General features: G+C 46.6%; 1 long non-coding RNA gene across 1 annotated transcript; it reads right to left on the bottom strand.

The window, feature by feature from the left end:
* Positions 1-20,128: 20,128 nt before the first annotated feature.
* LOC147115797 (uncharacterized) lies at positions 20,129-43,501 on the bottom strand. Its single transcript, XR_015078685.1, has 3 exons — positions 43,415-43,501; positions 24,055-24,131; positions 20,129-20,408 (listed from the first exon to the last, which is right to left on the bottom strand). It is a non-coding gene; the product is annotated as an uncharacterized LOC147115797 (long non-coding RNA).
* Positions 43,502-70,563: the final 27,062 nt, after the last annotated feature.

Genomic DNA, 70,563 nt, shown 5'->3' with positions numbered 1-70,563 from the left:
GGTTGCGCAGTGCAGCAAGCATTTCCCAGTATGTGTCCATGAGCCTTCTTCGGTAGCCTGGGCCCTCAAAGTCAGCATCTGAGTCCTCTGCAGTAGAACTAGTATGCAACCTCGCCCTCCGATGAGTTGGCATCAGTGCAATCCTATTCCCATGCCTTAGCTCCTGCACAATTGTGCCCAACACAGCACCACCTGCAGATCTCTCCTCTAACATAGCCTCTAAAGTCTGCGTGGTGTCAATATCTGATCTGGTGCTTGCAAGAGTCAGATCAAGTGATGGTGCATCTTCAGGAACACTGATCCTCTTTCTGTACTGGCTGAGGGACGTCGACATTCTCAGCAGCTGAAATGAAAGAAAGGGACCAGGGTTAGCTTACGGTGTGAGGGAGAGCAGAAAGAAAGAAGTGGGTGCTGAAATCATCTGCAGCTTGTGATGCAGACTGTGTGGTGTGAAGGAGAACTAAGAGACGAAACGGATTAGGTATAAAGAAATCCTATGCGACCTCTCTTCCAGCGTCACCAGTGGCCATGGCCTCCTGTCTGGCTCTTCCCAGGGCTGCCAGGATGCTCTCTTCGGGGAGGGGTGTGGTGCAAATGGACTCTTACCTCCAATGGCCTTGTATTGTGTGCGACCTTCTCCTGCAAGAAATAGTGAAGTGGGTTAGTGAAATTCTTGGTGTTTAGAGAATGTGGCTGTCATGGTGGAATTGCTGACAGTGTGTGTGTGATGGGAGTTGTGGGTAAGTGAGAGTTGTAATAGTGGTGAGGTGTGAGCATGAGGAGAAGGATGTTTAGTGAAGTGTGGTACAGTGATTGCAGGACAGTGTTGTGAGCGCTCTGAGTTTAGTAATTAATGAGGCAGTGAGTGGTGCTGGTGTGATCAGAAAGTATTTTAGCAGTCTTTTTACCTTAACAACTCTAGTTAAATCATTTAATTTCTTCCTCCATTGCAGCCATGTTCTTGGAGCAATGCTTCTGGCATTGATGTACTCCACAATCTCTTCCTACTGTCTACTGAGTAGATGCCTGGAGACCTGCCTACCCCATGGGGGGTGGGGCGGGGGGGGAGAAAGGATGCCCTCCTCCTCTTCACTGCTTCCACCAAGACCTCCAGTGCAGCATCAGAGAACCTTGTTGCCCGCTCTTTCCCTCCTTCAGCCTTTTCTCAGCAACTTCTTGTTGTGTCTCTGCAGCCAGAATGCCCCTCCCCTTTAGGAAAGGTTGCTGAAACCCTCATCCATGCCTTTGTTACCTCTAGACTTGACTATTCCAATGTATTCCTGGCTGGACTCCCATGCTCTACCCTACGTAAACATCCAAAACTCGGCTGCCCATGTACTAACTTGCACCAAGTCCCATTCACCCGTGTCACCCCTGTGCTCGCTGACCTACACTGGCTCCCAGTTAAACAACACCTCAATTTTAAAATTCTCATCTTGTTTTCAAATCCCTCCATGGCCTCGCCCCTCCCTATCTCTGTAACCTCCTCCAGACCCACAACCCCCCTCGAGATATCTGCGCCAATATTCCCTCTAATCTGTGCATGTGCGTGGCCGCGCAGTAATCTGCAAGGTCCGACGCAGGCCACTCATTGGCTTTTACATCGGAAATAACGCGCATACACAGAAATTTAAAGGGACCGCGCAGTGAAAGAAACAGGCCACGCAGAACATAGTGCAGCTTACAGGGAACACTGATCTGTGCTCCTCTAATTCTAACCTCCTGAGCTTCCCTGATTATAAGCACTCATAATCGCTACATACGTAAACTTAAAGGAAGGGTGCAAAAATAAAAATTCGCCCAGGCCGCCATTTTCCTTAAGGCTGGCCCTGTTGCCGTGACTTCAGCTGCCTGGGCCCTAAATTCTGGAATTCCCTCCCTAAACCTCTCTGCCTCTCTACCTCTCTTTCCTTCTTTAAGACGTTCCTTAAAACCTACCTCTTTGACCAAGCTTTTGGTCATCTGCCCTAATTTCTCATTATGTGGCTCGGTGTCAAATTTTTTGTCTTCTACTCCTGTGAAGCACCTTGGGACGTTTTACTATGTTAAAGGCGCTATATAAATACAAGTTGTTGTTGTTCAGAGGACTTCTGATATCGAACCCCTGATAGGTGTTGACTCAATGAATAGCATTGCTACACGCACAAATCATTGTAATTAGCAGGCATCACAGATACTGCGTGCTGTCTGCATTGGTAGTAACTGGCATGGGTAGTCAGCGGCCTGTGCACCCGATTGGATTTCTAGGCACAATGTGCCATAGAGATGCTGCAGCCAGCTGTTTCAAATCTTTTCATGAAAGTTGACACAAACAACAAATCTTTCAGCAGAAGGCAACAATTAAGCAGATGAAGATTTGTCATGGGTTATTGTAGAAACTTGGAACTGAAGTGACAGCATTAATATGAACAGAATCTCATTAATTGGCTTGCTGTGCTAAGGCAAGGAAATGTCAAATAAAAAATAAGCCCCTCATGCATTGTCTCCAACCAGTATTTCAATGAAAGTATTAGAAAATATCATTGAGAGTCTTTGTATTCATCCACATGTATCTCATTGATGTGCTGTCTTAATCGGGAAGGTTGACCTATCACAAGTGATCTGAAACCATCAATATTTATTTAGAATGTATTTGTCAAATTTTGAGATGGTCTGAATGACTTCACAACCTCACAAGATAATTATGGATGAGGGTTGCCATTCAGCAAATTCATCTGTAAGTTCTCCCATTACAGCATCCAATTGTCTCTTAAAAGATTACAGGCTTTTTGCCTCCTTAACCCTTGCTGGAAGTCTATTCCATACATTGATTGTTCTTTGTGTGAAGAGCAATTTTCTGACATCAGTCCTAAATTTACCCGCCACAGTTAATCTTATTTTCAATGCCTGTTATTACACACAAAAAAATATTTTCTTAAATAGGACTAACAACATCTGAAAAAAAAATTACAGAGAAAAGTATTCACTACCTGAGCTTTCCATAGTGACTTTCGTTCACTGACGACTCGATAATGAGTATCACCCATTAAGGCAATGAAAAGATTCAGGAGAAGAAGAAAGCCGAAACACATGTACACCATATAAAGGACAATGATAATGTCAGGGATCTTGATGTCAGGTGGACCTGGAAGTTCAGTGAGACCCATCATCAGCTGAAACAATGTGAAAATAGTGATGGTAAAATCCCTGAAGTACAAATAAGTATTTGGATCCAAGGTTTGAAAGTGAACATCGAAACCTATGATGTTTCAAAAATAAAAAAATCATTAGAAGATTAAAAAAAAATTAAATCAACAGAACTCATGAAATAAGCAGAGAAAATGCTGGAAATACACAGTGGGGCAGAAAATCCATGAGCCTGTCAGTAAGTGCTGTGATGTGCCAGCTGGGAACCGCCACTGCTGGACTTTCCAGGGTCAGGGGGAGTTTCCCTCATTTGTACTTCAGTAGCAGGCACCGACCTGACCAGCTGGGCCAGAAAATCCCTGACTGAAAGCCAGCACATCTCTTCCTCAACTCTCCATTCATGGCTTCCTCAGCCTCCTATGCAAGGAGACCCAGAAAAATGCAAACAGTTGATGGAGACTTCTGGCAGCTTCATTCAAATGGTTTTACCGTCCAATGTGTATCGCGGGCAAATCACGTTAGCCACCCATTTACTATCTTCTGTGCTGCCATCATTCTCATCTTGGATCCAGTTTTGTCCCTGTCCAGCTTCCACTTTACTCAATTAAATTATTTTCAATAGCTGCCTCACTGTTCCTCATAACTTTCACTGTTCCTGCATTGTTTAGGTGCGGCCTGTCTCTCCTATACGAGATTTAGTTGTCCTGAAAATATTCCCAGTTACTTAGGAAAATGTAATTATTATTTTTATATCAGCTTGCCAGCCACTTATTTACATCAAAAATAAAAAAAGGGAGGAGCTGAAGAGAGGCAATGAATTGAATAAGTAATCTTGTAAAGATGGAAGTGGTCAAATATAGCAGCATGGATCTTGAGACTAGCTTGCGGGCAGCAGGCTCCAGATTGGAGGTGGAGTAATGTAGAGGCAGCTTCAGTTTATGTTTTTACTTCAGATTCCCAGCATTTCCAGTTTATCTCATCAGTTATTTTCTCACTCTTTGTTCTTTTACAGTCTTTTCATTGCCTCGCTAAAATGATCATACTTCCTACATCAGTTACATAAGAACATAAGTAGTAGGAGCAGGAGTAGGCCATTGTTGTGTATGTAACCTGTTCCACCTTAAGAGAGCTTAAGCCTGTTCCACCTTAAGAGATGTACTACTTTCTCAGGCTGCTGTAGACGTAATACCGGGGGTGAACACACCGGTATATAAGCACTGTGCAGTAATCTTGTATTCAGTGTAGTCCCTACCTCCAACCAGTAAAGACCTGTTTTATTGTTACTGATTAAGTCTGAGTATTAATTACTTGAACAATTCACAGACTTAACACTGGCGACGAGTCAGGTTCTTACCCTGCGGCAGTTATTCCACGGCGGCTTCGTCCACAGACAGGACGTGAAGAGAGGTTTCAAATCTCACCACCCCACTGGAAGCGACAGGCATTAGGACCCTGAAGCCTCCATCAGCGACTGAAAACTGGAGGACAGAAGACATCCTGCAGCTTCTTTTTCAACCTCGGTGGTGGGTAAGCCGAGCAGCGTCGGCTGCAAAGACAGGGCTGGGGGAAGTCGGAGGTACAAGGGCCATCGATCGCAATCCCTGATAAGGGCCGCACTCGGGCTGAAAGGCACAGCGTTGGCAGACACTGAAGGCACGAGAGCCGCGGTGAAAAGCGCGGGCCATCGATCGCGGCGGAGATAAGGGCCGCACTCGGGGCTGAAGGGAGACGGCGTCGGGGGACGGGTGAAGACCGCCAAGCGCGGGAAAACCGCCATTTTGTGGGCGGAGGACGACGGCAAGAGCGGGAAGCCGCCATCTTGGATAGCAGTAAAAAAAAAAAAAAATCTGAGAAATTGCAAATCTGATAAAGTACTACAATGCCTAAACACGGGAATATTAGCAACTTTGATAGTGACATCGAAGATTGGGCCATATATGTTGAACGAGTTAAAAATTATTGTAAGGCCAATAAAATTCATGAGGCTGATAAAGCACTAACATTATTAAATTTAATGGGTGCGAAGACATACGGGCAATTGAAACACCTGTTATCACCAGATGAACCGGCGGATAAGACGTTCGATGAGATTGTTACTGTCCTGAAAGATCATCTAAACCCCACGTCGCTGATGCTAGCGGAACGATTTAAATTTTACGACAGAAGGCAGCTACAGCATGAAAGCAATGCTGAATATTTGCTGGAATTGCGTAAATTAGCGAAATATTGCCAGTTTGGAACGGGACTGACAGATGCACTACGAGACAAATTTGTGTGTGGTTTATTTAAACAGGATACACAAAAGCGACTGCTCGAGGAGAATGAACTGACGCTTGAGAAGGCGGTCACTATGGCAGCAGCACACGAAGCCGCAGCGAGAGGCACGGCAGTAATGCAGCTACGGTCACCGGAGCTCAGTGCACACAAATTGGGTGTGAGTTCTGGCAGATGTTATCGTTGTGGAAAGACAACGCATGATCAGAACCAGTGTTGGTTTAAAAACCAAGAATGTAGAACTTGTGGTAGGCTTGGACACATAGCTAGAGTATGCAGGTCAGGGAAGAAGACCAGCAACAAGAAGTCACCGCAAGGAAAATACGCAAAAGTACACAAGGTGGCCGAACAGGAGTCCGATTCAGACGCTAGCAGTAATGAACTGGCTGGCTTAAGCAGTATTGAACTGGCTAGCTTAAGGGTACTCAACGTTGGTAAGGGTGCAGACCTCCAGACAATTTGGGTTACTCTTCAGATAGAAGGAGTCCAAGTAAAAATGGAATTGGACACTGGATCGGCATTGTCGGTCACGAATAAGAAAGATTACAGAAGGTTATTCCAACATATTCCCCTACAGGATACGGAGATTATATTGACAACCTACACGGGGCAGAGAGTGTACCCCATCGGGACAATAAAGGTTGCAGTGGCCAACAAGGGCGAAGGAAGTCAAATAATGGACTTATATGTGCTACCGGAGGGAGGTCCACCACTACTAGGCCGGGAGTGGTTTAGAAACATAAATATGGACTGGCATTCGCTAAAAGCCATAAAGAGTGAGAACTCGGCGCAGATAATCAGCCCAGACTCTAGAACTGATGATGGTAAGACCAACCCATGTGCAAAAGACAAAGTTTCAGCACAGAATTCCACTGAGCAACAACAACATAGTTTAACAGAGAATTCTGAGTCTGTCAAGTCTACTGATATGCACATTTTTGAGGGACACTGGGCTCGAACTCAACTCCATTTCAAACTACAGCAGCAATTAGAACAAATGATTCGCCGTTTTGAGCAAGAGATGAATGAAATAAAAAAGTTCTTTGTTACAGAGTGGGAGAATCTGGAAAGGCAACAGAAGCAACTGATGGAGAAAATGGAGCAGGAGCACACCAACCATCTGCGCGAGGAGGCCGAACGAATCAAAGCTGATTCAGGTTCTGAAGGTGCGTGCCATAATCTGGTGTCAGAAGAGTTAACGGTCAGCCAACTCCTTCATATGCTGAGGGACAAGACTCTGAAATGGGAAAAACTTGAACACGAGCTGCGATCTTCAAAGGAAAAGGGTTCGGAGCTCTCAAAAGTCATTGAGATGGCTGATGTGACGACACAGACTGAAACGACTGCAACAGAGCAGCCATTGGATGCCAAAAGTACGCTGACTCACGTCAATGTAGAACAACAGACCGCTGAAACAGCTGCTCCGGTAGAGGGATTGCATAGTCCGATCAATCAATCTCCAAAGGAAGTTGAAGTATTAAAATCACAAATGAGGTCACTAGTAAACGACTTGCTGAAAGCCCAGAAAAAGCTGGATGCAGAGGTACACATGAAGAAGTCTCTTCAGGAAAGATGTCTGGATTTGGAACAAGAGCTGGCTAACGTCCAGCTGGGTATGGAGGAAATAGACGACCCTCTCGCTGACCTGTCGGACGACTCCAAATATTACTATGTCCTGTCCTGCCCAACTTGTAACTTCGACTCCCACCATACAGAAATCATGGAGGAGCACCGAAAGTCTACGGAACATCGGGAGAAGGTGGCTCTACTACGAAAAAAGGAGGAAGAGAAGGAGGAACTGCGCATGCAGCTGGCAGCTGTGGCAGCTGACAATGGAGCCCAGAGAGTTTCCAAGAAGCAGAAAAGGAAAAGTAAAAACAGAAGATGACCCATCTGAACCATTATCACCTCTACCAGATCGCACACGTGGTCCCTCCGAACGGAGCCAAATCAGTTCGGAAGTTCAAGCTGTTAAATCCATGAAAGGACTATTGAATGAGTAACGTGAACCGACTACACCACAGAGATTGAATCTGTGAACTGTTTTCCGCAGAGACTGAATCTGTGATATGTTACGTTAAACATGAAGTTATATATGTATATATGTTATTACGTTATGTTAAATGGGGGGGATGACTATAAAGCTAAGAAGGGAGGAGTGTTGTGTATGTAACCTGTTCCACCTTAAGAGAGCTTAAGCCTGTTCCACCTTAAGAGATGTACTACTTTCTCAGGCTGCTGTAGACGTAATACTGGGAGTGAACACACCGGTATATAAGCACTGTGCAGTAATCTTGTATTCAGTGTAGTCCCTACCTCCAACCAGTAAAGACCTGTTTTATTGTTACTGATTAAGTCTGAGTATTAATTACTTGAACAACTCACAGACTTAACAGCCATATGGCCCCTCGGGCCTGCTCCGCCATTCAATAGGATCATGGCTGATCCGAATCTAGACTCACGTCCACTTCCCTGCCCTCTCCCCGTAACCCCTAATTCCCTTATCTGCTAGGAAACTGTCTATCTCCATTTTAAATGTATTTAATGTTGCAGCTTCCACAGCTCTCTGGGGTAGCAAATACCATAGATTTACTACCCTCTGAGTGAAGAAGTTTCTCCTCATCTCAGTTTTGAAAGCGCAGCCCCTTATTCTTAGATTATGCCCCCTAGTTCTAGTCTCACCCATCAGTGGAAACATCCTCCCCGCATCCACCCAATCAAGCCCCCTCACAATCTTATATGTTTTGATAAATCGCCTCTCATTCTTCTGAACTCCAATGAGTAGAGTCCAAACCTACTCAACCTTTCCTCATACATCAACCCCCTCATCTCCGGAATCAACCGAGTGAACCTTCTCTGAACCGCCTCGAGAGCAAGTATATCTTTTCTTAAATATGGAAACCAAAACTGCACGCAGTATTCCAGGTGTGGCCTCACCAATACCCTGTATAACTGCAGCAAGACTTCCCTGTTTTTATACTCCATCCCCCTTGCAATAAAAGCCAAGATTCCATTGGCCTTCCTGATCACCTGCTGCACCTGCATACTAACCTTCTGTGTTTCATGCACCAGGACCCCCAGATCCCTTTGTACTGTAGCACTTTGCAGTTTCTCTCCATTTAGATAATAACTTGCTCTTTGATTTTTTCTGCCAAAGTGCATAACCTCACACTTTCCAACATTATATTGCATCTGCCAAATCTCTGCCCACTCACTTAACCTGTCTATGTCCTTTTGCAGGTTTTTTATGTCCTCCTCACTCCTTGCTTTCCCTCCCATCTTTGTATCGTCGGCAAACTTGGATATGTTGCACTCGGTCCCTTCCTCCAAATCGTTAATATAGATTGTAAAGAGTTGGGGTCCCAGCACTGACCCCTGCGGAACACCACTAGTTACTGATTGCCAGCCCGAGAATGAACCATTTATCCCAACTCTTTGTTTTCTGTTAGATAGCCAATCTTCCACCCATGCCAGTATATTACCCCCAATCCCGTGATTTCTTATCTTGATCAGTAATCTTTTGTGTGGAACCTTGTCAAATGCCTTTTGGAAGTCCAAATACACTACATCCACTGGTTCCCCTTTATCTACCCTGTATGTTACATCCTCAAAGAATTCGAGCAAATTTGTCAAACATGACTTCCCCTTCATAAAACCATGCTGACTCTGTCCTATTAAATTATGTTTATCCAAATGCTCTGTTACTGTTTCCTTAATAATGGACTCCGACATTTTGCCAACCACAGATGTTAGGCTAACTGGTCTATAGTTTCCAGCTTTTTGTCTACTTCCCTTATTAAATAAGGGTGTTACATTAGCAGTTTTCCAATCTGCCGGGACCTTTCCTGAGTCCAGGGAGTTCTGGAAAATAATCACCAATGCATCCACAATCCCTACCGCCACTTCCCTCAAGACCCTAGGATGTAGGCCATCAGGTCCGGGGGATTTATCCGCCTTAAGTCCCATTATTTTACTGTAGTGGCGCTTCTTAGTTTCCAAACAGGCAGGCCACTGGGCTGTGGGGCTTTTAACATTGAGTAGACGCGTGTCGAAATAAAACGTTCCCAAACGTAGCTTTGTCTTTTAAATGGTTTACTATAACACTTAACAAACAGAATTACAAAGCAAACACGTATAAACGAACACAGTCAAAAACTGTACTGCTCCAAACCTCACAGCTTCTGCGTCTTTCACCACGTGCAGTTTAAAACTGTAAGATGGCTGCACCCATGTGTGGCTTAGGGACTGTTCCATTGTGGCAAGAATGAAGGGGGTGTCGGACTATACTACTGGAGCAAGAAAATAGGGGGTTTCTTAATACAATAAGTTGTTCAGGTAAATTAACTGTATTATGCCATTTAGCCACTATTTTAAAGTATTTTCTTAAGCTTTTATGGCTCTTACATTCCGGCCCCTAATTGACTAGGCACATGAAGCATATCAATTACTCAAACATTAAGAGTCATAAACTAATGAGTTCAACATATTTACAATACAAGTGTCCACTTTTTTCTTTCGTTCAGGAGCTTTTCACGCTGCTTCTTGTAGCAGGCAGAGCTTTGTGATCGGTCTCTCCAGGGTACTGGTTTTGGTTTGCAAACAGACGCGACGAACGACGCCTCTGGAGTCTGGCATGGTCTTAATTATTTTTCCCATCAACCAAGAATTTCTAGGGGCTGAATCATCCACAATTAAGACAATGTCTCCGACGATGAAGTTCCTCTTTATTTTGGACCATTTTTGACGCTCCTGTAGCAGAGGTAAGTATTCTCTTGTCCATCTGGTCCAGAAGAGGTCTGACATATACTGAACTTGCCTCCACTTCCGACGGGCATACAGATCTTCCTTTTTGAAGACTCCCGGGGGCATGGCTGGCTGTGTTTTCAACAACAACAGGTGGTTCGGAGTCAGGGCTTCGAGGTCATTGGGATCATCTGATGTCTTAGTTATCGGTCGGTCATTAATGATGGCTTCGACCTCGCACAGAACGGTTTGGAGTCCCTCGTCGTCCAGCGCTTGCTGCTTCAGTACAGAACTGAGTAGTTTTCTTACGGTGCGTATCTGTCTTTCCCAGACACCTCCGTGGTGGGATGCAGCCGGAGGATTGAAGATCCACTTAATTCCTGTTTGCATCATGGCTTCCTGTATTTTAAGCTGATTCCAACCTTCAATAGCTTCCCGTAGTTCTCTCTCCGCTCCGACGAAATTAGTGCCATTATCAGAACGCATAATGGACACCTGTCCTCTTCTACAGACAAAGCGCCGCAAGGCGTTAATACAGGAATCAGTGTCAAGCGTGTGTGCCACCTCAATATGAACTGCTCTGATGGTCAAACAAGTGAAAAGCACACCATATCTCTTGACAAGGCTCCGTCCTCGCTTTACCTCGAAAGGCCCGAAATAGTCCACCCCTACGTTTGTAAATGGGGGCTTGTCTGGTAACAAACGGTCTTCAGGCAGGTCTGCCATTTTCTGCTCCCCAGCTCTAGCGTGTAACCGTCTGCAAACAATACATTCAGAGAGTATTTTTCTTATTACGGAATTAGCTCCTGGAATCCAATATCTTTGTCTTAGCTTCGCAAGCACGTGATTCCTCCCACTGTGTCCAATACTCTGGTGTATATGCTGAAGAATGAGAGTAGCAACCCGGAGGTCCTTAGAAAGGATAGCAGGATGCTTGGCCTCCTCTGGCATAGCAGATTTGTTTAGTCTCCCTCCTACCCTCAGTACTCCATCTTGCAGTGTAGGGTCCAGCTTGTAGATATGACTACCTTTCTTGATTGGAGTATTTTGCTGTAGAGCTTCGGTTTCTTCTGGGTATCTTTGTCTTTGACTGAAGCAAACTATCTCCTTCTCAGCCTTGGCCAAATCCTCCACGGTCAATGAATTCTTGCTCAATGTGGTCTTGTGCTGATGCATATACTGCTGTAGAAGCATTCTCTGCTTATCAGGGTTACTTTCAGACTGACTGATAGTGGCTCGGTACTCTTTTCTCTTACCGCTCAGGTGTAGCAGCAACTCTTTCAACCTTAGAAACCATGCAACTGCTTTCCTCAACTGGTGCCATCCTGAGAAATGGTTAACAAGCTTGTTCACTGTGTCAAAGTTCTCTTTCGTAGTTATGAAATTTACTGTGACTGATCTCTTGACTTCGACGTCGTCTTCAGTAATCTGACTTGGCATATCTGGTCTTTCTGGCCGTGATCTCTCTGTTTCCAGCAGATAACTTGGGCCTTGTATCCAAGTTTCACTCCTCATGAAGTTTTCAGCCTTCAATCCCCGTGAGGCTTGATCTGCTGGGTTTAATGAGGTGTTTACATACCTCCATTGAGATGGTTGTGTAGCTTCTCTAATGGATGAGATTCTGTTTGCTACGAAGGTCTTGAAGCGTATCTTCTCATTCTCGATATACTTCAGCACCGTCGTGCTATCCATCCAGAAGACAGATTCTTCTAATGGGAGCTGTAACTCTTTACGCATCACCTGGTCAACTTTAACTGCAACAACCGCTGCCGTCAATTCCAGTCTCGGGATGGTGACCTGCTTCAGCGGAGCCACCCTGGATTTTCCCATGAGGAAGGCACAATGTTTCTGGCCCTGTTGATTTGTCAGCAAGAGGTAGGTAGCCGTGCCATAGCCGTCCTCACTGGCGTCCGAGAAATGATGTAGTTGAGCCGTCTTTGTAACTCCAAAACTCGCGGGCTTGATGCATCTACTGACGTTGAAGCTAGGAAGTTGTTGCAAATCTGTCAGCCATCTGTGCCATCTCTGAGCTTGACCTTCTGGGATATCTTCATCCCATCCTCTCTTGTCTCTACACAGCTCTCGTAGCATCAGCTTGACCGGCAGAATGAGTGGTGCCAGGAATTCGAGAGGGTCGTAGATGGAACTGACCACGGAGAGAATCCCTCGTCTTGTGGATGGTCTTTCGTTCACCATTATCCTGAAGTTGAACGTGTCTGACTCGATGCACCATTGTACACCAAGAGCTCTCTCGATAGGAAGGACATCGTGGCTCAGGTCCAGATCTTTGACTTCAGTGGCTCTTTCCTTTTCTGGGATAGAAGCTAGAACTGCTCTGCTGTTGCTTATCCACTTAGTCAGATGGAATCCTCCATTCGAACACAGAGTTCGAAGGTCTCTTGACAGTGCGATGGCATCGTCTTCTGTTGACACGGACTTCAGACAGTCATCGACATAAAAGTTTCTGAAGATTGTCTCCACAGCCTCGGATGGTGCTTTGCCCTTGCCATCTTCTGCAGTTTTTCTGAGAGCGTAGCTTGCACAGCTGGGAGATGATGTGGCTCCAAACAGGTGTACGGCCATTCTACATTCCACCATCGCTTCGCTAACGTCGCCATCTGGCCACCAAAGGAAACGCAGAAGATCAGCATCTTCGTCAGGGATTCTGACTTGGTAGAACATTGATTCTATGTCTGCCATCATGGCAACGAGCTCTTGTCTAAACCTAGTCAAGACGCCAATGAGGGTATTAGTAAGATCAGGACCTTGAAGCAGCTGGTCATTCAATGAAGTTCCTCTGAATGAGGCGGCGCAGTCAAACACTACACGGATCTTTTTCTTCTTTGGGTGATACACCCCGTGATGAGGAATGTACCAGACCCTTCCATCGTCTCTGTTCAACTGTTCTTCGGGCACTTTTACAGCATAGCCTTTCGCTATGATGTTTCTCATGAAGTCTTTGTAGTCTTCGTGAAAGTCGGGGTTCTTGTTCAGCTTTCTCTTTAGATTGATGGCGCGTTGCTCCGCTATGCAGCGATTGTTCGGCATCTTCGCGGTCTGTCTTCTCAGTGGCAAACCAATGTGATAGTGGCCATCAATGAACTGTGTAGACCTTGTCATCAAACCCATGAACTGATGGTCTTCTTGTGACATCTCTGTCTTTTCCTCACAGCTGCATTCTGAGAAGTCTGCGTTGAACTGCTGTATCAACAGCTCTTCAATGCTTGCGATAGAGATGCGATTAACTGTGACGTTTTGTCGTTCCTCCTTGTTCGACTTGTGGCCATCATCTCTCCATTGATTACCCATCCAAGGGCTGTCCTGACGGCGTAGGGTCCGTCATCCTTGCTGTTTATCACCTGCCATGGCTCCATAGTTTTGTAGGCATTGGTTCCAATTAATAGGCCAATTTCTGCTTCAATGTATGGGAGACGCACCTTTTCTAGGTAGGGCCATCTATCCACATCCTTCTGCAGGGCTAGGTTCCCTATTCTAACAGGAATCTCCCTCTGTGTGAAAACATTAGGCAGGTCTATGAAGTCCTTCTCTTCAAGTCCACACACTTCTAGGTCTGACAGGATATAGCTTTGCATTGACTTCTCATGACCCATGGTGCGTAATAGGATTTCTGTTCTTCTGCCTCTAACGTTCAGCTGTCGCATGAGTGATTCTGTGCAGAACGTTGCTGAACTACCTGGATCCATGAAGGCGTAAGTCTCCACAACCTTCTCACTCCTCTTAGACTTGATCCTTACTGGTACGATGGCAAGAATACAGTCACTGTCACCGGCCCCAGTGAGTCCACAAGTCTCTGGTTCTAGCGACACCAGAGCACTTGAAACAACCTTCTCGTCGGTATTGTTTTCTTCACTCTTCTTAGGGACTTGTTCTTCTTTATGGATATGCAGCAGACTGGGATGTTTCCGAGTGCACTCTCTGCATGTTGTTCTTTGCTTACAGTTTCTACTCAGGTGCCCCTGAGAGAGACATCCAAAACATAGGCCGTTGTACTTCAGGAATTCGATTCTGTCCTTATGTGGCTGTGCTTTGATGTCGCTGCAGAAATCCAATGTATGATTCTTCTGGCAGAATAAGCATGGCTTCTGAAAGGCATTAGCAGGCGTCACTGTGCTGCTCTTTTTGGGAGATGAGTTCTGGGGCCTTTCTTCCTCGGCCTGAGTGACGATAGTTGCAAAGCTGCTTCCCCTGGAACCACCTTTCCTGAGAGTCTTTGATTCAGCAGGCTTGGCTTTCACTCTTCCATCGGTGGTCGGGCTGACATCCTGGATGTTTCCAAACAATGGGTCCCTAGCAATTTTAGCCTGTTTGTCTATGAAATTCACTAAGTCTGCAAACCTGGCTCTACTTTTCCGTCTCTCCATTATCTCAAAGGCTGTTCTTCTCCATTGTTCTCTCATCCTGTAAGGAAGCTTAGAGATGACGATTCTCATAGTCGTAGGATTGTCCATCTCTTCCATGAATTCAACATCCTCCGTGGTGTTGCGACATCCTATGAGGAAGAGAACATATGCGTTCAATGCCTCTCCGTCTTCCGATCTGATCTGTGGCCACTTGGTAGCCTTTTCGATATATGCAGTGGCTATCTTCAGCTCGTTACCATAGTGCTCCTGCAGCAACTTCCTGGCTTCTATGTATCCCCGGTCCGGTCTCATGTGTTCACAGCTTCTGACCAGGTCTTGTGGTTTACCACTGGTGTACTGTCCCAGGTAGTACAACTTATCACTGCTGCTCTCTGTCTTGGAGTCAATGGCTTGTTCAAAGGATCTGATGAAGGGCTTATACTTGAGTGGGTCGCCTTGGAACACTGGTATGTCTCTTTGAGGGAGTCGAAACAGATTCTGTTGTTTTACAAGCATCTCTGTAATTTCGTTCTGACGTTGCATCACTCGGTATAGGCTTCTCCCTGTGTCTTCAGGCCTCTGGTGGTCATCAGCAGGGTCTAGTCTAGACCGTCTGACGTTTGGGGTAGCATCACGTGCTCCTGTTAGTGGAGAGGCCACTCTTCCACGCTGTAATGCCGGGGAATTGCTTTCGGGCTCTGTTGTAACTCTTGAAGGTGCCCTGGATCCAACTCTATGTGGCAACGTTGACTGGCAGTGGCTCCCGCCGTCCCGTGAGCCTTCATAATCTTCGTACGCACTCAACCTGGCATCTGAGACCTCGATAGCTGTTTTCATCTCCAGCCGTTCTTTCTTTGCCTGCACCTGGGCCCGCTGGGCCTGCACTTGGGCCTGTTGGGCCTGCACTTGGGCCTGCAGTTGGGCCTGTTGGGCCTGCAGTTGGGCCTGCAGTTGGGCCTCTTGGACCTGCAGTTGGGCCTCTTCCCGTTCAAGAGCTTGCTTCTCATCTAAAGATGCTGCGCGCGCCATCAACGCCGCCCGTTCAGCCTCCGCTCTCATGCGTCGCGCCGAGCTTGTGGTAGAAGCGACTGACCTGCGTCCAGAAACAGAGCTACCTTCTTTTCGATTTTTGCTCGGTCTGGCGGAAGTCTCTGAAATGCTATCGTTTGGTCCGACTTCATCGTCAACCTTATCTTTCTCTGCTGTATCAGCATCTTGACGAATTTTTAACATCCACTGCTCCGTGGCCTTGATATAGTCCTTAATGCTGGTTGATTTAAGATCAAACCAGTCGTGCTGATCAGTGTTTCCCTCTTCTTCAGACAGAAGTGCTAATACATCTTCATTGAGTATATTAAATTCTTCATGCAGCTTGGAGAAATCGTAATACATCATGTCTTCAGCTTTCTTAATATTAGCATTAACTTCCATGAGACGATCAATTATCTTCATTTTTCCAGTTATCTGAACTAATTTAGCCTTCCTTGCACCTATGCTTCTATGTAACTTCTCTTCCCTTGCCTTTGGGGTGAGCTTTATTTCCCTCTTTTGGCCAGCAATCCTTCTGGCTGGGGGAAGCTCCTGGCTCCTTAAGGCCTCGGCCATTTTACCCGCAGCTCTTATTTAGCTTCTCAACAGAATGAACAAAGCAAGTAACAGTCACTGTACCTTCGCTTTCTTAAGTTGTCGTCTGGCTCCGTGACCATTCATGTATACGTTCGCCGACGATTCCGTCCCTTCCTTCTTAGGGAGCTAGTTTTTGACTAATGTAGTGGCGCTTCTTAGTTTCCAAACAGGCAGGCCACTGGGCTGTGGGGCTTTTAACATCGAGTAGACGCGTGTCGAAATAAAACGTTCCCAAACGTAGCTTTGTCTTTTAAATGGTTTACTATAACACTTAACAAACAGAATTACAAAGCAAACACGTATAAACGAACACGGTCAAAAACTGTACTGCTCCAAACCTCACAGCTTCTGCCTCTTTCACCACGTGCAGTTTAAAACTGTAAGATGGCTGCACCCATGTGTGGCTTAGGGACTGTTCCATTGTGGCAAGAATGAAGGGGGTGTCGGACTATACTACTGGAGCAAGAAAATAGGGGGTTTCTTAATACAATAAGTCGTTCAGGTAAATTAACTGTATTATGCCATTTAGCCACTATTTTAAAGTATTTTCTTAAGCTTTTATGGCTCTTACATTTACTGAGTACCATCTCCTTAGTGATTTCAATCGTCTTTAGCTCCTCCCCCCCATTGCCCCCTGTTTGTCCAGTGTTGGGGTATTTTTAGTGTCCTCCACTGTAAAGACTGATACAAAATATTTGTTCAGCGTCTTTGCCATCTCCACGTTCCCCACCACTAGTTTCCCGGTCCCATCCTCTAAGGGACCAACGTTCACTTTAGCCACCCTTTTTCTTTTTATATAGCTGTAGAAACTCTTGCTATCTGTTTTTATATTTTTTGCTAGTTTACTTTCATAATCTATCTTCCCTTTCTTAATTAATCTTTTAGTTATTGTTTGCTGGCTTTTAAATGCTTCCCAATCTTCTATCCTCCCACTAGATTTGGCTACTTTATATGCCCTTGTTTTCAGTCGGATACTATCATTTATTACTTTACTAAGCCACGGATGGCTGTCTTTTCTTTTACTCCCCTTTTTCCTCAGTGGAATATATTTATCTTGAAAGATGTGAAATATCTCCTTGAATGTAGACCACTGCTCTTGTACCGTCTTACACTTTAATCTGTTTTCCCAGTCCACTTTAGTCAATTCTACTCTCATACCTTCATAGTTTCCTTTATTTAAGCTCAGTATGCTGGTTTGAGATCCAACTCTCTCACCCTGAAACTGAATTTGGAATTCAACCATATTATGGTCACTCATTCCAAGGGGATCCTTTACTAGGACATTTTTTATTAATCCTGTTTCATTACACAGGACCAAATCTAAGATTGCCTGCCCCCTGGTTGGTTCAGTTACATACTGCTCAAGGAACCCATCCCTAATACACTCTATGAACTCTTCCTCAAGGCTGCCATGCCCAATTTGATTAGTCCAGTCAATATGAAAGTTAAAATCCCCCATGATTATAGCTGTTCCCTTATTACAAGCCCCAACTATTTCCTGATTTATACTCCGACCAACAGAGTTGCCACTGTTAGGAGGCCGATAGACTACGCCCACTAGTGACTTTTCCCCTTCTTATTCCTTATCTCCACCCAAACTATTTCACTATCCTGATCCTTTGACCCAATATCATTTCTGACTATTGCAGTGATTCCATCCTTGATTAACATAGCAACCCCACCTCCCTTTCCTTCCTGTCTGTCCTTCCTAATTGTCAAATACCCTTGTATGTTTAGTTTCCAGTCATGATTATCTTGCAGCCATGTTTCCGTAATAGCCACCAGATCATACCCATGTGTAGTTATTTGTACTGTCAACTCGTCAATTTTGTTACGAATGCTGCGTGCATTCAGATAAAGAACTTTCAAATATGTTTTCTGACAATTTATTCCTGCTTTTACCCCTTTTACTACTTTACCTTTATCATTATACATTCTGTCCCTTCCTGACACGCTCTGGTTTTTAATTCCCCCACTGCTACCTTGCTCTATTGCCTTCTCCGCTGTCATTTTTATTTTTCGCTCTCTTAAAACCTCCCCCCCACTAATTAGTTTAAAGCCCTCTCTACAGCCCTAGTTATTCGATTCGCCAGGACTCTAGTCCCAGCACTGGCCAAGTGAAGTCTGTCCCAATGGAACAGCTCTCTTCTGTCCCAGTACTGATGCCAGTGTCCCAGGAAGCAAAACCCATTTCTCCCACACCAGGCTTTGAGCCACGTATTTAACTCTCTAATTTTATTTACCCTAGCCAAATTTGCACGTGGCTCAGGTAGTAATCCAGAGATTATTACCCTTGTGGTTCTGCTTTTTAATTTGACCCCTAGCTGCTCAAACTCCCTCAGCAGAACCTCCTTCCTTGTCCTATCTATGTCGTTGGTACCAACATGGACCACGACAACTGGATCCTCCCCCTCCCACTCCAAGTTTCTCTCCAGCCCAGAGGAGATGTCCTTAACCCTGGCACCGGGCAGGCAACACAGCCTTCGGGCCTCTCGCTCTTGGCTGCAAAGAACTCTATCTATCCCCCTAACGATACTATCCCCTACCACTACAACATTTCTTTTATCTCCCCCCACTTAAATGGCCCCCCACTCCACGGTGCTGTGGCCGGGTTGCTCATCCTCCCCGCAGTCCCCGTTCCCATCCTCACAGGGAGTAAGAGCCTCAAACCTGTTGGACAAACGCAAGGGCTGCGGCTCCTCCAACACTACCTCCTGGATCCCCGTACCTGCCTCACTTCTAGTCACACCATCCCGACCCTGGCCACGGACTACATCTGAATTAATTAATCTAATTGGTGTGACTACCTCCTGATACACAGAGTCCAGGTAACTCTCCCCCTCCCTGATGTGTCTCAGTGTTTGAAGCTCGGACTCCAGCTCTTCAACACGGAGCCGGAATTCCTCGAGCAGCCAACACTTACTGCAAATGTGATCAGCTTTACTATAAAATCTATTCAACCTATTATTTCTCCCCCTCCCTGTTTTGTTTTGATCAGTGCTATTTGCCAGTTTTCTACTTTAATGAAGGGTTGGCTCCCGAAATGTTAATGTGTCTTTTCTCTTTAGAAATGCTGATGGACCTGCTGTGTATTCCCAGCATTTTCTGTTTTTATTTCCAATTTGCAGTGTTACAATGCATGTTTTACCTACCTGCACCAAATCCTATAATGACAATTATCAGAACGTAACAAAACCTCATGAGGTCACCAAAGATCATCTAATAAGAGAAAAGGGAAAATAGTTTATTGGTTTCAGTACTGACAAATGGATTATGATAAAAGTGAGCTGATGATAGTAAATTTGAAGGTAGTCCAAAAGTAGAATCAATTATAATGCAAAGAAGCTCTGATAACATCAACTCCATTTTTTTGTTTAAGGAAAGACTGATCTTACCATAGATTTTACTATTTTAGAGATTTTGACTCCATCCATTTACTTTCCTTATATCAGCTAAGTGCCATGTGCATACAAAATACCATGCATGGTTAAACCTCATGTTCTACAGGGCTGTTAACTACAGACTCTGCAACGCTGAGTCCGGGCCCAAAAATTAGATGGTAGGTTAAGACTAGTCGAATTAATTTCATGCAGGAACCTTAGAGCCAAAAGAGAGAGAGATACTTTCATCCCATCTCTTATTTGAACCTGGCTCCTAAGAGACCATCCATATTTTTCTTTAAAATACACATTTTTTCCCCCCTTCTTGCACCATTGTTTTAAGGAAGTATAACAACAAAGATGAAAGTAGGAATGTTGTAATAGAAAAATGTTTAGAAAAACATGACATTTTTGTTGGTCCTTCGCCTCCCGAACAGTATTTGTGTCCAGTTTGAATTTACAAAAACAGATTATGAAAATCAGTAAGTTGCTGAAAAAAATTAGTTAAGAAAATTGGGCACATATAACAAAGGTCAAAGCCAAAAAACTAACTTGTAAATGAGTAAGTCAGTGTTTCCTTCTGGAGTGACATGATGGTCAACCACACGAATATTCATGCAATCTTCAAATAAAAAGAAACACAGGACCCTTGAAAAGGGACACCATGCTTATAATTAGAACGTTCAAGTTAATTCTTGGCTAAATGACGTATTAAGAAAATAAACTACCAACCTTTTGTATCATGATGCACAGGGGACCAAGCAACTTGAATCCACGTGCAAAGTAAAGGACATTACACCAGGCACTTATCAGAGCATACGCCATTATAACTGTTTCCCATTCATGGTTCAAAACTCTTAGTATCATGGTGATTAGAATAAAGCAAGCATAAACAATCCTGGAAATCAAAATTAGAAAACAATTTCCTAAGTTGTGGGAGAAAGAGAAAAAGTCTTATGTTATAAAGTTGTTGATATTCCAGGGGAGATTTTTCGCTATGGTGTATTTCAGGCTTTTTTGCCTAATTGCTATGTAAAGCTAGGCAGTAGCGCAGTGGATTGACTGCCTGCCTCAAACCTCCATGGTCAGCTCATTTGAATAACTATTCATTGCTGCCTGTACAGCTCTGGGCTTGTGCACGGAACAAGCCTAATGGGGAGATACAGAAAATTTGGCCAGCAGGTCTAAATTAAAGGTAGGTGCGCACTTAAAGACCAGACTGCATATGTGGATAAAAATTGTTTCAATCTTTATAAAGATTGAAAATCAATTTTATATATTCGTCATGTTTTCTAAGGTTGGGGGAGGGGAGAGGGGAGAGGTGATAGGCATAAATGAAGCGAAATGAATGCCAACGAGTAACCATAAAAAAACCATTTGCGCAAGTGATGGAGTGATACAACACCTGATGCTCTGTTTGTTAGCCAGAAAAATGAATATGCAGCTGTATGAAATGGGTTGCCCTGCATTTCTTCAGGGCCCCCCTCCCCAGAAGACAGCAGTGCACCATTTTTGACATTTGTGGTGACCAGGCTCAACAGTGTGTACACTACATGCAGGATCTGCAAACAGACACATAAAACAACAACACATTTTAAAGGAATTTCATAAGTTAAGATTACCCAATAGAAACATATATTGAGAAAAAGTATGCCACAAAGTATTGTCAGTAAGCACACTTACTGCTTGCCCATCATAAACTTAAAAGTCTTTGACTGCATCTCATGCATATCCAACCTCAGTAGGGTATACCTTCACCTCACAATGTACAATACAAAGTCTTGCCATAGTCACATCTTCCAAGGGCATCGCATCTCCTTAATGTAAAACAACTTGGCTGCAGTCAGTTACTGTGACTAGGTTTGCATGTAGATTGTGCATATGTCTGTCACTGTACAGGTGTTCCATCAACTTTCAGCATCTCAATATTATATTCCTGCTTGCACAGTAAGATGGCAAATCAAGGGCCTAATCCTAAACTGCAGAAAGGTGTCCCTGGTGAAATGTACATGGAGAAAGCGCTTCTCCTATGACGTGGTTATGTAGCTCTGGTGGGGTTTGTTACCATGGGTAATGATGGGTCTGTGCAACCTGCTTCAGGTGCATGCAGACTTGCCCCTGATCATTGCTGTGCATTTTCTCTTCATCCTCAAACACCCCAAGGACAAGAGAAATGACCAAAGGAATACCAATCCTATCCAGCAGGGGTATTCTCTATTCAGAGGCCAATTACCTTGGATGGTAGGATGGTGAAAAAACCAAGAAAAATCTGCAGTAACCTGCAATATGGCAAAAAAGAACAATGTACATAAAAAGGGGGCAGGGAGGAATAAACCAAAACAAATATACAATTTCGCTGTTATTTGCAAAATCCTTAAGAATTTAAGGTCTGAATGCTGGTGAATCTGTATGGAAGTACATCCGTTTTATACAGTCACACAGTAATGACAATGCATTGTGGGTGCAACCATTAGAGAATGCAATGGAGGCCAGCCTCGCCTTAATTTGTATATTTTTTAGACCCTCAATGAGGCTTGCGCACTCCAGCAGCACACGTCTCCTGAGCCCCCAGTACAGCCCAGTCAGCCATACACAGGCATTGCTCTCCTGACACATTTTCAGTGCTCCCATTCTGCCTCAAACCTTCCGCATCCCCTATGGGCTATGCACACATGCGCTGCCGGACACATCAGAGCAGAAAATCTCCCCTTATATTTATTTTAACATGAAATTATACATTAAAGAGGTAGTGAGTGTTGCCATATTGGGAGTTTTCCGAAGGCTTTGTTTCTGGAGCAGGCAGTGAAAATTTCTACCATTTTTTTAAAATTTCAGATTTTATTACATTTTAGTGCCAAATGCACAGGCGTACTTATGATCATATCATTGCAACCTCCTTTCTGTAAAAGGCAATACCACTCTTCAAAACATTATATAGCATACCATTATAGTATTGCATTATGCTTAAAGGGTATTAATGGAACTTTACTATTACATATTTGAACACCATCAACTTTGCTGCTGCTTTGCAATTTGGTGATTACAAAAAAAGCCCCAGAATCACACACACAGGCCCTATCAAATTCCTTTTCCACTCACCTTGTTAATTTGGGTTGCAGTTGACTGCTTACCCTTGCAGCTCAGAACCACCTCCCTCCCACAGCTGTCAATTTGTTCTCATAACCTCAAATTCTTCCTGGAGTTGTTGTAACAATCACTTAACCACAATGCCAATTCTCAGTGTGCTAACCTTCTCCTCAAACACATCATTTATTTCAAGCCCACCCCCACAACTCCCTACATCATTATTTCTTTCTCCCAGCAAAAACATTTTCAATCTCCAAAGTCTGGCAGCACTCCATCACTTCATCCAATTTAATTTTAAAAAGCTTGCATTTATATAGCACCGTATCAACTGTTGTGCAATGCACACAATTAATTACTTTTTGGAGTACAGCGAATATTGTGCAGACATATGTGGCAGCCATTCTGCATGAAGAACACCCCCACAAACCGCAATGAAATAAATTACCGGTTCATTCGTTTTCTTTTGGTGGTATTGATTGAGGGAGGAATGTTGACCAGGACACTGGGAGAACCCTTTGACTTCTTTGAATAGTGGGAAGGGATCTTTAATGTCCACCTGACCCACTCGAACAATCAGTCAAGAAGTTGGTTTAATATCTCATTCAAGGAACGGCACCTCCAATAATGCAGCACTTTTACAGTACTGCACTAAAGTGTCAGCCTAGATTGAGTTCAACCCCCTAACATGGAGCTTGGATCGACAAGCTTCTGAACCAGAGGCAAGAGCGTTATCAACTCAGCCACACTGATGCATATTAGCTACTAGAATTTCACTCGCCTTTTCTTCCACCTCTAGAGAGCAATGCAGCATCCCTGAAAAACACTTCTTTTCCCTGTAAAACTATTTTTAAAAAAAGGTAAACTACTCATCACAAAGTGCACTCTTCTCTATGTATGTTACGCACAAAACATTTTAAATTGAAATTGTTATTCAATTAAAATTCCCACCTTCACTATGTAGTTCAGATGCGCAGCACAACAATGGAATCTATTCAATTGTACTCAAGTACATTAATACGTATTAAATAAAGTTTAACTTTTTTAGAACATGTTGATTTTGTTTTTTTATTTAAGTAAATCAATATTTGCTACCATTTTTGTTATCCAATGTAATAAACATTTACTTTCATCTACACAGTCCAGACTATGTTCTTTAAGACAGCACTAAGAAAACTGAGCTTTGCAATCACTTTGTTACTTGAGCAACAATACTGTGTTTATAAAAATCTTAATTAAATCATAATGGACTTTGATTAGTACAAACCAAGTATTCTCAGGTTTAGTACAGATTTTAATTATATAAAGTACTTAAAATGTTACTATTACATTATGGTATAAATTGATACAATCGCAAAATAACCTCCATTATTCAATAAAATATCACAATGAACTGTAATAAATTGTGAAAAAAACGCAAAGAAAGGGTGTAGATGAAATTCAATTTGAACATGTCTTACATTGTAATGTGAAAAGGACCTCCAGTTACTGTGTTCCCAAAATATTTTGCAGGCCCTATGTGAATCAGTCGTGGAATCTGAAAAGAGAAGATAATGAGTTGATACATCACTTTGCTGTGGAGAAGATAATGAATCTGCTCAGGTTAAATTTCTGAATTAGTTTTATGCATGTTAATGCATTCTAGACATTGCAGGCAAAATAAAAGACCTTAATTGAGAGAATGAGGACTAACCAATTTTAGGTTGAGTATTTACACATGTGTCCACATATACATCAATCCAAAATATATTGAAAGTCTTGCATCTAGTGTACACTTCCTGTTTGTCACACCTACATCCTGTGGTTGCACTTTCGATTGTTTTATTGATCAGCTCAAAGTAAAATGGCAGCCAATCAGAACTGGAGAGGTAGGCAATGTATAAATCAAAAGCAAGGAAAGTGGCTAAAAATGACAGTGAGAAACTCCTTAAGGACTTATGAAAAGAACCATCCCTGAATAACCAGTCAGGAGAACCTATGATTAAATAATAGCCAAACCAATTGAGTGGACAAAAAAAATTGTCCACATTTTTTCATTAACTGGACTTTCTAATATCTAAAATAAATTTCTAAATTAAAAGAAAAATCAATATTCATATATTTCACAATAATATGATTAAATGTACCCATTCAATTCTTATCTGTATCTTTTTACTTAAAGGTCTCCGTTTCTCCCAAAAGCCTGGGCTTAGACTTTATATTTTTCTACAGAACTGTGACTCAGTTCGCTAAAGACATATCCAGCATGCTAAGCACGTTCAGTGATCAGAATTTTCCTGGATGCATTAGTAGAATTTAGCCAATGCAGCTGGAAACATAGCTCTCTTCAGTATCTAACAGTATTGGGTTTCTTTTTTTGAAATTATTTGAAAACAACAATTGATGTCTTGGTGTATAACAATATTCCAGTTTGTGTTTTTGAAAATGGAATAAATGGTTGAATTTAAATGACAGCAAATATGTTACTGACTTTTTTTGATACAATTGCAGGAGAAAAACTCAATGCACAGAAACCAATACAAACCAAACGTATCACCACTGACAACAGCAAGAGGTTATTGATGAACAATATAGCACAGCTAAGCAGGCACCATAAAAATAAATTAATGTAGACTAGCCACCATTAAACAAATAACTGTTTAGAGCAGTGGCAGACAGCATTGAATTAATGGCCCATATTTTACAACCCCTACGGGTGCGTACGAGGTGTGTACGCGCCTGTAGTGGCCGTGCAAGTTCCGGGTTTAGGCATGTGAAGCGCATGCGCTAGAACCCAGCACTTGCGATTCTCTTGACAGATCCTCCGCATCCCCAGGAGAAGGGCCTCTGCGGGTGGAGAGTTGCGCTATTTACCCAACTTCCACCCGCTGAATACCTGTCAAATTCTTACGTCTGGTAAAAGCTGGCATAAGGCCTGCTTTTACCAGCATAAGAGTTTTAAAAAATAGAAAAATAAAATGTTATCACTCACTTATAAATTAAAAATACTCTTCAATAAGGTAAGTTTATTTTTAGCCCCGTAAAAACATTTTTTTCCCCCCAAAATTAAATTTTTGTTTAAAATATTTAATTAAATGGCATTTTAATTAATTAAAAAAATATTTCATGTGTTGGTGTATTTTTTAAGTGATCCCCATTCATACTTATTGGAGTTCGTACATATGGAACTTGCATAAGTATGAATGAGGATGCCCTTCTTTTATAGGCTGGGCCGGCACACATGATCCCAGGGGCGCCTACAAACCGCAGGCGCCCCTGGGATATGGGGACCTCTGCCCGCGTGGACCTGGAGAGGCCCAGGATCGCAAGCCTGCGTATCTCCCGGGCCACCAGGTACATTCATAGAATTTTTGCAGGTCGGAAGCCTCCGATCACAAATGTTGGCCCAATAAATTCATTGACTTGCAGGCACATCAACAAATCAATCAATTGATGGAGTAGCAGATGCCAGTGAATTAATACATTCATAGAGCAGGGAGCACATAAAAAAAACAACAAATTAATGGAGCAGTGGGCATCAGAAAATTAATAAATGAATGTAGTTGGAAACTGCCTGCCAGAAATATGTAAACAACCCCATCTCCATGATTTGGGGCAAAGCGCTGAGCAGAAGTCCCATCCCATGACATTTCTGCCCCTTTTTGCTTTTTCTTCTGCTCCCTTAAAAAGGTTCCTCAGAAATTCAGGCCTATTGCTTTTAGAAATTGTGTTTTTTTGGGAGAGGAAAGGCAGACCAGGGCCTGCAGTAGCTGTCACAGTATGCAGCTTAAAGAGCATCCGGGGGAGAGACGGAGCGAGGCCTCGACCAAGGGCCCCGCTATTTGTTTAAAACAGCACAGGACAAAGGAGAAACCCTACAAGAATGTTTTAAAACATATTTCAATAGACCAATAGATATAAAATTAAAAGCAGGCACTTAGAATTTTAAAATTGTAGGCTAATGGTTGCTTAACTGAGGAGAAAACATTACTGAAAAAGCAATATGGCAGGGGAGTGGTTCGAGAAACTTCTCAAATTCACACCACAACACCACATGTCAGCCAATTACAAATCGTGACTGGTTTCCATAGCTGGTTTCCATTATAAATGGGGACACAGTAATTTATAATGAAAAAAGTTAATACAAAAATGTGACAACAGGAAGTGGAGTTTTATAACTAGATGTAGTAATGCATGTAGAGGTAAGATTTTTAATAAGACACTAGTTAATCCCACATGGTGTTGCACACAGGAAGTCAAGATCAAATGTAGTCTTCAGATAATGTGAGGCTAGAGATTTGGGGACTGATTTTCCCGCAGGCGGGGGAATTGTCGGGTTCCCCGAATGTTGGGGTTCCCACACGAATGTAAATGGGTCTGCCAGATTGATGCAATTTTCCCTCAATTGGCCAATTCATTTCCAGTGTGTAGGAACCCTTGCTAATTGACTATTTCCAGTCAGAAAGTCGCACAGTATGATGTCATCATTCGTGGTGCTTTTAAGGTCCACAGCAAGCATTGCTACCTCTGCAGGCTTCCAAACGAACCATACAGGATGGCAGAGGAGCCTGCAGCAGCTGTGGCCAGTGCCAGACCCCGAGCTGCCTCCAAATTCGACGAGGCTTCACTGCAGGCATTATTGGATGGGGTCAGGGCCCACAGGGAGGTCCTCTTCCCTAGGTCAGGGAGGAAGAGGCCTCCCACTGAGACCAAGGCTGCATGGATGCAGGTGACAGCAGATGTCAACTCGCTGGGAGTCACCAGAAGAACCTAGATACAGTGTCGGAAACGATTGCATGACCTTCACCGTACAGGAAAAGTAAGTATGAAGTTTCCATCACCCTCAAACTGATCCCCATTGCCTTTCCCCACCAGCACTCAGCTTTAGCACTCTCTTCCTCCACATCCCACTTCACAGTCACATCCATGCACCCTTACCCATTCCCTCTCTCTCTATGCTCACATTCACATAACTATTCCACCATGCAGCCCTCACACTCCCTCTCACTCTGATGCTTTGAACACAACTGACAACACACAGGGAGGGTCCTTGATCTTGCAGCCTCACACCATCTTTGTCTCCCTCTAAGTATCTATGCTATGCAATCTCTACACTCACTCCTTCATTCTCACGCAAACTCCACTTGTCTCCCTCATTGCAGGAAAAGAGAGCTCACAACAACAGAGAGCGAGCCAGGACTGGAGGAGGCCCAGCCTCAATGTGGCTGCGGAAGTTGGGAAAGGAGAGACAGGGGCAGTCCCGCTAGCTGGTGACAGAATAGTTTTCCATCTCTCTCATTGACAAAGCATGAGTCGCTGATTATGATTCTGAAGCTACATCATTTGGACTTATGAACATCTGCAAAATCCAATGTGCATGTAACCTTGGCATCACATCTCTAACACTTTCCTTTATTCCCCCACAGGACCATCCAGAGCCCCTATCCCCACTGCGGAGGAGGAAGAGGCTGAGCAGCCAGACTCCTCAGAGGAAGCTCCAACCTCTGAGGGCGCTGTGTCAGCAGAATTCAGCACACCCAGCACCAACGCAGACACTCACACCTCGGTGGGACCTTCGCGAGATAGAGTAGTGTTGTCACCTGGTGTATCACAGCACACAAGTGAGCATCAGCAGATGGTGGAGACAGGGACAGCAGTGGAGAGTCCTCGTCGGAGGGCGCAGGACTCTCCACTGCTCAGCTCAGCTGCATGTCGACCCTCTGCCTCTGGGTCCATCCGCAAGAGAAGAGGTGATGGATCTCCATGCACAGATGCAGGAGTCTCTGGTAGGTTTTGTCTCCAGGGTCGCTGCGAGTGTGGAGCGAATGGAGGAGTCCATAGCGAACATGAGCAGAGCCTTTGTGGAGTCATTGGCGGATGAACGCATCACCACGGAAAGGATGGCAACCTCCGTGGAAAGGATGGCTACAGTAGAGGAGAGGATGGCTACGGCCATGGAGAAGCTAAGTCGCCAGAGTGTTGACAACATGGTGAGTGTTCAGAATAGACTGACATCTCTGGAGGAGCGATGGTCAGCTATTGAACAGAGAAACCAGACCTTCATGGCAGGCCCTCTGAGTAGGACTGCCATTGTAGAAACGGGTCCCCATGGCCCCCCTGATGTGCAGCAAGCTGCTCTCAAGCCACTTGCAGGCGCTGAGGGGGACCTGACCCATGAGAGGGATTTTGGTGGCAGACATCAAGGAAGTGGGGGCTCCTCTCCAAGCGCTCACACTTCCATACCACTGCAGAGCCCTCGGTCAGAGCCCCACCGGAGTCCACACCCAATGGAGATAGAGATCTCAACCCCTGCACAGCCGCAGGAGCAGCAGACTGCTGGCGAGCCCTCACAGGATCGCCATCCCAGAGGACGCCCACCAAAGGTGTCGAGACAGGAGCAGCAGGAAAGTGAGCAAGCGGCCTCCACATCTGCTGAAGCCACAGGGGAACCAATATGTAGGAGCACACGTAAGAGGAAAATAAAGCACTAATAGTCACAAGGGTAGTCACTTGGGTGAAATGTTGGCCTAGAAATTCAGTTGGCTGCGCCAGGCGCTAACGCCAAAAAAGGGCTATATTTCCGTCGATAAAGCTTTAGCGCCGGAATGCAGACCGATCTGCGCCGACGCCCAAATTCATTTGAGATTTAGCGCCGGCGCAAAGTGTTAGCGCCCGCTCGGGTGCGCGCGCAGCTTATGACGTCATATCCTCGCGCAACGCTGTTTTAGCGCCCCAAGCCGGAAATTGAGTGGCGCCCGCCCAATGTGGGCGTGGCGCTATTAGGAATTGTAAAATGGAACGTTGCAGAGGCCCTGTGGGCCTCGGGGAGCGCAAATTAAAGGGCACCTCCACTGACCTATAAAGCCCAGCCATTTTGCTGCAATGACTTCACTGCTTTGGATTTCTACACAGAGACCAAGGGACAGAGATTCCAGATTTGGGACAAGATAGGAGAGGTCTTTCTGGCTTCTGGCCAGTGCTTTGACATTTGACTCTTGCTGATTTCACTGTTGCGACCTTGATTATGGGGGCTGCATGGGGGGCCAACATTGAGTTGCAGCATTATGTGCGGAGGGCTCGCAGACGCTGTGAGAGACGGGCAGCCATGCGTAGACACAGAAGGGCCATCAGGCGTCGCCAACGTAGGCCTTACGCACCCAGGCAATACCGGCAGCAGGTGTCCTATGTCACCATGTCTGCGGCACTTTGTGTAAAGAGGCTGCGCTTCAGAAGGGAGGTGGTTGGAGAGATCTGCCAGCTGCTTCACGCAGATTTGCAGCCACAGCTCATGTCCAGGACGTCTCTCTCGGTGGAAGTGAAGGTCACGGTGGCTCTCAGCTTTTATGCAAGCGGCTCGTTCCAAGCTGCTGCTGGGGACATCGCGAACATCTCCCAGTTCGCCGTACATCGCTGCATCCGGCAGGTCACCGATGCACTGTTCGCGAGGAGACACCAGTTCATCTCCTTCCCCATGACCCAACAGAGGCAGCAGCAGCATGCAGTGGGATTTGGCAGGATCGCGGGCTTCCCCATGGTGCAGGGCGCCATTGACTGCACGCATGTGGCTATGCGGGCACCTATAGACAATCCCGAGGTTTACCGCAACCGCAAGGGCTACCATTCCCTCAATGTGCAGCTGGTGTGTGACCACAGGCAGCGCATCCTAGCTGTAAATGCCCGCTTCCCAGGAAGCAGCCACGATGCTTTTATCCTGCGCCAGACTACTGTGGCTGACATGTTCCAGGCACAGCCTCCACCAAGGGGATGGCTTATCGGGGACAAGGGCTACCCTTTGTGCACATGGCTCATGACCCCGCTCCGCGCGCCCAGGACCCCAGCGGAGGACTCATACAACGAAAGCCATCAAGCAACAAGGAACGTCATAGAGCAAACCATAGGTGTCCTCAAGCAACGCTTCCGCTGCCTGGATCGCTCCGGCGGCTCTCTACAGTATTCGCCGGATAGAGTGTCCCAGTTCGTCGTCGTGTGCTGCATGCTGCACAACCTGGCTATCCGCCGGACGCAGGCACTGCCACCTGACATTGCACCACCACCTGAGGAGGACGAGCAGGAGGACCATCAGGAGGAGGAGGGGGGGGAGGAGGAGGAGGAGCAGGCCAGGAGGGGGCCAGAAGGCCCAAGGGCCGTACGCCGGGGGCTTATTGCTCGACACTTCTAGGCCCGCTGTGAGGGAATGGCCTGTGGGAATGAGCGCACCTGAAGGCAGCCGCTCCGGAAGCCGTCAGCCGGTTAACGCAGCAAACACTTGAAACATGACACCTGGACAAGCTGAATAAATAAAAACCTTTATTTAACAAACTGAGGCCCCTTCCCACATGAAACTCAAAAACACAGAACACACCCAAAAAACAGTCACAAACATATGTCACTCCCCCAACCTGGGGAGGACTAACAAAAGTTGGCCATCCACATGGCCTTCAACATTGGCCGTAACAAAAAAAGGGCCCCCCTCGCCAACAGAAAGACCCCCATAAAAACACAAAATGCCTTCAATTTCGGCCATCCACAAAAATCAGCCCCCAAAACACAATCCCCCCCATATATACAATGCCGCAGAGACCACACTCTAGCGGCTGTGCCGAGAGGGCGAGTCCTTAGAGAGCCTTCCCCGGCCCCTGCCCGGCCTACTGCTCCGCCTCAACATGGGCCCTGTGGCGGCCTCAAGGCTGGGGGAAGGCTCATGAGGGCCCCCATGCGTCGCGACAGATGGCCTTGGGGGTCGGCCAACACGACGCACATCCCGGGAGGGGCCGGCTGCTGACTGGTTCGGCTGTGGCTGGCCAGCATCAGTGGCAGCAGCAGCTCCTCGCACCCTGGCTGGGGGAGTGGCAGTGTCGGATGCTCCAAGGGGGGCAAGCTGGCTGCTGCCAGGCGCGCGAGGCTCAGCGGACACAGTGGCAGTCGTCCGGCCTGGCAGTTCAGCTGGCGCAGCTATGTGCTGGAGGCCAGGCCGCTGTGTTGCAGCAGGGCGGCGGGTGCGGGTGCGACGCCTCTGCGTCAAAGCGAGTGTGGCAGAAGTCAGTGACCGCACTGCCCGGGTATGTGCCTCCAGCTGCTGTGACAGTGTTTCGAGGGAACCACCTCTCTGGCGACTCTCCTCCTGCAGTGCCGCGAGTAGTTCGACCCCCCTGGCGTGCGCTGCGGCCAGTTGCTCCACCCCCCTGGCCTGTGATTGGCCGAATGCTGCCACACTCTGAGCCAGGGACTCGATGGCGTGCGGCATCTGCTGCACAACCCCCATGAACTCATGGTGGCGCCGGTCAGACGCCACCGAGATCTCTTGCAGGAGGCGCACCTCCTGGCCGAGGCCACTCTCCGGACTGGAGAGAGGACTCTGCAGCTGGGGAGAAGCCGGCCGAGCTGGCCGACCCCTGCCGCCTGCCTGGACCCCACTGCAAGCAGGATCTGCCCTCCCCTGCAACACCTCCCCCTGGCTCTCCTGCATGCCAGACGTCCCCCCTTCATTGCCATCCCCTGGCACGGCTGAGGGCTCGCCCGATGGCCCGGCTTCCTCCTCGTCCTGGACGTCCTCCTCCTCCAAGGGCCTGGCACCCGGCGCCTCAGGGACCACCTCCTCCTCAGCAGCTGAAAGCAGGAAGGCACAAGAGTAGCTTTAAAGTGAGGACAGGGCGTCAGCGAGGGACGCCTGAGCGGTGGCATTATGCGCATTTGTCCGTCAGTGGGAAAGGATTTAGATCGGAAGCACTAGGGCAACGAGAGAGCTGCAAGCGGTCATCTCCTTACCAGTGGCTTCCAGCACAGGGTTGGCATCCCCGATGGCTACAGGGCCAGTCACCCGAGGACGCAGGAGTCCAGCGACGCTCTCCTCCAGAGCACTTAGAGCCTGGTAGTGGGGCCGTCCACCACCGGTCTCCAGCCGGCTGCGCGCATTTCTTGCCAGCTTGGCCTGCAAGAGAAAGGACGGACTCTAAGTACAGTGTGGTGCCCTGTTGCTGTGTGTACTGCCTCCCATGGTGGAATAGCCTGGCCAGTGTGGTCAGTGCAGAAAGTGCTGCTGATGATCATGCCAGTGGCATTGCTGCGTGAGGAGGGCTGCCCATTATGCCTTTGAGGTCCCTTTGCCCATAGTGTGAGGCTCACATGCAAGGATGAGGAGGACAGTGGAAAGGGTACTCACCTTCACCAGCCGACAGAGGTCATTGAACTTTTTGCGGCACTGGTCCACAGTCCTGGGCACATCTGAGTTTGAGGAGACCCTGCGTCCGATGCTCCTCCAGGCTTTCCTGAACTCTCTCCTGGGAGCCTTTCTGCCATTGTCCGGGCACAAGATGGGTCTTCTCTCCTGGACAGCATCAATCAGCAACCTCAGTGCATGGTCTGAGAAGCGCTGGGCTCTTTCACGGGCCATCTCCATCTGTTCTGGCGCTATTTTGTCCCACCAGCACTGTTGAGGCCTAGCAGCAGGGCTCCAGTGTGCAGGGCGTGGCAGCAGTCAAAGTTGACCCTTCCCCCTTTAAGAGCAGGCCGGCGTCAGGGTGTCTGCTGTCAAGCAACACATGACCGCACCTGCGCTGCGCCCGGCATCGGCGTTATCAGGCCGCAGCGCCGGTTTAGCGCCAGAACCGAGCATTGCAACGCCGGTTTCAGCGCTCGCCAAAACTCTTGGCCAAAACCACTGAATTTCGGCGCGGTTGCCTGCAGTTTCCGGCGGGCGCTAAATTTACCGAACGCCCGACTTTAGCGCCCCAAAACTGTGCAAACTGAATTTCTAGGCCGTTGTGTTTATTTGAAAAATGCCATCAGCTGGTTATTGTAAATAAAATTTCTGATGGCTACTTCCGCAGTTGTGGCGTGTGTCATTTCGCGAATGGGGCTGGAGGTCCTCTAATGCCAAGAGGGGAAGGAAAAAAAGGCCTCCCATGCTTCTGGTAGGTGCCTCAGTTGAGGAAGCGCTGAGTGAGGGTGGCGAGAGGGGCTTCCCAGGGGCTCACACTGGAGAAGTGTGTGAGGCTCCAACCTTCCACAGCTGTGTCTAAGCCTGGAACAAGTTGCCCCAAACCTGAAACAACAAGATCCTGCAACCTACAAATGATGTCTGATTAAATCTCTTCTTTCCTGATTGACCTGCAGCTGATAGTCAGCAATCCGATATTGTTCACGCCAGGTTTCATCAGCGGGGTTCCCACCAGGCGTGTTTAATGTGGGAAAAGGCTGAAAATAGCAAGGGCCCCTTAAAATGGCATTATAGATGCCAATTATTGGTGATTAAGGTGCCTGAAGACCACTCCCGCCTGCTGCGGGCGGGACTGATTCGGGTCGGACAGAAACGCCTGGGTGAAAATCGGACAGGGCGGGGAATCAGGCGGGGAGGGGGGTCGCGACCTCCTATTTTTGCGATTTCCCCCCCCCCCCCACACGCCTGAAAGCCCGCCTGACGGCTCCAGGAAAATCGGCCCTTTGGTGTCATGTCTGCAAAAAGCACTAACATTTCCGTAATTGTATCCGTGTGTTAATGGAGACACGGAATGCAGGAGTTGGTTTAACAGGTGTTTACTGAACAAAGTCTGGAGGTGAACTAAAAGATACAAGACGCTATACAGGCTTATATACCCGAGTGGTCACTACCGGTATTACAGTACACAGGGGCTCTTAAAGGTACATACACTACAATTCCTCCCCTTTTAGATAATTAGTACATAACATTTTAAGTAATCATTGTGGTAAACCACTGTTAACCTGTACATGCCTGTGGGGTAAACCACTGTTAACCCTGTACAAGTCCAGGCATGTCTCAGCCCCTGGCTCCACCCCTAAGCCCGGGTATAAAGGTGACTCACCACCCTTCCCCCGAGAGCTCTTAGGATGGATTCACTAGCAGAGGCATGCTCTAGTTCTTAGTCAATAAAAGCCTACTTCATTTAAGTCCATCTCGTAGTCTTTGGTATTGTTGATAGCGCATCAATTTTATTGGCTAATTTTCAACATGGAGCAAATCTTGAAGCCGGAACGTTTAGACCTGGATCCTCAAGCAGCAGATGCAGCCAATAACTTTGAACACTGGCTGAGCTGTTTCGAAGCCTTCCTGGAGGCCTCCAGCACTACTGTCACTACAGATGACGCGAAACGGCTTGTCTTGAACTCACGGGTGAGCCACCGAGTCTACTCGATCATCCGAGATGCCACTACTTACGCGGCCGCCATCGCGACGCTAAAGGAACAATACGTGAGGCCTGTTAACGAGGTTTACGCCAGACACCTCCTGGCTACCCGAAAACAGCGCCCCGGGGAATCGGGCGCTGAATATTTACTGACACAGAGTCCTCGGCCGGGACTGTAATTACAAAGCGGTGATGGCCAAGGAATGCACGGAAGACCTGATCCGAGACGCCTACGTAGCCGGCATCAGGTCCAACTATACTCGGCAAAGGCTGCTGGAACAGAGGGGGCTCGACCTGCAGAAGACGGTGGCCCTCCAGAACATGGATGCCTACCCCCCTGACCGGATGGCCACGTGGATGCCACGGGAGCAGCCATCTTGGGACCCGGTAAGGCCACAAGCCGCCAGCAGCCCAACTACAGCTGCAATGACCAGAGGCCAGAAATGCTACTTCTGCGGCCAGGCCAAGCACCCCAGACAGCAATGCCCAGCAAAGGACGCGACCTGCTCCAAATGCGGCAAGAAAGGCCACTACGCGAGAGTGTGCAAGGCGAAATCGACCCCCAATTCCAGCAGCGCTGCGTGTGAACCATACAGGCCGCCATTTTGGACCCCACCAACCACGTGTGAGCCGTGCGGGCCGCCATTTTGGACACCACCAGCTGAGGGGGAGCCGCCATCTTGGACACCATCTCGGGACCAGGCCCTCGGCGCGGGCGAATACTACAGCGACCCACCGACCTCGACGATGGCCTCCATCACCCTGGACCAATCTAGGCCCCATCAACTAGCCAGGTCCAAGATGAACGTAAAGGTAAATGGCCATGCCACAAATTGCCTTTTCGACTGCGGAAGCACGGAGAGCTTCATCCACCCCGACATGGTGCGACGCTACTCCCTATCGGTTATGCGCACACGCCACCAGGTCTTTATGGCCTCAAAGTCCCATACGGCGGACATCGGCGGCTACTGTGTAGCGACTCTGACAGTGAACGGCGTGGAGTACAGAGAGTTTAAATTCCTCGTCCTGCCACAGCTCTGCGCTCCCGTACTGCTAGGATTAGACTTCCAGTGCCATCTGGAGAGCGTCACGATGGCATATGGCGGGCCCCTGCCCCCACTTACAGTCTGCAGCCAGCAGAATTTAAACACGGCGCCGCGCAAAGTATGCAGCCTGTCCACCCTGAAGGTCAAACCCCCCCCGTTGTTCGCTAACCTCGCCAAAGACTGCAAGCCAATTGCTACTAAAAGCAGGCGGTACAGTGCCGGGGATAGGAGCTTTATTAAATCAGAAGTACAAAGACTCCTGAGGGAAGGGATTATCGAGGGCAGCACCAGCCCACGGCGAGCCCAAGTGGTGGTAGTAAAGACCGGCGAAAAACAGCGCCTGGTTATTGATTACAGCCAGACGATCAATCGATACACGCAATTAGACGCATACCCACTTCCCCGCATATCTGACATGGTCAACCAAATAGCACAATACCGGGTATTCTCGACGATTGATCTGAAGTCGGCATACCACCAGCTCCCCATCAGGCCTGAGGACCGCCAGTACACGGCCTTCGAGGCTGACGGTCGCCTCTACCACTTCTTCCGAGTCCCCTTCGGCGTCACCAACGGGGTCTCGGTCTTCCAAAGGGAGATGGACCGGATGGTTGACCAGAACGCGCTGCAGGCCACCTTCCCCTATCTAGACAACGTCACCATCTGCGGCCATGACCGGCAGGACCACGACGCCAACCTAGAAAAATTCCTCCGTACGGCCCAACAGCTGAATCTGACATACAACAGAGAAAAATGTATGTTCCGCACCACGCGCCTCGCTATTCTTGGCTGCGTGGTGGAAAACGGAGTCATCGGCCCCGACCCCGACCGAATGCGCCCCCTCCTGGAACTACCCCCCCCCCACCACTGCCTAAAAGCTCTGAAGAGATGCCGAGGGTTCTTCTCTTACTACGCCCAGTGGGTGCCCAACTATGCGGACAAAGCCCGGCCCCTCATCAAGTCAACCTCCTTCCCCCTGACGGCAGAGGCCCGTGCGGCCTTCACCCTCATAAAAGAGGACATCGCGAAGGCCACAATGCACGCAGTGGATGAGTCCATCCCTTTCCAAGTGGAGAGCGATGCATCCGACTTCGCCCTAGCCGCAACCCTTAACCAGGCGGGGAGACCCGTGGCCTTCTTTTCACGGACCCTCCAGGGCCCCGAAATTCGACACTCCTCAGTCGAGAAGGAGGCCCAGGCGATAGTGGAGGCTGTACGGCACTGGAGACATTACCTGGCCGGTAAACGTTTCACCCTGCTCACTGACCAACGGTCAGTAGCATTTATGTTTAACAACAGACAAAGGGGGAAAATCAAAAATGATAAGATATTGCGGTGGAGGATCGAGTTATCCACCTACAACTACGATATCTTATACCGGCCCGGGAAACTTAATGAGCCCCCAGACGCCCTATCCCGTGGGACATGTGCCAACGCACAAGTCGATAGGCTACGGACCCTCCACAATGATCTCTGCCACCCGGGGGTCACCAGGTTCTTCCACTTTATTAAAGCTCGCAACCTGCCTTACTCCATCGAGGAGGTCAGGACCATGACCAGGAACTGCCAGGTCTGCGCCGAATGCAAACCGCATTTTTATAGGCCAGACAGGGCACACCTGATTAAAGCCACCCGCCCCTTCGAACGTCTCAGCGTCGATTTCAAGGGGCCCCTTCCCTCCTCTGACCGCAACACGTACTTCCTCAATATTATTGACGAGTACTCCCATTTCCCCTTCGCCATCCCCTGCCCGGACATGACCAGCGCCACAGCCATCAGGTGCCTCCATGACCTGTTCGCCATATTTGGCTTCCCCAATTACATCCACAGCGACAGGGGCTCGTCGTTCATGAGCGACGAGCTGCGCCAGTACCTGCTCGAGAAGGGCATAGCCACGAGCAGGACTACCAGCTACAACCCCTGGGGTAACGGACAGGTAGCGAGGGAGAACGCAACGGTGTGGAAGACCGCCATGCTCGCCCAAAAATCCAAGAGCCTTCTAATCTCCCGCTGGCAAGATGTCCTCCCCGATGCGCTCCACTCCATACGATCACTGCTCTGTACTGCCACAAACGCCACCCCTCACGAGAAGATGTTCGTCTTCCCCAGGAAATCCACCTCGGAGACATCACTACCGCCATGGCTGACGTCTCCGGGACCCGTCCTGCTCAGGAAACACGTGAGGAGCCATAAGACGGACCCCCTGGTCGAAAAGGTTCACCTCCTCCACGCCAACCCACAGTACGCCTACGTGGCGTATCCTGACGGGCGGGAGGACACAGTCTCAATTCGAGACCTCGCACCCTCAGGTACCACCCGAAACACCATCGATCACCATCCACTACCTCCACCCACCACCACTACCCACGACGCACCACCGAGGTGTCTACCACGAACTGACGACATGCCGGTGCCATCCCTACCCCGAGAGGACGACACGCCAGTGCTCCGTCCCACGCGAGAAGCGGCCGCGGGCAAAGAACCGCTGCAACCGGCACCACGAAGATCATTACGGCAGACAAGACCCCCGGAGAGACTTTCGTATACGAACTTTTGAAACACTTCACCCCGCCGGACTCTTTTTTAAACGAGGGGTGAATGTGGTAAACCACTGTTAACCTGTACATGCCTGTGGGGTAAACCACTGTTAACCCTGTACAAGTCCAGGCATGTCTCAGCCCCTGGCTCCACCCCTAAGCCCGGGTATAAAGGTGACTCACCACCCTTCCCCCGAGAGCTCTTAGGATGGATTCACTAGCAGAGGCATGCTCTAGTTCTTAGTCAATAAAAGCCTACTTCATTTAAGTCCATCTCGTAGTCTTTGGTATTGTTGATAGCACATCAATCATTAATTAACATGTTTACAAGAACAATAATCTACACATTTGCTGCAGTTAATCAATTATAAGTCAGTCTCTCTGGAGGCTTCCTGACTCGGTCCGGATAACGCCTCGGTGGTGTAGTAGTTTTCGGTGCTGTAGGAGGTTCTTTTGGCAAGGTCAATTCGGCTTGAATGCCAGTGTCGGGTTCATCTGGTTCCAGTATCACCGGATCGGAGGTAGATACTATGGGTATCTCTGCTTCATCATTAGGCGTATAGAGTTGTGGTGTAGGTTGTCCCTTTTTGGATGACTCTATGATCTGGTCAGCATGGCGCCTTATTATGCTTTCACCAATGTCCACGGTATACATCAGCGGTCCTAGTCGTGTGCAAATAGTTCCAGGCTGCCATTTCTCGGTATGGTAGTCCCGGGCCAAAACTTGACCTATCTGGAAGGTTCTAGTTGGCCTTTCATTCATGCCTTGAAATTGCCGGTTCTCTATGTCCCTTCTGCTGTTTGGCTTGATCAAATCCAGCCGGTATCTTAGTCTTCTATTGAAAAACATCATGGCGGGAGTTTGGTTTGTAACCACATGTGTTGCATTCCTGTACGCAAACAAGAAGTTATCTACCTTATGTTGTAGATTTATGTCTTCATTACCCATGGCCTTTATGGCCTTCTTGAAGGTCTGGACAAACCTTTCAGCTAATCCATTGGTGGTGGGATGGTATGGGGCGGACGTGTAGTGCTTAACCCCATTGTTTTTTAAGAACTTCCTGAATTCTTCGGACACAAATTGCGGTCCATTATCAGAACAGATCTGTTCAGGCAGCCCATTCCTGGCAAATATGGTCCTTAATACTGTGACGGTTTTTTCCGTGGTGGTGGAGGACATCTTTATTACCTCCGGCCACTTGGAGTGTGCATCAACCGCGATTAAGAACATTGAGTCCATAAATGGACCAGCAAAGTCAATATGTACCCTTTGCCATGGAGATGAGGGCCACTCCCATGGATGTAAAGGGGCTTGTGGTGGGGCGTTTTGGACCTTCTGGCATCCTAGACAGCTCTTGGTCATTTCTTCGATGTCTCCATCGATACCTGGCCACCACACAAACGCTCTGGCTAGGTTCTTCATTTTCACTCCACCCAAATGCCCCTCGTGAAGCTCCTTTAGCACTTTATCCTAGAGTTTGGGTGGAATCACCACTCTGGATCCACACATCAAGGTTACTCGGCACACTGACAGCTGTTCTCTTCTTTGCGAGAATGCTGGCAACAGTGATTCGCCATGTGCTGGCCATCCCTTCACCGTTAAATCGTAGACTCGTGAGAGAGTCGGGTCATTTCTCGTTTCCTTTTCAATGGTAGAATTTGTTACTGGTAGACATTCCACTATGGCTGAGTGGAACATCTCCACTGGGTCCACTGTAGCTGCCTCTTCTACCGTTGGCAATGGTAGGCGCGATAAACCGTCAGCATTCCCATGCTGTTTTGATCCTTTGTATTCTATGTCATATTGGTGTGCCCCTAGGAAAAGGGACCACCTCTGTAGCCTTTGCGCTGTCATAATGGGAACGCCCTTTTTAGGGTTGAATATGGAGACGAGGGGTTGATGGTCAGTCAACAAGGTAAATTTTTGTCCGTGTAGGTAATGGTTGAATTTCTTCACTCCCCACACCAGGCTGAGTGCTTCCCTGTCGACCTGGGCATAGTTACGCTCAGCTGAGTTCAATGAGCGTGACGCAAAAGCTATCGGCTGCTCCGAGCCATCAGGGAATCTATGCGATAATACCGCTCCTACGCCGTAAGGGGATGCATCGCACGCCAGTCTGATTGGCAGTGATGGGTTGTAATGAGCCAACACTTCCTTGGACGTGATCAAGCCTTTGCATTTATGGAAGGCACGTTTACAGACTTCGCTCCATTTCCAAATTACTCCCGTTTGTAGCAGTGCATTAAGAGGGTGCAGAACAGTTGACAAGTTCGGTAAAAATTTATGATAGTAATTTATCAATCCCAGGAACGACCTTAATTGTGAGACATTTTCAGGTGCTGGGGCTTTTATGACCGCTTCAATTTTTTCAGGTGACTTATGCAACCCTTCTTCGTTAATTATATGGCCACAATATGATATTTGTTTCTGGAAAAATTCGGACTTGGAGTGATTTGCTCGTAGGCCCCGTTCTCTCAGCCTCGTGAGCACCTGCTCCAAATTGGCAAGGTGCTCGTTGTCGTTTTCTCCTGTTACAAGGATGTCGTCTAGGTAGCATTGAGTCCCCAGAATCCCTTGCAGGACTTGCTCCATAGCTCTTTGCCAGATAGCTGGCGCTAATGCTGCTCCGAAAACCAGTCGATTCTACTGGTACAGGCCTTTGTGTGTGTTTATCGTGAGATACTTTTTAGAGGCCTCCTCAACCTCCATCTGTAGATATGCCTGTGCCAAGTCAATTTTGGTGAAACGTTTCCCTCCGGATAGTGAGGCGAAAATATCTTCTATCCTCAGAAGAGGATACTGTATCATGTGAAGGACCAGGTTTACAGTCACCTTGAAGTCCCCACAGATGCAAATTTTTCTCTGTTCTTCAGATTTATTATTCAATGTTTTCTTCATGACTGGGACGATGGGTGTTGCCCACTCGCTCCAATCTACCTTGGATAACACGCCTGCTTTTTCCAAATTCTCCAGCTCTGCCTCGACTGCTGGATGAATTGCGTATGGCACCGGCCTTGCCTTAAAAAACTTGGGAATTGCCGCATCTTCCACTTTTATTGAGTAGGTGACGCCTTTCAAGGTTCCTAGTTCCTGTTGAAACACTTCTTTGGCGTTAGCCAAGATGTCTTTTAATCGTTCAGGTATGACGTCATCATCATTTTTTTTCTTACTGGTCACCGTCAGTGCCTGAATGGAGTGCCAGTCTAAACGTATCTTCCTGATCCATTCACGTCCCAACAACGGTAGCCCACCATCTTGCAGAACGTATAAATACAACTTCTGTATTTCCTTGCCGTTGTATACAACAGGCACCCTTATTTTCCCTCTGGGGTATACTTTCTGCCCCGTATATGTCTTCAAGATAATGGATGTGTCTTTCAAAGGTATATGCGGAAATAGCCGCTCGTAATCCCGTCGACTTATGACGGTCAGAGCTGATCCTGTATCTAGCTCCATTTTAACTGGGGACCCCGCTATCGTGAGGGTAACCCAAATGGTCTGGTAATCTTCTTTGGCAATTACATTATGTAATTTGAGACAGCTTAGTCTCTTGTTTCCGGAGTCGCTATCGCTCTTCTGGTCTTCGGAGCTACTGTCCGTCATCATTTGTACCTTTCTGTACTTTTCCCTATTGATTTTTTTTCTGTCAGTGTATTTTTTGTTTCCAGATCGGCATACACGTGCAATGTGTCCCATCTTTCCGCATTGCCTGCATGCTTTGTCCTTGAACCAGCAGTCCCTCTGGTCATGGGTGGATCTGCCGCAGCGATAACATCTCTCAAAATCCCGTGTCATTTCATGGGTGCCGAAGTCCTGTGGCTTTTGCTGTATCTCTGCAGCTCCTCTTGCTGCTGCTTCGTATGATACAGCCACACTGAAAGCCTTGTCCAGTGTCAAATCTTTCTCAGAAAGTAGCCTTTTCTGTGTTCCTTCACTTAGGAGACCGCAGACGAATTTGTCTCGTAGAGAATCTACCAGTCCTGCCCCGAATTGGCAGTGCTTTGACAGCTTTCTTAATTCGGTGAGGTAATCAGCGTTACTTTCATTCTTGTGCTGATTCCTCCTGAAGAATTTGAATCGTTCCACTATCAGCAGCGGTGTTGGGTTTAAGTGCTCCTGTAGGGTATCAACAATCTCCTTAAAATTCTTGTCCATCGGTTTGGCTGGAGTGATTAAGTTTCGTAACAGCCCGTATGTCCTTGCGCCCATCAGATTTAGAAGTACCGATGCCTTTTTATCATCCTCTACTTCATTCGCTGTGCAATATACCTCCACTCTTTCCACATATGTGGTCCAATCCTCTATATCACTATCGAAAGCAGTAATATTGCCAGTCTTAGGCATCCTGAAAATCAAAAATGGCACCTCCCGCGCTTTCCTTTCTTCCCTGCCGAGAAGAAAATGGCATCTCCCGCGCTTTCCCACCGCTGCCGCTGCTGACAACGTTGTTCTCCGCGGTTTTTATTTACACAGATATTTTTAATAGTTGGAGACTCATTCCCGCCGGACTCTCTGGGACTTTTCCCTCCCTCTGCTTGGTCCGAACGCCGACCTGCTTTGCAGCGCCGGCCGTCTCCCGAGTGCTCCACCCTCCGTCTCTGTTTGCCTCCGCCTTCTGACTCGCTGCTCGGCCCCGCTGCAGAGCCACCCGATCGAGCCCCAGCCCGCCGCCCAGGAAGGATTAGTGCAGTACCTGCCACCAGCCCGGCTAGCTGGTGAAACCACAGTTTTTTTCCTCGACCTTCGTCTGAGGAATCGATCTCCTTGAGGTGCTGCCGAATTGCAGGTAAGTCCATTTCCAATTCGTCGCCACTGTTGTATCCGTGTGTTAATGGAGACATGGAATGCAGGAGTTGGTTTAACAGGTGTTTACTGAACAAAGTCTGGAGGTGAACTAAAAGATACAAGATGCTATACAGGCTTATATACCCGAGTGGTCACTACCGGTATTACAGTACACAGGGGCTCTTAAAGGTACATACACTATAGTAATAAATATAGCAGTTTTCTGATGAGTTCCTCAGAAATCTGGTACAAGGAAAATAATAAAATGTGGGGAAATAATGATCAACTTTTGTCTAAATGCCTGTATAGTCATTTAATAAAATTTTACATACCTCAGTAACTAGGATCAGAACAGCTCCCACAACTGTCAGAATTTCTCCTGCCAATCGAGCAAAATCTTCAGCAGAAGCATAGGCTTCCTGGAATAAAAAGAGTCCACAATCAGAATAATAATCTATATTTGCCTAAGAAGTAATTGTTCACAGCTTATTTATCCTAGTAATATTCAAAGGATGAGTTGTATTTATTCCAGTGTCACTTTGTATAGCTCACAATTAGAAGTTCCCTTAAAGGAATTTTGAAGGAATTAATTAACAGATGGAGACCAAATCAGGAGGAAAAATAATGATAATTAATAATAACATTTTAAATTTAGAGAATTCCATATTTATGAGATCAAATGTGTTAATGTAATGCTTTGTGAACTAATACTACATGGTTCCCACAGGTGTAATTGCTGCATTCAAGTAGAACGTCAGGGGGTGAAGTTCTTCACCTTTGCTAATGTTGGTGAAAAAATAAATGAGTAAAAGGTTGGTGAAGTAGAGCTGGAAATAATTTGTGGATTCCTATCTATTTAGCACTGCTTTATCATTCTTAACCCCCTCTCCCATTCTAAATCAATTAATGAATATTATCAAGATGAGAGGAAAGAGCCAATGTTTGTCTGTTAAGGCCATTAATAAAGAGCTTGCAGTGGATGATAGAAAAGTGAGTAGATACCCGAGGTCAGATGCAAGTTAATGAGTTTATCGAAGGGAAAGATTTAGAAATATCACCACAATAGTGACCAATAAATAGTACATAGTAGTTTTATGCTTGACAGCTGGGTATTAGTGGCCATTACTGGGTTTCTCATAATGAAACAGGAGGAGAGGATGGCTCTAAAGCACAGAGGGCAATGTGCAGGAAGTATTACCCCAGATAATGGGTCTACCGCAACATGATAGAGAAGCAGTGAATGAGGAGGCTCAGGCATGGGCGGGTGGGCAGTTTAAGTCTGCCGGGAGACTTACCCGTCGACGTCCCGCTCCATTCCCGCAGTCATCAATTTTAACCTGTTATTCGGAGCAGACGGCAAGGACACCCGTCAGAATCCAGTGGAGTCCTTCTTTAAATATGCAGATCAAGTACAACTGTTATTTTAACTGCTGGTCTGAGCAGGGAAGCCATTTTGCCCCACCTGCCTGATTACCAACCGGAGTTAAAATCGGGGCTAGAATTCCAGACGTGACCTAATAATCATTTTTTATAGTCATTAATATCTTTCTGCTTTTCAAAACCTCCTAATATAAACCTCAAGATTCCATTTGCCTTCTTATTAACTTTTAAAAAAATCTTGTCCAGCCACTTTTAAGGATTCTTATACATACATGAAATTACATAGAATCTACAGCATAGAAACAGGCCATTTGGCCCAACAGGTCCATGTCGTTGTTTATACTCCACATGAACCTCCTCCCACTCTCCCTCTTCCCTGCCTCCATATTCCTCTATTCCCTTCTCCCTCATGTATGCATCAAGTCTCCCCTTAAATGTGTCAATGCTGTCTCCTTCAACCACTCCATGTGGCAATGGGTTCCACATTCTCACTACTCTGTGTAAAACATTTCTCCTAAATTCTTTATTTGATCTGTTAGTGGCTATCTTATATTTATTTTTTTATTAGTTTATGGGATGTGGGCGTCACTGGCAAGGCCAGCATTTATTGCCCAACTCTAATTGCCCTTGAGAAGGTGGTGCTGTGCATAATGTAATTTGCATAACCTTGCTATTTTCACTTTGATTCTTTTAGTAGCATTTGTCTGTGTCTAACAGACGTTTTGCATATATCTTTCACACCTACAACTTTTCATCCCATTCTGTGTTACTGCTTGACACTGATATTCTTGCCTTACCATTGTACTCTTCGTTAAGTTGTGTAACTTTTTCCTCACTTCCATCTAAGTCCACACATTCATTGCCATGGTGGTTTGCCTCCCCTTTTGCAGGGAGCCAACCTCTCCCACCAAAACTGTCATTGTGTTACTACAGTAAAGAGTCCATGAGGACTTGCAGTACATTGTTGCTAAAATGACATTTTTTCTATTGGCTTTGGCCTGTTCTCGAGTAGAACATATCACAGATGGATTATTAAATGTTTTGACATTTATACTGATTAAGTGTCTTGTTGGCTGGTTGAGAAGTATAAGAGGACCATTATTGGAGATACATTGGCCCCAAATTTCCGTGGCGGATGCCTCCAACCAGCAAAAAATCTACGCATTTACCTGGTGGCCTGGGAGATATGGAGACTTGCGCTCCTGGGCCTCTGCATGTACGCGCGGGTAGTGGCCCACATAGCCCAGGGGTGCAGGCAGTTCGTAGGTGTCCCAATAAAAGAAAGGAATCCCCATTCATACTTATGGGAGTTGTGTACGTACGGAATCCCCATAAGTATGAATGGGGATCACTTAAAAAATACACAAATGCATGAAATAAAAAAATTACATATTTGAAATTAATTAAAATGCCATTTAATTAAATATTTTAAACAAAAATTGAATTTAATTTTTTGAAATGTTTTTTAATGGGCCAGAAATTCCAGGCCAGAAGCGTGAGTACGGTCGGCTTACTCACGCTTCTGGCCGTTGGAAATGCCGGCGTTCAGCATGAACAGCGCATGCGGGGAACGCCGGCATTTCCAGACCTCGAGCGCGTGCTACTGCACAGGCAGCGCTTGCGCAGTGAACTTCGTGGATTTCATTCATGAAATCCGTGAGGTTAAGTCCTTAGAAGTTACACTGAAAAAAAGCAAGTGTAAAGTGATTCATTGGCTGCGGAGGAAGATATATTTTATCGTGGAGCTTTTGAAATGCAATATTTTTGTTTGGGAAAGGGAGGGAAGTTATTTTAAGAAATTTTAAATAAGTTTTAAAGTTAAATTTTTTTTTTTTAAAGGGTTTTCAGAACGGTAGGTAGAAGGAGCAATTGTGGCTGTGTGAATGGAATGTGAGAATGAGTTATGTATGTATGTCCACATATATTCCTTTACGTATATGTATGTATTTTTTATATTCCTTTACTATGAATGTATGTTTTTAATTATGATTTTCCAATAAGTTACTTTCTCTGAAAGTCATAATTAAATAATACATTCATACACATAAGTAAAGGAATATATACATAACACGCAAAGGAATATATACAGACATACATACTTTCAGAAGCTCCACGATAAGAAATATCTTCCTCCGCAGCCTCTGTAGCAACTGTACCCATGCTTTTTTCATGTGTAAGTTGTAATGACTGGACCTCACTGAAAGCATTAATGAAAGCGGCGAATTATACTGCGCACGCGCTGCATGTGCAGTCGCACGCGTTCTGCCTCTGAACCCCTTCGTTCAGAGGACAGGAAATGCCGGTTTTCCCCACATGCACTGTGCATGCTGAAAACCGGCATTTCATCCGGCCAGATGCGTAAGTACCCCGACCGTACTAGCGCATTTGGAAGGGAATTATTGGGCCAACATTTTACATGTCAATAAAATAAAAAATTTAACACTTGCACGACTTGCCCCCTCACATCTGCGACTGAGGGTCCAAGGAGGTGCATTGCGCAAGAGGTCATCATCGGATGTATCCTCACACTGTTCCCTTTGGGGAATTGTATGAAGTGGTGGAAGGATTTATGGCCGTGATTAACGCTCATTCCGTGACCGTAACCATCTTTGAACCAGCCACTAGGGTGGTTAGTCCTATGGCGGGAGGGTTTTACGGGCTCCCACAACCCATCTGAGGGGGGGGGGGGGAGGGCCACCAACACCCACGGACGCAAGTATCCCGCTGGATGTCCACCCAGAATTTAAAGTTGGAGCTCCGACTCCACTTGCCGGGACTGTCTGGAGTGGGGTTCAAAACCCTACTCCTTCTGGCCCAGCGGCGGGGATGCTTACTGCTACGCAAAAGGCCCACTCCGCACAAAAGGTGACACCCATACGTTTCCTGCGCCTTTTCCCTCCCCGTGACTGGAGCCCTATGCTGCCTCTTCACGTTGCTAATCGGATTGGGCGTTTGTCATAGCGGTAGGATCCCCGCCGCTGGGCCAGATCAGGGTAGGGTTTCGAACCCCGCTCCAGACAGTCCCGGCAAGTGGAGTCGGAGCTCCGGCTCTAAATTCTGGGTTGACATCCAGTGGGATATTTGCGTCCGTGGGTGTGGGTGGCCCCCCCTCCTTGTATAGCTTGTGGGAGCCCGTAAAACCCTCCCGCCATAGGACTAACCGCCCTAATGGCTGGTTCAAAGATGGTTACGGTCACGGAATGAGCGTTAATCACGGCCATAAATCCTTCCACCACTTCATACAGTTCCCCAAAGGGAACAGTGTGAAGACACGTATGACGACGACATTGCTAAATAAATAAATGGAATTAAAAAAATTCTTTTAGGGCTTTTAAAAGTCTTTAAATTGCTTTAATTCTCTTTAAAACTACTTCAGATTACTCAAAATAATGTAAACATTTTAAAAAGTTTATAAAAGTTACCAAAATCTTCAAAAAACTTCCAAAAACCTATTTAAACTGCTGCTTTGCATGTAAAAAAGCAAAGCAGCTTGACAGAAACATTGGGGGCGTGTCCAGTGAAACTGAGACCTCAAGGGGCGTGTCTCACTTACACTGCACGCTCCTGGGTCCGCGCTGGCTGCACTCCTGGGCGGCGTGACGTCATACGCTGCCCGGGAATGTGCTTTCTATTTCTCCAAGTTCAGGCGTCCCAGAAGCTGATCGGCAGGAGCGCGGGGTAAGTGCAAATACGGGGCTTGCACGCGCTGCAAGCCCCGTTCTGGAATTTCTGGCCCAATATGTTTTAATGGAATAAACTTACCTTATTGAACAGGGTTTTTGGACAGGCTCAGGGCCTGTTTGCATCAGCGTAAGGGGATACCTCAAAAAGATCCAAAGCATTGTTCGGCATGTACAGGAAACTTTCGTTTAACCGGCAAAATTCAGGAGTCGGTTCAGATAAGTTTTTTTTTACTTTTCGTTGCTTTTTTACTCCAGTCTGGCTCTGCAAGCGTCTAGCTGAAGCTGTTGCTTAGCTACAGAGACTCTTGCAAGCTACGCCGACTGTTTTGAAGCTGTTGCTAAGCAACAGGGTTTGTTGCTAGATGCGGAGCTCAGAAGCTCCGTATGTTTTAACATTAGCGCTGGTTTCTACGGCAGTTTTGATGGGACGGCAGCAGCTCGGTCCCGTCAGTGCCGGATACCAGAAAGTTTCCTGTATTTAGCTTAGTTAACTCACGTAAAAATGAAATTGTTAGTTTGTTTTGTCTACACATTTTATTGAAATCCTGATGTTGAAGCTTGGTGATGTCATTTCGCAAGTGTTTTTGTTTGGGACAATTTGAATTCAACCAATACTAAATCCCAAATAAAGAACGAAATGTTAAACCTAACTTTATATTTATATCTTATTTCCTGACATTAAAGCTTTTAAAGTCACTGTATGGTGCTGTTGTCATTGACCGTGCCCGTTCAGTGAGTGGATTCAGTGGGTCAGGAGCCAATCTGCACCCTCCTTTCTCCTCGCCTGATTCCCCCTTTTATTAGTTATCATGTCCAACTTAACACTGTAACTTTATTCCCCTGTGTACCAGTAATCATATCCCATTGAACAATTAACTGTAAAAGCCTAATGCTGGAAATGCGGCGCTTCCACTGATTGGAGCACCAGGCCCTCATGATCCCAGGTACGCTTCCTCACATGCTGCACCCCTGGGATCAGTGGGCCATTATGCTGCCCTCGAGTATGCAGCGTCAAAGAGCAAGTTCACGAAGGAGGGTCCCCATCAGGTAAGTTCGTATTCTATTCGGATGCCAGCGGCCTACTCTGTAGGTACGCCGCCACATGCAAACTCTGCCCCAACAATAAGGAGAGATGAGATGCAATAAACAAGAGAAGAAAGCAAATTCAAGCAAAAAACAAAAACATGGACAGAGGAGAAAGAAAAAACTGTGAGAGAAAGAAAATTAAAGGTAATAGAGAAAAACAAAGAATAAAGAAGAAAGTGAAAATTAACAAATGAGAAAAGTAAAGAAACAACAAGAAATGAAGGGGTAGATTTTGACGGTGCGATAGGGTAAAACAAGTGACAGCGAATCAGCAGCCTGTTTTACATCTCTCACAATTTCCATTTCACGAGAGATGTAAAACGGGCTGCCGATTCGCTATCCTCCATTTTACACTATTGCAGTCAAAATCTTCCCCAAAGAGACAGTGAGAGTAACAATAAAGACTAAATGAAAAGGGAGAAAATAATGTGAGACACAGGTTGTGGCGGAACATCTGGCTGGAATAACCTGCGACTGGCTGATCACAGGCTCCAGAGCAGCAGCACTGGAGAAATTCTTTGTCCAGATAGAGGCAATTGAAAAAGAAAGCACAGAAGTTGGAAACATCAGTTGGAAACCTTAAATGAGCAGAATTTACAAATGTTATTTTATGACCTTAGACACAAATGAAAAGTCTAATTCTTCTATTCTACTGGTGAAAAAGCTTAGCAATAATTTTATAAAATTGTGTTCCCAAAAGAGACCTTCACCAGTCTGAAGCACAATTTTGTAAAATGAACCCCCTGTCAACTAAATTTTACAAACTCTCCAAGGATCCCAGCTACTAACAATAGAAATGTTATTTTGCTTTGTTATTTCTAATCGCTGAATTGTACAGTATATAATTGAGCTGTAACTATGGCGTCTAGTACAATTGGTATCCCAACTGTGCCATGCCAGTAATTGGGATCTTTAATTTTATTAATGGTGAAAGTTAAGAAACTGTCATTTACACACATTTATGCATCCTAATATTTGCCCTTACGTTCAATGGTTTCGGAATCATAATGGTGATGTTGTCCCCATCAGGACCAGCTGGTGTAAGCGGACGGTACACACAGCAAACGGTAAAAATGATGGTGTACAAAAAGTAAAGTGCAGTCCACAGCAAGAAATACTTGAAGCCATAATTAGTCCACTTATGATGAAGCACTTCTTTCACTGGAGTAATCTTTAATAGTTTCCGGGCCTTTAAGAAGAACAAAAAAGTTACTGTTACCATTTGCAGTTTTACAAGGTTCATTTTGCTATGGCTTGGTTAGCTTCGTATTGTACACCTTAAATATCCAAATATACAATAACAATTTTGCATTTATATACCACCTTGAATGTAGAAAAACATTCCAAGGTGCTTTACAGAGCAGAGAAACAAACACGAACATAAGTGGAGGAGTTAAGAAAGGGTTAGGATGGAAAGTTTGAGGTCACATAGGTAGGATGGGGCTCGGCAGTGGAGGGATTTGTAGATGAGGATAAGGATATTGAAATTGATACACTAGGAATAGAAAGCCAGTGTTGGTCAGCAGGGATTGGGATGTTGGGCAAATGAGACAGATAGGATGCCGGCAGCAAATTTTAAATGAGTTGAAATTTATGGAGGACGAAGCTTGGGAGGCCAGCAAGAAGGACAAATCAAGTCTGGAGGTGATGAAGAAATGTGATTTGGTGGTGGTAAGAATGAGTATGGGGCGGAGACAGTCAATGCTGTGGAGATGGAAGTAATCATTCTTGGTGGTTATTAGGATATGGGGCTTGGAGCTCAGCCTGGACCCAAAGGTGAAAGGAGAGTTTGCTGATCTATTGCACTGCTGTGTTACTCAGTTCCACTCAGATTTTACAATTCAGGTATTAAAAAGAACGTTTTACACTGCAAGTACTTTCACGAGTTTATACACACAGAAGGGTGCAGTGGCAGGATGGGAAGTGCACTGACATCACATCAGTAATTGCCTTTCATTCTACAAAGTTATTACTTTTAATTTAAAAAAAAATACTAAGATAAAGTCGCATTGTAAAAGTTTGCACATGCAGCATATGTGCTGTAGCACAAACTTGCCTAAGCAGCCAACATGATGGCACTGCAGCTGAATTTTTGGAGCAGACTTCAGAGCAAACTGTTGTTCCACTGTTCCAGGATGAAACTGTTCCATAAATAAGAATCCTGATGAGAAACACAGCTTTAAGGTTTATTGCCTCCACAACTGGATAATGTCCTCACAAAATTTAGGAACATAGGAAAATACAGGAACAGGAAAAACTGCAGTCCAACTGGCTTGTCCCAAAAACTAATACCCCTCAAGTGCCCACTGTAAAGTCTGTAGGTTGTGCAGTAAATAACTTCAGAGACTTTAGAAGTACAAACAAAACAGGTCTTTACTATTCAGAGGTCTGGGCGATTTCTGCCCTAGTTAACGTATCACAACCCTTATATACTGGTGTGGTCACTATCGGTATTACAGTATACATGAGCCAATAGATAGTGCCACCCTAAAGTAGTGCTCTTAAAGGCGAACGGTTACATTCTATAGTTCCCTTAAAGGTAAACGGTTACATACACAACACTCCTCCCTTCCTAGCTTATTACTTACAGAATCCCGTTAAACATACAATCTTCAACTTTATATAAACAGTTTGCAGATATACTCTCGATGGAGTCAACGTCATATAACAATTTACAGATATACTCTCAATGGAGTCAATGTCATATAACAGTTTACAAACATACTCTCAGTGGAATCAGTTTACAGGTTCAGTCTCTGTGGGAACAGTTCATAAATTCAGTCTCTGGTATTAATTCGTTCCAGACAGCATCCTCCATAGCCTTTTTTTTTTTAACAGCTTGTACTTTCGTCCTGTTGAACCAGCAGTGCGGACTTATACAACCCACTGGCTGTCTTGATAATGTCCCTGGATTTTTTTTACAAATTTAGCACCTTTCGTAGTGTTCGGACTGAGGTAGTAGAAGTAATAATATTTTAAACAGTTATTATTTTCTGCTTCTTCTTTTTCTTTTCTGCCTTTTTGAAACTCTCCGAGCTCTTTTCCCGGCTGCCATCTGTAGCGCCACCAACTCTCTATGTTCCTTAGACCTTAAGTGCTTCCTCAGGATTTCAGCACTTTGGGAGTTCCCATCACAATTTGGGCAGACCACATCCTCATAACATTCGGTGTCACTCAACAGGTCAAAACCCTTCTTCAAGCAATCATATTCATCCTGCTCTTCCTCGGATGTCTGCCCTTCCTTCCCTCCTGGCCTCATTTGTGCGTTCAATCCTTTCCCTTCCTTCAGGGATTTCGTTATCAGGCTATTTAATCCTTCTACTGAAGTAGCTGTTTCCCCATTCTCCTGTTCCCCTGGACGTAATTCAGCGTACTCCTCCATTTCATCCATCATTTTCTCCAATGCTTTCATCTTCTCTTCCTCTTGTACTTTGGCTTCCAGTGCTTGGAGAAGTTGCGCCTCGATGCTCTCTAGCTCATGTTCAGGGCCCATTCCCAGTTGAAACTGTTCTTCAAGTCGGTCAACCTCGGTAATTGCCGCCTCATATTTGTCTTGGGCTTCCTTCCATATTTTTATGAGTTCTGCCATGTCTTTCACCTCTACATCCTCATCTATGTATGGAACTTCTACCGATGAGTCTGTCTTGGCCCTGAGCTCCTCAAGAATTTCCTGCAGCCTTTGGACTTCTTGCTCATGTTCAACCTTTAGTTGCTCATATACTTCCAACGAAACTAGCTTTTCGGAGGTTGCTGAGTTAACCCCCTCCAGAATTGTAGTCTGGGCCTGTTCATACTGTTTTTTCAACTTCTCGCACTCTGCTTGTAAGGAGTCGTAGAGAAGAACTGGAATAAAATCCTGGCTTCCTGAAGATTCCTCTTCATTTGTTTCTTTCGCAATTTCCTGTTGGAGTTCAGTCAAGGCTGCTATGCTATCTGCCTCTCGAAGTCTCACTGCCATCAACTCTTCTTTATTCTTGCAGTCCATCTCAGCCATTTCCCGTTTACTTTCATTTAACTGAGTGAGTAGTCCCTTATTTTGGGCTGAGAGATATTGCACCTTCTCATGTAGACCCTTGCACTCCTTCTCTGCTTGACATAGCTGATTACCGCTGATTTGGTTCTGCGTTTCAAGTTCCAACATCCTTTGCTTAGCTTCTTTCAGTTTCGCCCCTATAAGCTCCTCTTGCAACATGGCCACATTATTCTCATCAGGTAAAGAAGCGTTTCTCTTTTCCATGTCCAAGATTTGTTTCTGCATCTCCTTAAGAGCACCCTGTGATTCAACTTCTCTTAACTTTGCCTGCACTAGCTCCGTCTCTAATTGCAGAACAAAATCCTCAGTGCAGCGTGATTTGCCCTTCTGCTGTATCTCTAGATCATGCAAATATTCTAACCCCTGAACATCATCAGGGAGATGTGATCGGTAATTGGTCACGATGGCTCTATGGTCGCTCTCTGCTTGAGCCAGTAGGTTCTGTTGTCTTTCCAGACTCTCCCATTCGGTGTCATAGAACTTTTTCATTGTTTTCATCTCTTGTACGAGGCGGTAACTTAATTGTTCTAATTGTTGTTGTACTTTGAAATAGCGTTGAGTTCGAGCCCGGTGTTCCTCCGTAATGCATATGTCTGTAGCTTGAACAGATTCAGAATTCTCTGTCTTTATGCACGCCATCGATTTTCCAACCTTAGTCTGTGAGTTAATGTTAACCTTGTTTTTCATACATAAGCTGGACTTATCGTCTTCCGGCTCAGAGTCTGAGCTGCTTGTCTGCACCGAGTCCTCACTCGTCATTGCTTGTCGGTAGTGCCATTCCATGTCTATTTTCTTGATCCACTCCCGTCCTAGAAGTGGTGGTCCTCCCTCAGGTAGTACGTACAAATTCATTCTTGGGTGTACTTTACCCCTATCTCTCACCTTGACTCTTATTTTCCCCATGGGGTATACGCGATGCCCCGTGTATGTCTGTAATACGAACTTGGTATTTCTTAAGGGTATGTGAGAGAATAGTCGGTGGTAGTCCTTTTGGTTGATGACTGATACAGCTGATCCTGTGTCCAGCTCCATTCGTACTTGGACTCCAGCTATTTTTAGTGTGACCCAGATCGTCTGTAGATCAGTTACTTTACCCACATTGTGGATTCTCAGACTATCCAACTCCTGGCTGTTTGGGTCTGAGTCTGAATTTTGTTCGTCTGAACTCTTTTCAGCCACCTGATGCACCTTGTTGTACTTTTCTTGTGGTGGTGGCTTCCTTTGTTTGTTGGTCTTCTTTCTGGACCTGCATACCTTCGCGATGTGACCCAGTTTGCCACATTTCCTGCACTCTTGATTCTTAAACCAGCACTGATTCTGGTCGTGCGTTGTCTTTCCACAACGGTAGCATTTGGAAATGCTTGCAGTCATTTGGTCCACCCCGAGTGCCGCCGCCTTTAGCTGCATTTCCGCCGTCCCTTTCGCTGCGGCTTCGTGCGATGAAGCTATGAGGACAGCCCTGTCCAGTGTGAGGTCGTTTTCTTCCAGAAGTCGCTTCTGCGTTCCTTCTTTGGCCAAGCCGCATACGAACTTGTCCCGCAGCGCCTCTGTCAAATTCCTTCCAAACTGGCAGTATTTCGCTAGCTTACGCAGTTCGACTAAGTATTCCGCATTGCTTTCATCTTGCCTCTGGGTTCTGGCGTAAAATTTAAATCGTTCAGCCAGCATCAACGGTGTGGGGTTCAAGTGATCCTTCAACACTGTTACAATCTCTTCGAAGGTCTGGTCCACTGGTTTAACTGGTGCTATTAGATGTTTCAAAAGCCCGTATGTTTTTGCTCCCATCGAATTTAACAAAGTTATTGCCTTGTTGTCATCCTCAATTTCGTTGGCTACGCAATATATTTCTATGCGTTCCACATACGTGGCCCAGTCTTCTATTTCTGCATTAAAGTCATTAATATTTCCTCGCTTAGGCATCTTCTTCTCTTTTTGAGAACAGTACAAGTATTACTTTACTTATTATTAATTTTCTTCTCTCTTCTTGAGAACACACCAGCCTTTCTGAAAAATCTTATTACTTTCCTGAAATTCTTAATAATTTCCAAGATGGCGGTTTCCCGCTTCTTCCTTCTTCTTCAGCGGTTTTCCCCGAAAAATGGCGGCTTTCCCGCGCTTCTCGCTCTCCCCGCCCACTTCAATGGCGGTTTTCCCGTGCTTGGCGGTCTTCACCCGGTCCCCCGACGCCGTCTGTCAGCCCGAGTGCGGCCCTTATCTATAATGCGATCGCTGGATCGCGAAGCGGCTGCCGGCCCTTATCTGTAGATCCGATCGCTCTCGCGGCTCTCGGCCCTTATCTGGAGATGCGATCGCTGGCTTGCAACGCCTCCCGCTCGGCTCTGGCTCCCCCGCTCGCGCGGCTCTCGGCTCTGACACTCCCGCGCCTACTCGCAGGCTCAGCGCTTCGTGGCAGCGGTTGCTGCACGGCTTCTCACATTGCCCGCGGTCCGGCTGTCACCCGACGCCGTTGGACCCGAATGCTTTGCCCTTCTCCTCCAAATACTTCTTCCCTGTTTTTTTAAAATTTATTTGTTTTAACTACTCACAGTCTCTTCGGCCGCCTTGTTTTAGGCTGATTGGCTCGCTCAAGATGTGGTAGCAGGGTAATCTGTGCCTGTTGCTGCCGCAGCTTTGCTGTTAATCTTCCAGCTTCCAGTAAGTACTATACTTTTAGTAGACGGAGCCTCGTGTTTTCTTTTTGAAGCTCTCTGCTACTGGTTAGTCTTGCCGCAGGGTACGATCGGACTCGTCGCCACTGTAAAGTCTGTAGGTTGTGCAGTAAATAACTTCAGAGACTTTAGAAGTACAAACAAAACAGGTCTTTACTATTCAGAGGTCTGGGCGATTTCTGCCCTAGTTAACGCATCACAACCCTTATATACTGGTGTGGTCACTATCGGTATTACAGTATACATGAGCCAATAGATAGTGCCACCCTAAAGTAGTGCTCTTAAAGGCGAACGGTTACATTCTATAGTTCCCTTAAAGGTAAACGGTTACATACACAACACCCACTTTCTCAACTCTTCCCCTAGATTTTTCCTGACTATCTGCCTCCATCATCTACCTGGACAGTCCAATCAATATGTTCATCACCTTCTGTGTATCATTAAATGTAAACTGTCTGTGCATCTTCAAGAACCTTGAATTCTTAAAGGAGTATTTCCCCTCAGCTTTCTCTTCTGGTGAGTAAACAATCCCATACTCCAACCTCTTCCCATAGCTAAGATGCCTTAAACTGTTCCAACGAAGCTCAATGTAAGCTCGAGGAACAGCACCTCATCTTTCGATTAGGTACTTTACAGCTTCCTGGACTCAACATCGAGTTCAACACTTTCAGACCATAACTTCTGCCCCTATTTTTTCACATAGCAACTGTTGATGATTCTGCCATTCCTATTTACACCTCTTCTAGACTCATCTTTTGTTTTTTTACTTGTCCCACTGCCATCTCCTTTTGCCTTGCACCATCATCCCTTTTGTCTTTTAATCTCTCCTGCCTTCCATCCTATCACAGATCTTCCCTTTTGTTCTTTCCTCCCCTCCCCCCTTTCCCTACCCCTGCACTTGCTTAAAATCTGTTACATCTCTAACTTATTCCAGTTCTGACAAAAGGTCATTGACCTGAAATGTTAACTCTGTTTCTCTCCCCACAGATGCTGCCTGACCGGCTGATTATTTTCACCATTTTCTGTTTTTATTTCAGATTTCCAGCATCCGCAGTATTTTGCTTTTGTATCAGTTTGGTTGCCCTTTTTGGTACTGTGCACAGTAATTCAGGTGTGGCCATGCCAGTGATTTGTACAGACTAATTATTAACTCTTGGAATTTGCGTTCTATCCCTCTGGCTATACATGTCAAGCTCCAGTTAGTTTTCCTGTTGGTCTAACAATACCGTGAGATTCCGACTGATTATTGGCTGCGGGCCTGTTTGGCGGGATGGGAAATAGGGCTTCATGCTTAAAGGCAGCCAGCGCCTCTTAATGGAGAAGTACATTGTGGCTGCAGACAGCAGTGAAACTTTGGAAGGTGAAAAATGGCTACAAAAGAGAGGACTTCCAATTTCTCCAATGCAGCGTTAAAGGCCCTGGTCCAGGTGGTGGACATGAGGAGGGATATCCTGTTCCACCTGGGGTGGCAGAAAGCACTCCAGGCAACACCTCCAATGTCAATGGGAAAAGGTTGCTGATGAAGTCAATGACAGGATCTTAGCTCCATGGATATGGCTTCAATGTTGGAAAAAGTTTAATGACCTCACCAGATTTGTCAAGCTAAGAATCTTACCACTCACCTCAACAACTTTCTCCTTACACCTGCACCGCCTGCAGCCTCACTACTTACAACACTCCCTTTCTTCCCTTCACATTCCTATATCACTGCACCACACTTCTCTCTACCTCCTTCTCCTCCTACTTACATACTCTGCACCTCCTACCCTCACCACTATTGCAGCCCTCATTTCCCCACACCTCATATCTTACACACAACATACACACTATTCCACCATGATACAAACATTCTCAAAACAGCTCACAAGGCTGTCATTAACACACTCCATTCTTTTTTGCAGGAGCAGGTTGCACACATGAGGTAGGATGTGGTGATCGGAGGAGGCCAAGCCCACCAGCAGACCTTTTCCCCAATGAAGCAAGAGATGCTGGCCATCACGGGCAGGGGAAGGGTCATGGCCGTGGTGAGCGGCAATGTTGCAGGAGACGTCACACAGGGTTTCTTCACACCAGATTCTCTTCTTCCCTTCTTACTTCTATCTCACCCTACACACTTTGCATGACAAACTGCAGCTGCTTTTAACAGCCACTCATCTCTCTCTGCTCTCCCTTCACACTCAAAGTCAACTTATGTCAAGGCACCTGTGCCACTTCAGGAAGAAGACCATAGTAAGCACCAGCTTAGAGACTGGCACCACATGTACTTTAGAGGGTAGGCTAGAGGAGATGTCTTCAACACAAGTGTGCAGGAGCTAGGCAAGGGGGATAGGATGCCACTAGTGCCAGCTTGCCAGAGGGCGAGATCACATACTAGCTCTGCAGCAGTGGACTTACATTCAGATTTCGAGGGCCCAGGCTACCGAAGAAGGCTGTTGGGTATATATCAGGCAATGCAAGGTGTACAGGGTAGCCTGCCAGCGAGCTTGCGCTCAATGGCTCAGAGCATGGAGGTGTCCAGCTCCCTTATACCAGGGCTTTGTGCAGAGCATGGAGACCATTCTGTCCAACATGGAGCGAGTAGTTAGTTTCATGAACACAACAGTGGCACCCACCATGATGGAGCCTCTGTTGACAGCTTCCATGGCAGCTCACATTGCTGTTATGAAGCTTAGACTGCATTGACAGGAGCTTTCAGAGCATCGCATGACTTCTACATTCCATTATCATGTAAAGCCATAGAAGTGTAGTCCCAGGAGAGTGACATTGGCTCCATGGGAAAGACACATGCTGTCCTCTCTCAGGACAACAGCATTCCTGTGCCCCTGCCACTCACTCCGCCAATGCCCTTGTCAGTGCCACATTGCCAGCTGGGCCAGCCCTCGCCAAGATGCTGCACTATGCAGCTGGGCCCTCAAGGCCCACAGCTACCCGAGTTCGCCCACGCGGTCATCTGAATTGTTCCCAATGGAAGCTCAGCAGCCGTCCACCTCCCAAGCTGCAGCCCCTGGGGATACACCTCAAAGGAGAACTAGGATACATAAATGAGCACAGAAGACAGGTACTAAAGGCTTGTACAAGGGTAATTCTTAATTATTCCTGCTAATTAATAGACACAGATGGAATTGAGCTGTCAGAATATTTTTTTTTCTGGCTTTGGTGTTGGTATTTATATTTGTAGTGAAGTGAAGGCAAGACCCATAAGGCTGGACTGAAGGAAGGCAATCAGATGGTGGTAGTAAGGATGGTGGTGATAAGCACTGTGGCAGTGTTGGTGTGTTGGGGATAGGAGGGATGGTTCAGATGAAGCACTCTTGGATGAGTTGCTCCCTGAGAGCTCTGGTAACAAGGGGCACTGGTGGTCGATGCTGCTCCTGCTCTTCCTCCTCCTCCTCCATTTCTTGCTGCTCAGGTAGTGGTAAAGGCTGGTCCTTCATTATCAAAAAGTACATGACCACAAATCTGGAAACACGGTCAGGGATGTATTGCAGAGCTTATGGCTCCAGTTGTGGCTGCAGCAGGTGATATAGCTCGTGACAGCCTCCTTGCTGAAGCGCAGGTGTCTCACGTGTTGCTCCTCAGTGAAGTTGAAGTATGAGAAATGCTCCCTGAAGATTGACTGTGGGTATGGCCTTCTCCACAATGCTCTCCTTCTCCCCCTTCTCCCAGCAGCTCCAGCTCTCTCCTGTCGTCTTCACTGCTCCCCCTCATCCTCCAGCCCCAAAGGCAGACCACACATGACTCGAATAAAACTCTTTTCCAAAGGGGACAAAAACAGTACGGCGCCAGCACAAAGCTGTTCCCAGAATTCAGAATTAATTTGTGGAATGCAGATAATAGCCAAAAAAAAGCCCAGAAGTTAACCATCAGCCTAAGAGGACAAACCAGGAACAAATCTGTATGGAGTGGCTGACCCCTTTAAATAGTGCTTCTGCAGGGTCCTTGCTGCCTCAGCGCTATGATCTGCTGGGTGAGTTTATCGTGTGGCGAGTTAGGCGCTGGGACAGCCCAATTTCACAAAAGAGTCCTGCACAAGCTTAGGATCCTTATTTTAATATTGGCCCAGAAATTCGGGTCTCCACGGGTGAGTACGCACAGGGTACTCACCCGTAGGCCCAATGGAAGTGCCGGTTTTGTGCATGTACTGCGCATGTGCGGGAAACCGGAACTTCCGTTCCCTTGAAAGAAGGGGTTCAGAGGTGGAACGCGTGCGCCGGAGAGGCAGCGCGTGCGCATTGAACTTATGTTTTTTTCCCAGGTTTTTCCGGGAGGGTAAGTCTCCAGGAGTTACACATTTCAAAAGCAGGCGCAAGGCCTGCTTTTAACAAGGTAAGTGGTGAATTAATTAAAATTAAAACATTTTTTCCACAGGTTTATTATTTTTAAATACTTTAAAGAAAGTTAAGCTTATTTTTAGCCCTGTTAGAAAATGTAATTAATTTTTTCAAAAATTTAAATTATTGTTTAAAATAGTTATTTTATATAATTGATAGTTATTTTAAAAATGTGATTTAAAAAAAATTTATTTGAAGTTTTAGTGATGTTTTGGGGCTTATAGTATTTATGGTTTTGACAGCTCTTCCTGTCAATTTTATGAATGGGCATTTCCCTGCTACCATTGGCTCTCCAGGGCCCACGTGATCCCAGGGGACGCATCGAACCAACTGCGCCCCTGGGATACGCAAGCACTGCGTGCCGGCAGTTGGAGCAGGCCCACGATTGGCATCCCACGCGGGCCCACAGCTCAACTGCCGGCGCGCTAGGTAAGTGCAGGTCGGAGGTTTGCACCCGCGGGAAGCCCCCGACCCGAATTTCTGGGCCATTATAATGAGACTTTTTAATACTTGCCGTGTGCTCCCTGTGCACCGACTGAGCAGGCCGATCCAATATGGCGGGCAACACACTTCTCGCACATTAGGTGCCCGTTTTATGTAGCACAATTGAATTTCTAGGCCCTATCGTTTATTTCCCTGCCTTAGTCTCATTACCTTGCATTTGTCCACATGGAATGCCTTTGCCACTTGTCAGCCCGCCTTCCCAAACTATCCAGATCTCTTTGTATTTGGTTTGCTGGTTCCTTATTGCTTCAACTCCCCCTCCCATTTGGGATCATCCACAAACTTAAGACAGCTTTGATCCTGCGCCCAGCTCCAAATCATTTGTATACACTGAACAGTAATGGTCCCAGCCTGATCCCAGAGTTGACCTTGACTTGTTGACACAGCTCCATTATCAGCCACCCTTTGCTTTTCCTGGTTTAACCAATTTTCAATCCACCTCAAAAACTTGTCACCTATTCCACGCTTTGCTCTCTTGTGGACGAATCATTTGTGTGGCACGGTATCAAAACCTTTGCTGAAATCGAAATTTACCAGCTCCAAAATTCAAGAGGCCTGGGGGAGCCAGCTACTGTTACCTGGGAAGGTGGGCACGGAATTTAGGGTGGGAACCGGTTACAGTGGGTCTCTATCCCTTTGCCTGCTTGTCAGAAATTGTGAGTAAAGTTGTACTAGTGCATTAAATGTCCACCTACATATAGGAGCATGTATTATGATGACATGGAAATGGGGGAAATAGGTTATGCAACATATTTTTTGGTATTTGCACCCTAACAATGCTGGATGCAAGGGATGTCTGAGCATTCTTCACATCCAGCGTTGCTAGGGGTTTGAGATAATTTAATGATTGGTTTCCTGATAGCAATTGATTGCAAAACAGACATAAATGCCCCTAATCTCAGATTATGGGGGGAATTTTAACCCCTCCTAGAAACCAGACAGACAGTTAAAATGTGCTACGCAACTTACCCACTCCAATCCCGCTGCCTTCCCCAAGGTCTCGATATTAACCTGTTCTTTATAGCAGGCGAGCTGGAAGGCATCAGGGTCCTGCATTAAATATGCAGATTGGGCTCTGACGACACCATTAAAGAGGAGGGAGGGAAGCCTGGGGCAGCCGAAACCCAAAGTTTGCTTGTCAGTCCCCTGGCCCACAAGGAAGCCATAGTCCTCTTCTGCCCCGGGCATCCCCCCCACTCCCCGGCCGCAATGCCCTCCCGATCCCCCTCCCTCCTCCGACCACTTACCTTGGTGCCGGGTCTGTTCCCTCCAGTCCCCACTGGCAGCCTCCAGCCGCCTGAAATCACACTCCCAACCGCTGGCCACTTAGTGATTCACAGCAGGTTCGGGCGGGAGTCTGACAAACAACATGAAGATGCGATCTGGAAGTTAAACCTCCCGGGCCTGATACTGCAGAGGGGTGGACGGTTTCCCATCAGCCTCAGCTCCTTCATCCCACACTCGGCTAAAATCAAACCCTATAGGTCAAGGGCAGATCCAAAGGCTGGGTGAAAGTTCGCCGCCCCAGATCTGCCCCGAAGAGACCTCACCCGGAATTTCTGGGCTATCATTTTCACAAAAATTTCTACTGTCAGCAAGGTCTGTCTTTGTTTTTGAAGAACTCTAGTAAATTTGTTAGGCAAGATCTCTCCCATAAATCCATACTAATTCACTCTCACTCTTAACATGCCATACCTATCTAAGTGTTTCATAGAATGATACAGCACAGAAGGAGGCCATTCGGCCCGTCATGCCTGTGCAGGCTCGTTGAAAGAGCTCTCCAATTAGTCCCACTCCCCTGCTCTTTCCCCATCAGCCCTGCACATTTTACACCTTCAACTACATCCAATTCCCTTTTGAAACTTACTATTGAATCTGCTTCCTCCACCCTTTCAGGCAGTGCATTCCAGATCATAAAAAATTGCTGCATAATATTATTTCTTCTCATTTCCCCTCTAGTTCTTTTGCCAATTACCTTAAATATGTGTCCTCTATTTATCGGCCCCCCTGCCAGTGGAAACAGTTTCTCTTTATTTACTCTATCAAAATCCTTCATTATTCCCTCTTTCAGGATTCTTTCTCATTCTTTACCTATAATGGACATCAGGTTCCCTGGTCTATAGTTTGGCATTACATTAAAGATTTAAAGATTGGCATTACATTAGTTACTTTCCAATCTTCGGGCACTACTCCAATTTCTAATTTCAAGTATCCTATTATGAAGTCCATGAAAGTGAATTGAGATGAACCTGTTATCGGGCTCCAGGTCTTAACTACCTGCTCCTTTAAGATCCTCCGATCTGAAGGGCCTGGGCACAAGAAGTAAGGGCCATTACTTGTAGACATCTCTATGTTTGAGCCTCTGCCAAGTGAAGCCCCAGAAAATCAGGTGGGAGGCATGGTGACATCACTCCTGCCTCTTTGAATGCTCACAACTATTCTGGACAAAGAATTCGGCCCACCCTCGGGGGAAACCCTGGACTACGAGGGTATTGCTGGGGGAAACCAACCCACAATGGCGGGTTTTTGACCACTTTTCCTCTGCTTTGAGCTTGGGAAATAAGCATTCCCAGGCACAAGGTAGAGGACAATCGGCCCTCACAGCCTCCCTCTCCAGCATAGACCTCCAGATCTTACATTTTATTCCCAAGATTCCTAGCATATATACAAAAGTTTGAGACATCTGTGTCTCCCACTCCCTAGAGTGATGTGCTTGTTTATTTTATCATTATTTCTCTGCATGGTCATATTTTTACATTCCACATACTAACCTGTTGTATCAGTGGGGTTTGCATTCAAACCATAATCCACCAGCCCTCGCTCTATACCATAAAATCCAGCTTCTGTATCTTTTCTATCTTCATCACTCGTTATTTTCTCTCTTTCTAGGCCTCTTCAGTTTGCTCCCTCACCTCTTCTAATTAATTTAAACACTACCTATTGCTTTATGTGCCCTTTCTACAAGCACATTGGTATCCGTCTGATTCAGGTGAAGCCTGTCCTGTCTGTTTAGCTTCATTGTACATATTGCTATCTCTACCATAAATTTAGCACTTCAACATAACTAACCTCCTTCTTCTTGCTAGAGCATAAGATGTCAAGGACGGAGAGTTCATCACCCCAGGTATCAATTCCAGTAAGATCATACAAGGTGGATGATACAGGTCCAAAAGCCCAATAAATCTGCTTTCTCTTCTGCATGAAATGACTGAACATCTGTAACAAAGGCACACAATAAAATATATCTTGAGTTACATATAGCAAATTATACTAATATTTTACAATTTTAATATACAAAACCTTTTTTTTTAAAAAAAACCAAAGGAATTCTATTTGAAATGAATTACCAACTCAAATTAACCTTAATAGATATAATTAGTGTTATTTCATGCCCTATGACTAATAGTTCCTAAGGTGAAAATTTGTCAATACTAATAGTTACTAAGTTGAAAAATGGGATTTTGTCATCATGTTCAAAAAGGCCATCAATTTTAACTGGGAGCCCGGTTTAGGCAGGTAGGGGAGCGGGGCAAGCATCAAACGCTGCCGATGACATCAATGTGATGCTGAGCTATTTTAACATTTGGCAAGGTCTCACAGGTGGAAAGGGGGGGAAATTTGAGGCAGCAAAGGCCCAGACTTTCCACCTCTTTCTGGCCCCACAAAGATAAATTTAAAATTTATGTTTTAGGGCCTCTGCTTCTTTCCCGACAGGTTTTACGGAGTGGGAAGGCTGTTGCTGGTGGGTGGCCCACTCAGCCGGTGGTTAATATGCCTATGGAGGCCTAATTACATCATGGGACCCAGATTTGCATTAGTGAGGCTCCTGCCTGAGTCAGCTGGGCTTCTTGGCCTTCTGAATGAAGGGGCCATTGGAAGGACAGTTTTTGGAAGCAATTTTAAATGCGCAGCCACCCCATTGCTGCCAGGATGGGTGGGTAAAATCGCCCCCCTAGGGTGTAAACTAAAGCTATAACCTAATTTCAGGGTTCAGATGGAATTTATAAACCAAGGTGTCAAGATACAGAAATCTGTAATTAGGCTACATCTTTGAAATTCAGTCAACTGTTCAATATAACCTTCTCATCCGTAGCCCATGGATTGCTATTACGTACATGTACACATGAGGAAGATTATAGCACAATGAAGTGGATGAAGGATTTGTTGTGAAGTACTTAATACATAAAGGCCTAGAAATTCATTAAGGTGCTGCCAGCTTTGCGCCCAGTTAACGCCTAAAGAGTGATTTTGCGCCAAAAATGAGTTTGCGCAGATATTCAGCGCAGCGGTATTGGCGGCGGTAGCCGTTAGCGCTGCGCCGGCACCGATGACGTCATCGGTGTGCGCAGTGCCCCGGTACCGCCCTGAAACTGGCCCGAACCCCATATTTAGTTGCGGCCGCCTCCTCCGAAGCGGCCGCAAACAGCGACCAGAAAACGGGGCCGTGCTGAATCCTTAGTGGGGCACTTTAAAGGGGAAGGTGCGGCCGGCCGCTTTTTCGGTGGCCGCCTGCCCGCACCTCCTTCCCCGGCCTCCTCCACCCCCCCCCCGCGGCATTGCCGGCTGGTTTGCGGGAGCCCGGCACTTCTCCGTTGTGCCGGGCTCTTTTGCCGGCACTCGCGATCGGGGCTCCGGCTGTTGCAGGCACCTCCCCCTTAAGAGGAGGAGGAGGCCTGCAGTACCGCAGCCTGCCGCTCCGCAGCGGCTGGCGCAGCGGCGCCAAGAGCGCTGATATTCAGTGTCAGCGCCCCAAGCGGAGGCGGGCACACCCTGGTATAGCGCCCGTTTCCGAATTGGGGCGCTAACAATGAATATCTGACGATCGCTATAGGCTTCCCGCCCAGCGCTAACTTCTGGGCGCTAGCCAGCTGGCGGGGCCATAGTGAATTTCTAGGCCAAAGACATTGAAATTGTAACATTGAAAATAAATGTCATCCTTACTGGAAGTTATATTTCCTACAATTCCTTGAAATAAAATATTTTATAGGCACATCAATGAAAAAGGAAGGTTGGGATGGGAATAGGGCTATTAAGGGATAGACAAGATAATACCACAGGTAACGATAGAGAGATGGCAGAAATATTAAATCATTATTTTGCTTCAGTATTTACCAGGTGGACATGACATTGGATGATGAGATTATTAATGAGATAAGTGCATTTAAAATAAAAAAGGGGATATATTAAATAAATTAATCAAACTCAAAGAGGATAAAACCCCTGGTCCGGATGGATTACATCCACGCATTTTAAAAGAATCTAGGGAAGAGATAGCAGAGACATTGCTACGCATATTTAATAATTCGTTAGAAAAGTTATAGTGCCAGGGGACTGGCGGATAGCTAACGTAATATCAATATTTAAGAAGGGGGATAGAACATGTCCAGGGAATTATAGATTAGTCAGCTTAACATCGGTGGTAGGAAAAATAATGGAATCCCTACTAAAGGAGAAAATAGAAGAACATCTAGAAACCAAAAATATAATAATGAATAGTCACAATGGATTTCAAAAGGGAAAGTTTTGCTTGACCAACCTTATTGATTTTTTTGAAGAGGTAACAGAGAGATTAGACAATGGTAATGTAGTAGATGTAACTTATCTGGATTTTCAAAAGGTCTTCGATAAGGTACCCCATAATAGACTGATGAACAAGATCAGAGAATGTGGAGTCAGGGGACAAGTAGCTGAATGGATTGCTGGCTGGCTTCAGGACAGAAATCAGAGAGTAGGAGTAAAGGATAGCTATTCACAGTGGCAGAAGGTGGGTAGTGGTGTGCCACAAGGATCAGTGCTGGGACCACTGCTGTTTACAATTTACATTAATGATTTAGACTTAGGAATCAAAAACACAGGGGGAGAAATTCGGTGGAGCCGCAAACGGGGCACCCAGCTCGCCTGGGCGCCGGAATTACCGCTGCGATCGGAGCAGTTGTGCCCGCCGGAAATTCATCTTGAACGCCCCAAGAGGGACTCGGGGCGCTGCTCGAGGTGCCCTGCGTCCCTCTTAGGGCACTGAAACTGAATATCACAGCGCAAAGTGCCGCAGCGTGTGCGGTACTGCAGGCCTTCCTGCCCTTCTTAAGGGGGAGGGGCCTGCACCAGCGCGATGAGCGATCGCGAGTGCCGGCAAAAGAGCCCGGCACCGAGGAGAAGTGCCGGGCTCTCGGGACACAGCCGGCACTGCCCGGGGGGGGGGGGGGGGGGCGGATCAGGAGGCCGGGGACGGAGGTGCTGGCAGGCGGCCACCGAAAAAAATGGCCGCCCCGCAGCTCCACCTTAATTTGCGCCACTGCCGTCACAGGTAGGCCCCGTGAACCGGGCGCGATGAACCGGGAGCGATTTGCAACCGGCGTTACAGAGGCAGGCACTAACAAATATCGCGATTGGGGCAGTAGCGGGGCGCTGCGCACACCGATGACTTCATCGGTGGTGGCGCAGCGCAACAGGCTAACGCCACCATTAGCGCCCCGCTAAATATCGCGGGAGGCGTGGCCAGTGGTGCTAAAGCCACTGAGCGCCCTCTTTAGGCGCTAACTGGTGGCGCAGCCCACCGAATTTCTAGGCCACAGTTTCTAAATTTGCGGATGACACCAAATTGGGGGGGTTAGTCAATACTGAGGAGGACTGCAACAAGTTACTGGAGGCCATTAATAAACTTGCAGAATGGGCATATAATTGGCAAATGAAGTTCAACACAGATAAATATGAGGTATTACATTTTGGTAGGAAGAATAGGGAGGTCACTTATCACTTGGAGGGTGCAAGTCTAGGTGGGGTAGAGGAACAAAGGGATCGCGGAGTACAAATACACAAATCACTAAAAGCTGCACCACAGGTTAGCAAGACCATAAAAAATGGAAACCAAGCACTAGGGTTTATTTCTAGAGGGATAGAATTGAAAAGTAGGGAAGTAATGCTAAACCTGTATCGAACCTTGGTTAGACTGCTTACAGTTCTGGTTGCCATATTATAAAAAGGATATAGAGGCACTGGAGAGGGTGCAGAGAAGATTTACAAGGATGATACCAGAAATCTGAGGGCATACATATCAGAAAAGGATGAACAGGCTGGGTCTCTTTTCTCTTTAAAAAAGAAGGCTGAGGGATGATCTAATAGAGGTCTTTAAAATTATGAAAAATGTTGATAGAGTGGATACAGAGAGAATGGGCTCGATTTTGCCAGGCCTGAGGAGGCAGGATTGGAGGCGTGTGAGGTGTTAAAATTGCAAAAACTGGCGGGCGGGTCCGATCCCGCCTCCATCCCGTCTCCGAGCAATTTTCCCACATGCGAGTTTTCTGACCCCGCCTCCATCCCACCTACAAGAGGCGGGATAGGCCCTTAACAACCAGTAAAGTGCCTCTATAATCCCATTTTGAGAGGCCTTTCTGATTTTAACAGTTTTCCCACGTGCTGCACGCCTCCTCTGAAACACGCCAGTGAAACCTGGCGGCAGCACAAGTGGATTGCTTACTAACAGCTGTAGCTCCACTAATCATCATTAGCAGGTGGCAGAATTTTGTTGTCTCAGGTCTGGGGGAACTTTTAACAGGCCTACTCATTGCTGTGAAAGTTTGGAGCCTGACACCCATCTCCAGTGTGACCTCCTGGGAAACCCCTCTCCCCACCTTGAATGAGCGCTTCCTCAACTGAGGTTTATACCAGAAGAATGGGAACCATTTATTTCCTTTCCTCCTGGACATCAGATTTAGACGAAGACCAGCCGCGGCAGCAGCAGAACCCTGAACAACAGCAGCACCAACAGCAGGAGCAACAGCAGGAGATCCAAGCTGTTGCGCACCCACCTGAAGCTGCACAGGCCAGAAGGCGCCAGCGCATGGAAGCCCGTGGCGCAGGAGATACCCCCCAAACAGGGCCTACAGACAGAGGATCAGCTACCTCAACATGACTGAGCAGCAGTGCCAAAGGAGGCTCAGACTTTCGCGAGAGGTAGTGGGTGACATCTGCGCAATGCTGCAGCAAGACCTGGAGCCTAGAGGAGCTTATCAGTGGCCATCAATTTCACCACCGCACTAAACTTTTTTGCTTCAGGCTCATTCCAGAGATCAGCAGCAGACATCAGCGGCGTCTCCCAGGCGGCCGCACACACTTGCATCATGCAGCTAACCGATGCCCTCTTTGCCATTGTGCACAATCACATCCATTTCTCCAAGGATCAAGCCAGTGTAACTGCGCGATCGGTTGGGTTTGACAATCTGGCAGGCTTTCCAAGGGTGCAGGGCATTGTTGACTGTGCACATGTGGCCCTTAAGACACCCCATCACAATCCAGGTATTTTTGTCAACCGCAAGGGCTTCCACTCCCTCAACATACAGCTGGTGTGTGACCACAAGAAGGACATTTTGCATATTTGTGCCAAGTACCCTGGCAGTTGCCATGACTCCTTCATCCTGCACCAGTCTAGTGTGCCTCCGCTCTTCAGTCCGCCAGACCAACTTAACGAATGGCTACTTGGAGACAAGGGCTATCCCCTGAAGACGTGGCTAATGACGCCGTTGAGGAGCCCATCCAACGAAGCTGAGGAGCGCTACAACTCAAGTCAAATTTCCACCAGATCCATAATCGAGCAAACCATCGGCATGCTGAAGATGTGCTTCAGATGCCTGGATAGATCAGGTGGAGCCCTGCAGTACTCAGCAGCCAGAGTCTCCAGAATCGTCGTGGTTTGCTGTACACTTCACAACATGGCACAGCATCATGGCTTGCAGATACCTGAGGAACAAGTGACTCATCACATAGCCTGCTCAAATGAGGAGGAAGAGGAGGAGAGCGACAACGACCAGCTTGCAGAGGCGCATCAACCAGCGCCAGCAGCATGCGAGCACATTGCTGGCCGGGATGCAAGGCACGCACTCATCTTGGCCAGATTTGCTTTGCCTAGCCAATCAAGCACTTTTGCCTCGCAGCTTCTTACTAGAGCATCGACAATGGCCAAGAACCTGCCGTTCCTATCACTCTGACCACCATACTGACAATTGCAAGTCATCCTAAGCCCTCAATGTGGAAGCCCCATTAACGATATGATACATGCCACAACTGCAACAGTTGATATCAGAATTTTTAAAGACAATAACCAACTGATGGCTTTTCAAAATTAAACATAACATTACACCCAAGTGACTACCCTTGTGACTACTTGTGCATTATCTTCCTCTTACACGTGCTCCTACGTGGTGCTTCCCCTGTGGCTTCAGCAGATGTGGAGGCCCCTTGCTCACTTTCTTGCTGCTCCTGTCTCGACACCTTTGGCGGGCATCCTCTGGGTTTGCGAACCTGTGAGGGCTCAGCAACAGTCTGCTGCTCCTGCAGCTGTGCAGGTGTTGAGACGCCGATCTCAGTTGGGTGGGGACTCTGGTGGGGCTCTGACCGAGGGCTCTGCAGTGGCATGGTCATGTGAGCGCTTGGAGAGGAGCCCCCACTTCCTTGTTGTATGCCACCAACATCCCTCTCATGGGTCAGCCCCACTTCAGAGCTAGCAAGTGGCTTGACAGCACCTTGCTGCACTTCAGGGGGGCCATGAGGATCCATTTCTCTACTGGAAGTCCTACTCCCGAGGACTTGCCTGAAGGTCTGGTTTGTTTGCTCAAGAGCTGACCATCGCTCCTCAAGAGATGTCAGTCTATTCTGAACAAATACCATGTTTTCCATACCCTGGCGACTAAGCTCCTCCATGGACGTAGCCATCCTCTCCTCTACCGTAGCCATCCTCTCCTCTACGGTAGCCAGCCTTACCATGGAGGTAGCCATCCTGTCCAATGAGGTTCCCATCCTTTC

The sequence above is a fragment of the Somniosus microcephalus genome, chromosome 6 (assembly GCF_052327205.1).
Source record: "Somniosus microcephalus isolate GS21.2 chromosome 6, FLI_Smic_1.0, whole genome shotgun sequence".
NCBI lineage: Eukaryota > Metazoa > Chordata > Chondrichthyes > Squaliformes > Somniosidae > Somniosus > Somniosus microcephalus.
The sequence above is the reverse complement of the archived record's forward strand: the minus strand, read 5'-3'. Positions and strand labels throughout refer to the sequence as shown.